Consider the following 72089-nt stretch of genomic DNA (forward strand, 5'->3'; position numbering starts at 1 on the left):
GATTGAGGAAGCAACTGAGTCAAGAAAGAAAATAAAGGGAAGGGATTCCAACTCAATCAGGTTTCCAAAATTTCGTTTCATCATTGTGCTGTCACTGTCATGAGATGTTCTCTTTGTAAAGAAATAGGGCAGAAACATCTATGCTCTTTTTATTTTTCACTGTTGTTATTGTTATATGCTATAATAACATACAATTCATTTTTCTTCACTTATTCTATTAAAAAGGTATGAATTTCCTCCTACTTTATTATTGTCTCTATTGTGATATAATATAATATTCTGAAGTCATTTCATCCACAGGTTGTTATTTAACGGTAGTAATTCTATGGCCACCGATAATATGTCATCAAATTCTACTTCTAAATGTATATTTCTCCTTGTAAGCTATTATGAAACTCAAAGTTCAAAAAAATTAATAGTTGTCTCGCATTTTCTATTTGATGTCGTCAACTGTATTTATATTATAAAAACTTGCAGAAAGTGCCTCTTAAGACGAAAAACGGTCTGAGGATGCATCTAAGCCAAGAAATAAAAGAAAAGAAAGAGGCTCCAACTCAATCAGGTTTTCCAAAATATTGTCATAAATTGTTATATTCTAAATAAATATAATAATCACTTATATTTATTTTCTTATTACCATTTTATATTATATCCCCTCAAAAATATTCCAGGGAAAAAAATTAGTTACACATGTTCTAACATTTCTATACAATTCTATTTTGGTTGTGCACGTTTGTACTGTGCCGGAAAACATCTATTACCTCTTCATTTTTCCCAGTTAATGTTATATACTACAATATATGCCTAACATGCAGTTCATTTTCTTTTATTTTTGTTTTATCAAAAAGGTATTATTCCATGATGATAGCTTTGTGCATGTTGATTACATGAGAAAAAAACTGCCACAAGGTATTTTAAGAAAAGCCTCATATATCGAAAAATTATAAATTACAACGTGTTTCAAATTTTATTTTGCTAACTACCATAATTAATACAGACATATTTGCAAAACTTTTATAAAGGACAAAACAATGTCGAAACATTCAAATTCTCTTATTCAAAGACGTCCTCAACTGATTAAGAATGCATACTTCTTCCATCAGATTTTTCCTTACTAGATCGAATCTATTCTTCAATCGAACCAGAGAGGTATGCTTTTCGATTCTTCCCATATTTACTTCTTCCATCAGCTAGAAAATCATGCCGACAAGTTAATCTGTTTTTTGCTTATCTGATAGAACATTATGATTTTTTTTCCAAATAATAAATTACAATTTTACATTTTTACTTCAAAATTTTACTTCAAAATTTATTTACTAAAATCTTGATTCATTGTAGCTGATAATTATCATTTCTCGTAATTAAAAAAAATAAATAATGTTATAAAATATGATATTTTTAATAAATTTTCGAGTTCTTCTATGCAGTCACAAAGCAGTCTCAAAGCAGCCACAAGGCGTGCCCACACCTTGCTTTAGGAATTCTTTTGTTTCTGTATTTCTTTCAAAATTCCATCTTGGCATTTCAAATGTGATAAAATCACCTTTTTAGCACAAACTTTATCCAAGATCATAAAATTTTTTCCAACTACAAAATAATATAAAAACAAATCAATTAATCATATTAAAAAGATAAGAAACCGAGGAATATGATAATAAAAACATAAATATTACGAGTGTATCAATGTTATTTAATATTGATTAGTCATATTTTTGGCATGAATAGTATTATTAGAATAATTCTTTCCGAATAAAACTGGTTTGTATGAATGATTGTATCCAAATATATTTTGACATTAGTGGTATTATATGAATGATTCTTTCCAAAATACTTGTTTATTTTCGTAGTATTTCCTTTATTTATTATTCACGTGTTGTGCATGTGTCTTCTTCCTGGTATCTATAAATATATATATACACACACACACACACACACTATGGTTGCGTTTAGGGGTGCCAAAAATTTCCGAAATCCCGACCATTCCCGAATCCCATCTCATTCTCGTCCCGAAAAAATCCCAACCCGAAATTTTCCCGAGCCGAACTTTCGGAATTTTTTCCATCCCGATTAATATCGGGAGCGGGATCAGGAATAAAACCTTATCCCGACGGGATTCCCGACCCGTCCCAAAATAATATAATAATATATTTTATTAATAATTTTATTAATATAATAAGTTAAATATTATTAGGTTTCAACTCATATAACACTTAATTGTGGACTTAATTTGCATAATTTTTATTGTTGGGACGATCAAATTGTAAAATCACGAAATGTCATTGTATTTTTGTGTATTTTTTTAAAAATTAAATTAATGATTTAATTAATTCATATTTATAATTATCTAATTAGAACAAATATGTAGAACAAGTTTCAAGAGATTAATTTGACAATTTATTTAACAAAATTTATTTAGCAATTGTATCCAAACATTTTATTAATAATTATCCGATACATTTTTTCTCTTAACAAAACTTTGAAACATTATCCGAAATATTTTAATATTATATGTTTTAAGTTGAATATTTATTTTTATTTATAAATATAAGTTTCTAAATAGTATATTTAATAAAATTATCATTTGAACGAAATCTTGAATATGAATTTTTTTTTGGGATTTTCTCTCCCTACCCGACGGGATCCCGAACATTCGGGATCCCGAATAGTCGAGTCCCGAAATGTTTTGGGTACAGGATTGGAAGAAAAAAAAGTTTCCCGATTCTTTTCGGGACGAGAGTTGGGTAGGAGGTTTACAGGACGGGTCCCGACCCTATTCCACCCCTAGTTGCATTTACTTGGGGTGATTACATGTGATAATACTACTAATCTTAATTCATCCCATGTTTACATAAAAATTACAAAAATTCTTAAACTCAAATACCCGTTAATAATTAAATTTGAGAATGATAAATAGTCCCTATTTCATGAAGGATAAATAATATATGGCTTGTATAAATGGAAAGAAAATTAGAAAACTCCTAATATATGATGTAGCGCAAAAATTTTTATTTCTTGAAATTAAAAAATAGAAAATGGATACAAAGTGAATTTGAGAAATTAAATAAAGATTAGTGGATGCAATCTCTAAATAATTCCTTGATTTTCCTCTTCAATGACAATTTCTTGATGGATTTGAATTTTTTGAGTATTTGATCTTCTTGGAAGACGATTTGATGTCTTGAGATTTGATTTGATGTCTTGATAAAGTTAATTCGATGTGTTAACACCTTGATATCGAATTAAACTTCAAAATTTGGAAGAACGTGATGAACTCCTTGAATCACGCCTTGAAATTTGTTATCTTGAATTTGATGAAGAACACGATCTTCTTGAATTTGATTTATTTGACGAAGAACACGAACTTCTTGATTTTGATGAAGAACACGATCTTCTTGAATTTGATTTATTTGATGAAGATGAAGAACAAGAATTTTTTGAATTTAATGAAGAACACGATCTTCTTGAATTTGATGAATTTAAATATATTTGAAGAAGAACACAATTAATCTCTTGAATCACGCCTTGTTCTTCTCGAATTTGATGATTTTGAAGAAGAACGCCTTGAATTGAGCCTTGAATTTATTGAATGTGACTTGAAAGAAAAAATCTTGAATACTTCTACTCATTTGCTTCAGTCTTACGTGCTATGTTTTTTTCTTGGTCATCTGTCCCCTATTTATAGTTGAAGGATGCAGATTCCTACCATTTTTATTTGATGAGGTGTCGCAATTTGATTGGCTCCTCCTGATTTATTTGATGATTATCTACCATTAATCACAATATTTGATTTTAATTAAATACTAAAAATATTAGTATTTCTTTCCATTTGGTTTAAGATTTGATTTTAAATACTAAAAATGTTAGTATTTTTTTCCATTTGATACAAGATCCAATCTTGGTTTGATCACAAAATATATTAAAATATCAATTAATTAACTATTTATTTTTTTTAGGAATTTAATCTCCCAAAAAATAGCTAATTGTTTTATTGATATTTAATTATTTTTTACTTGCCATATTTGAAGGTCGACAAATTTAATTGTCTACATATGCTTCGTTCCAATCATTTTTATCATATTTAAATGGCAAAATTGTGAATTTTTGTTTAACCATATTCTTAATCAATCACATTAAATAAATTATTATTTATCCATAGCATTATATATCATATCTAATTAGTTTAATTATCTCCTTATGTATCATATCTTCATAATCATATCCACATAAGTAAACACAGGAGTACTAAGATATAAAAGTCTTCACGATTGAAAGATAAAAAAATCAAGACCTTGAAGATTGTGGTCTATATATTTTTAATTGAAAATTGAAAACAAAGTACAATACAATTTTGAATAATACAATACGAACTTCAAAATACAACACAATTTTGAGAACAAGGATAAAAATGTACACAAGAAAAAAGGAAAGAAAACTAGGCCGAAAATTTTAGATATTTTTTTAATCGATCTTACCTCTTTGAAGTAGATTGTCGACGATATTTTGAAAAGAAGAATGTTGCCATTTCTTTTCTTGAATTATTAATATTGTTTTTTGCTTTTTCTTTTCTTGAATTATTAAGATTGTTTTTCACATGGTTGATTGAACATCTTTGTATACTTCACAAGACAATTTGCTTGTTCTTGAATTTGAATTATTTTCATCATGTTTTTCTTTTGACGCTAGAATTCATTCAATCGTGTAGACGACATTTGTCGTGCTTAAGACCCTTCCCCCCTTCCAACATGAAAGAATTCACTTTCTGCTCAAACGTTATCATCCTTTCTATAACCAGTGTTCTAAAAAACGCCCCTTAGAACTGCGTGAGCGCCCACCACCCCACTTTTCCCATAAGCATAGCCTCTAGACGTGAGGAGACTAATCGAGCGCCTAGACGGATTTTGGGTCATTACAAAATCCGGCTGCCTAGGCCTTTTATTATTATTTTTAATTTCTTGGCCCAACAAATAATCGGTTCCTCCGGCCCCAATGACCCTTTCTTATTTCTGCCTAAATAAACTTGTACAGTTGTACTGACCCAGCGAGAGACTCTCGCCTCCAGACACCGTCGCTGCCGCCAGCCACCCTCTCCCACGCTCTCTCGTTGGCCGCCGTCGCTCCTGCCGTTAGGTAATTGGTATTTTAATTTCATATTTGATTTTGAATGATTTCTTCACATACAGAAAAATAATGGTGCACTATGAGCTAACATTTATGATTAAAAATATGAAAGATAGATATCTTTTTTATTTACATTATTATTTGAGCGCGTGATATGAGGATTTCGTGGGTTTAAGGTTTTCTGCATATTGGCTCTTGATTGTGTTATTAATTTAGATATGGAAAAACAAATTTGTTAGTACTTAGTTTTAATTCAGATGTATAATTGAGATGTAAGTGCAAAAGAGAGGAACACTTTCATACTAAAACTCACGAATGTCCAAGGTATTTACTATTTAAGCTATAAAAAAAAAAAAACGCCTAGGCCCGGCGTCTAGGGGCTTGGCGGTGGGTAGCCGACCGCCTACCACCTAGCGCGTTTTTTAGAACACTGTCTATACCTACGAAAGGTTTTCGCATTTACATTTACATTTACATTTTGATGCATCTGGCAAGATTTTTGAATCTGTGATTGGAAAGGGGATCTGGGTTTTGGTTCATCCCGATAATGATTGGTATTTTTAATCTTTTTCCCGTAGGAAAAACGAAAGTTTGAAGCTAATGGTCCGAGATTGTGCCTTGGATCTGGGATGCTCCATTTTTGTGGTCTTTTTTACGGGACCAAGTTATTATGTTGTGTTCATGAGTTAGAGTCGAAAGAGAGATTATGGCTATGGCCATTTTTTATGGCTTCCCTGTTCCGCAGTTTAATTTGAATTCGAACATTCAGATAGGAGATTTTTGTGTTTGGATTAATTATCAGATATTGGGATGCAGCCGATTTTTTGCACTCAAAGGTTAAATTTTGACTAATAATGATAGTAAGAGAATGCAAGACAGCATAAAATTATGCTGTTTGGCCTTGAGACTTGTAGTATTTTTAACTCTAATCTTTTGATTGTATCCATTACGTTTGCATTTCCCAGCATGCTATGAAAGAAGAAGTTGCCTTAAAAATTTGAAAACTCTAACTGTATCTTGAATCTTGATGTTGATTACTAGGAATAATAGACACTGACAATCAGTGGGATTGGGTGGTGTTTTATTAGAACAGATTGAAAATTAGTCAGGGTAGTGCTACTGCATTTGTTTCGTAGATTAATATAATGTTCCTGTGACCATTTCTGATTCAATGGATGCCAAAAGTTTTTATTTTTCAATTCTAGCTTATAAACAATTACTTTATGTTTATAGAATTTGTTTTAGTTTCTTGCTTAACGATGTATTGTTTTGCTAAGGGTCTAAATTACCTTTTCGCTGAAAGTTTTCAGTAAATTTTTATTTTGCTCTTTTATGTTCCATAGCATTCCAAGAATGGCAAACATTGTACCAATTCCAGCTGACTCCTACAAGCTTGGTTTTATCGGAGCTGGAAAACTGGCTGAGAGCATTGCCAGAGGTGTAGTGAAATCAGGATTGTTGCCTGGTTCCCAAATTCGAACTGCCCATCATGCCTTGTCTCGTCGAACTGCATTTGAATCTTTTGGCGTCAAAATGCTCGACCATAACAAGCAGGTATGCCCTGTAAATGGACCAACTCGTCTTTCTCTCCCTCTGTGTGTGTGTGTCTGTGTTCTCCTCTGGGGATGAGCCAATGGATGTCATTTTACCTTATGCAGCTAACTCTTGGGACAGTTGGACTCAGTTTCTGCCTTTCTGATATATGACTCAATATTGGTTTATTTTCTTGAAATTTTAGTCATTGTAGACATCTTCTATGGCCGCCTATACCCTGTCAATTTAAAAAAAAAAATTGGAAGTGTTGAATACAAAATTGAAATTTCATATCTCACAGTTGCGTAAAATGTGTTCTCGTGTCATGCTACCTAGAATTGTTTTCATTGGTTATTAACGTTTGAAAGTATATAGGCCGATGCCATGAAATGATGAAATTCACTTTATACTTTTGCATTTTAATGGTTTGGCTGGTATTTTTCTTGTATAGGCATCTGTAAATACATGGCATTGCCAACTGATTATGTAAATTAACCTTTGCAAAGGAAAAGCATTACGCTGATGCAGCATTTTGCTAATTAATTATTCGCCACAACTAACTGGTTAGCTTTTTCATTTGAATTGCTTGTCTCGAAGGTAGGTGGTTGAAGACAGCGATGTGATCATATTCTCCGTTAAACCTCAAGTTGGTATGCTCCTTCCCTGGTGTTTCTCCAATTTTCCATATTTAATTGTTGCTTTACTACTCTTCTGATGGCTTGCTAGAGCAATGATGGTGGTGAAAATGCTTATTTATTCTACTCTTCCAATGAACGATTTATTTGATAAAGAAGAGATGATAAGGTTTATCATACATTTACAAGGAACATTATGTGTCTTCGTATTTAGCATTATAAAATGGTAAAATTTATCAAGATTTGAAGACAAGAAACAGGAAATTCATTATTCCATAACTTCTTTTCTTCTTTTTTCTTTTTCTCATTTGGGAAGGGATGGAACAAAACTATCGGTTTGTCTTTGAAGTTTGTTTATTACTTAGGTAAAAGGTTTGAACGTTATTGCAAATTGATTTTTAACTTGTGAAAACTGAAAGGTTTAACTCGTGGTACACTTTGGTTTACTCCATTATAGTATATATATTGTGGCAATGCAAGTAAAGCTATGTTATTCTATTGATGCTGCAGTTAAAGATGTGGTGCTGCAGTTAAGGCCACTTCTTTCAGAGAAGCAGCTCTTGGTATCCGTTGTTGCCGGAATCAAACTAAAAGATCTTCAGGTTGTACAGTCCTGTGCAATCTCTATTCACATACGTAATCCATACGATTGAGTCTTAATGCTTCAATACATATGGATATACATCAATAAATGTGCTCTAATTAATCTAGATTGTGACAGTACTAGTGTTCAATTTTGCTCGCTTTTTTTTATAAAATGCTTACTGGTACATATGAATATCCAGGATTGGGCGGGTCACAGTCGGTTTATCAGAGTAATGCCAAACACTCCAGCATCTGTTGGTTTGGCGGCATCAGGTATTATCAACCACATATGACTTTTTCCCTTTTCCTTGTTATCTCTATCATCATCCTGAGAATGCTAATAGTGCTGAACATATTCATATTTGAACGCCATGTTATTTTTGTGAATAACTTGTAATTATATTGGTAAGTGTGTTTTTATACACGAACATTGTTAGCTTAGGGCTCGTTTTCCTATGTTGGGTCATAATACACTTAGTTGTGCAGTTGTAACCCTTGGACCAGCGGCAAGTAAGGATGACGGAGAAATAATTGGCAAGCTATTTGGAGCAATTGGCAAAGTGTGGACAGCAGATGAGAAACTATTTGATGCAATCACTGGCCTGAGGTATTTGGGACAACCTTCGTATTTGTATTTGTATTTTTCTTTTTCTTTTTTCTTTTTCTTTTTTTCCGTTTGAGAGAAAGAGTCTCTAATTCTTGCCTTTTTCCCTATGATATTCTGTTTCTGATCAGTGGTAGTGGACCGGCATACATATATTTAGCAATAGAAGCTTTAGCTGATGGTGGTGTAGCTGCTGGCCTGCCTCGAGAACTGGCTCTTGGTCTAGCTTCACAAACTGTAAGCCATTGGATGCATAAAGTTTTTCCTAAACAGTTCCACTCACTTACCATTTCTGTTGATTATTGTTTTTGGTACAATTAGAGATGCTTAGTCTTACACCTCTACTTAAGAATGAATTTAGCTTTACGTGATTTAATTTTATTTAATTACTTTGAACTTTTGGTACCCTTTTTCTGAAATAGCAGTAAATATGTAGGATATGCCAATGAAACTATGTGCCTGTTGCAGGTTTTAGGAGCAGCGTCAATGGTAGTCAACGCGGGGAAGCATCCTGGTCAGCTGAAAGATGATGTTGCATCACCTGGTGGCACAACCATAGCTGGTATTCACGAGTTGGAGAAGGCTGGTTTTCGTGGGATTCTGATGAATGCTGTTGTTGCTGCCTCAAAGCGAAGCCGAGAACTTTCTCAGAGCTAGGCTTCTCGTTGAACTCTTCGCAGATCAAAAAAGCTTTAGTTTGCATCATCTATCTCTCTCGCTTGGCAGTTTTGATTTCTAATCTATTAAAAAAACACTGGTTTGTTAGGCACTTGAGTAGGGTGAGACCTATATATTATTGTCGGCTTAACTCAGTTGAGCTGGGTAGTTGTAGGATTGATTCAGCATATTTTCCATTATCTGATTAACATAGCTAGGGAAGCGTCAGAGGCTTTACTCTGGTGTTTTCACCTCCTTGGATATCAGTAGTTGATATTTACGTCTCATATTTGTTTGCATTTCTTTGTTTTGCCATCTTATTTTCAATCCTCATTTTTGAAAAAAAAGACAATACAAAAATTTTTCATATCGAATTCGAAGTGACATGCTATTATTACTTAATAATCATATGGCGAAGGCATAATTTTCTTTTTTCTCTCAAATAAAAAAAAAACCTCATTGGCTCCAAGCGTGAGGGAATGCTGGACGTTTGGTAAGTTCTCCCGCAGCTAGGAGAAAGGATCCCATTGACGCAGCTAAGCCCATATGAGGATTAAAAATCCTACCAATTCTATTAAGAAACATGAGTAGTGTTGTCGTCTTGGTTTACTTTCGAATGACTTTTAAAAAGATGAGCGATAATAATACAATTTTTTGGTACAAACCAAAATATGACTACAAGAGAAAACTATTGTCTGGTTGAATAGGACATTCATCACATGTTATTTTGTTGGATCCTCAAGGACATTTAGTAATTGTAGTAGATGATTTATCGGAAATCTAAGTCAACCATGCTAGATGGTGTTTCTAAGTTTGGATGAAAGCTAAGAAAAGGATAAAAGTGGCAACGAGCAAAGCAATGACAGTCCATGGATTCCGAAAGTAAGTGTGAATCAGCTCCGCCATCGATGTTTTAGCCTTGTTGCAGTGTTTCTCAATTTTCATCTTAACATCATCGAAAAGATTGTCACTGTCGACCCCAAATGTGTCAATGTTTTCATGAAATTAATGTAGGATGTAATGGTGAAATTGGCTCTGGTTCCGGGGACGTTTCGAATGCTATCATGTTCGGGAAGAACACTTTTGTCATCAAGGCTGACAAACAAAATGTGTAGCTTAAGCTGTCCATATAAAGCATGAGGTTCAAAGCGGACATCCTCAAAACAGTTTGAACTTGGTTTGAAGGTAATTTCCTTTGCTTTAAGATTGGTCACACAACAAAATCCACTACTGTCTACTGATATTTCTGAAATTATAAGAATCTTCGATTTTTTTTTGCTTTTCTTACTTGATGAGTCTCCTGAGACTCTCTTTTGGAAGACTTCGTGTTTCTTCTTGCGTGATTTCCTATCATCTTTGGATCTTCTTCTTCGATCAACTTGCTTTTTGCCCTTCTTGACTGCTCGTCTGTCATCTTTCTTTGGCTTCATGCAGTCGGCTATTAAATGAACAATTTTGCCACAATTGTAGCAAGCTCTTGATTCCTCAACTGACTCCTTGTGATATGGATTTTTGGATAGTGGTTGGTGGAGAAATTACCATGATTCTTCCTTAGGAACTTTCCAACTTTCTTCACAAACAGTGTCATTGCATAATTGTTCAACTGTTTGGAAGTCTTCTCAACTGAGATTGATGGTTCCAGTCTCACTGCTGCAAGTGCTTGGGTTACTGAGGTGGTCGAATGATTATCTTCTCTGCTTTGGAGTTCAAGCTCATAGGCTTTTAAGTCTGCAAAAAGATCATGTAACTCCAGCTTGTTCAAATCTTTTAATTCCCTCAAGGCCATTGTTTTGGCATCTCATTCTTTGGGCAATCTTCGATTAACTTTCAGAATAACTTCTCGGTTGGGATAGATCTTTCCAAGTGCAGCTAGCTCAATGACAATGTTGCTGACTCGATCATGGATTCTTTAGTCTTCATCTTGATGTTATCAAACTTTTGGATTGCAACATATAACTTATTTTCTTTTGTCAGCTTGTTGCCTTCACAAAGTTGGATTAACTTTTTCAAAATATCTTTAGAAATCTCACACATAGGCTTTTAAGTCTGCAAAAAGATCATGTAACTTCAGCTTCTTCAAATCTTTTATTCTCTCATGACCATTGTTTTGACATCCCATTCTTTGGGCAATCTTCGCATAAATTTTTAGAATCACTTCTCGGTTGGGATAGATCTTTCCAAGTGCAGCTAGCTCAATGACAATGTTGCTGGCTCGATCATGGATTCTCTAGTCTTCATCTTGATGTTATCAAACTTTTGGGTTGCAACAGATAGCTTATTTTATTTTATCTGCTTGTTGCCTTCACAAAGTTGGATTAACTTTTCCAAAATCTCTTTAGAAGTCTAACACATCTTGATCTTGTTAAAAGTTTTTTTTATCGAGAGTTTTGTTTAAAATATATGTGGCCACATTGTACAAGTTTTCTCCCTTCTTTTCATCAGTCTTCCATTCACTTCTTGGCTTCTCTATCGTCTGTGGAGCACCACTGCTAATAGAAACTGTAGTGTTGGCTTTTGTTATGGTAATGAGACCATCTATGATGACATACCACATGTTATCATCCTGTGCAGCTAAATGAGCCTGCATTCTAAATTTTCAGTCATCAAAATCCTCTTTGGAGAATATTGGAATTTTGTTGTAGGACGACACATTTGATGTGTGTTTTCAAAGAAAGAAATAACCATCTCTGATACCATTTTTTAGGATTACAAAATACGTGTAGATGGGGAGTGAATACATCAATTGACTTTTTTGCGATTTTAAGACTTGGTTCAGCCGTGGTCACAACTGAACTACTTGTTCTTCCTTGACTATCGATGTCGATTGATCAACAATGATATGTGCAGAAAAGATCAACGGGACTGATTGAACACTAAATAAGAACTAGACTGAAAAGATAATAACACAGCAGATATTTATGGATGTTCGGAGATGAAAACTCCTACATTACCTCTTCTTCCTCCTTCCTCTTGGAAGGATTCACTAGAATATTTGAGTGATTTGGACAACCCGATTTATTAAGGAATTAACAATGTCTTAACTGAAACTCATATTACTCAATACAAATATCAGTCCTCGACTTTTATTACAAGTGTAAATAAAACTAGAAAAACTTAGCACAAGATGATCCTCAATCAAATATTAACTTTACCGAGTGTGATTTTTGAGTTGTGTAAACTAGATATTTTGAAAGCTCGACTGAAATTTTGATCACATGGATAGATTTAGAATGCATAAGTGTTGGATAGCCTTCTTCAACTGATCTTCAAGTCTATTTATAGGCATCAATCTGCAACGGTCATAAATACTTACACAAATATCGTTCTTCTCAATAAATATATGTTGTCTTGTGTTGTAAATATTCATGGAACAATCTCTGAAAAATAATACACTCTACACATTATCCCTGTTTCAATGTTATAGTGTTTTGTTGGAATAGGTTTTGGTGTATGACAAAACTTAAAGATATATTCAAGAAGACAAGACGAAAAATGTCAAGATCAAGCAGTCCAGTCAAATAATTCAAGACCAGTTGAGCGAGATCAGTTGAACATAACCGGGTTATATAACCAGTCCAAGTATCAAGAATTTTCGAGAAATTAATTACAAAGATATACTGGCATATAAAATCAACTACTCAACAAGGAAATTTTGACCGACTTCTCAAACAATTTAAAAAAAGAGAAAAGCTCAAATTCAAATATAAGAGACGTTGAAAGGTTCAGACACTTCTTTTGAAAGATGTGCAACTTCGTTAAAGCTCTCATAAAGACTTATTAAAGATATAGAGAAAATGGAAAAATGTATTAATATAAAAGTAGAACGTTGCAAGAAGATATACACTTATACATATACGAAGTATGCAGACAAGGAAAGAGAGACAAGAGAGAATAATACATTCGAGAATATCCAAGAGCATACAAGAGCAGACAAAAATATATAGAGATTCAAGAACTACAAGTTCTCTGAACAATTTGTTTTGCTCTAGTACTTCAGCCACTCATATTGATGTATCAGATCCCCGAAGATCATTAAGGGCCAAGAATCAACTCTCAACTGCCTAATTGTTTACGAGGAGTTGATCTATTGTTTGAATCTAAGGATTCATTCATTGTTGAATTTCGACTATTAGGACGAGGTGTCTTAACTTGGGTGTATGCTAGGAGTTTTGATCTAGGCAAGGGTAAGTCCTACGATTGTAAGGTTGTATACACGACATTATATAAGCCAAAGTCTTTTAGTGAATCATTCCCTCGTGAAAGAAGGGGTAAATTAGGAGCAGCTGAAGTCTTCAAACGTTCATAAACATATCATTTACACACCAGTTCAGTCACTTTCATATACTTGTTATATCTGTTAGTTGGCCTGTTTTCGCACATATATTTGTTGGCCAATTAACATCGACATACGAAAAAGATAAGAGTTTGATTGCTAACAACAATCGTGCTCACATTCAAAGCGTTTCATCTTGAACTGCTCTACATAGTTATAAAGAGCAGTCCAAAATCGATCCTAACAAGTGGTATCAGAGCGGGTTTCTTTCTCGTTTCTGAAAATATGTATATGGCTGCTTTCAGTGAGATTGCTAAGAATTTCTGGCACACTACCATGGACAATTGCTCAATCAAAACCATGGAGAAATGTTCATCTGCAAAAAATCTTTGGCAACAGTTGACCGATCAAGTTCACGATAAAAAGATGTTATATAAGCCAAAGTCTTTTAGTGAATCATTCTCTCGTGTAAGAAGGGGTGACGTAGGAGCAGTTGAAGGCTCCGAATGTCCATAAACATATATTTGTTATTTACATACCAGTTCAGTCACTTTCATATACTTGTTAAATCTGTTAGTTGGCCTGTTTTCGCACGTATATTTGTTGGCCAATTAATATCGACACACGAGAAAGATAAAAGTTTGATTGCTAACAACAATCGTGCTCACATTTGAAGTATTTCATCTTGAACTGCTCTACATAGTTATAAAGAGCAGTCCAAAATCGATCCTAATAAGTGGTATCAGAGCGGGTTTCTTTCTCGTTTCTGAAAATCTGTATATGGCTGCTTTCAGTGAGATTGCTAAGAATTTCTGGCACACTACCATGGACAATTGCTCAATCAAAACCATGGAGACATGTTCATCTGCGAAAAATATTTGGCAGCAGTTGACCGATCAAGTTCACGATAAAAAGACTAAGCAGGCCAACAATATTCCTATAAAAGATATTTAAGAATCTTGTTGTTCAACAAGCTCAAATGAAGAAGAAGATAGTTGTTTTATGGCTCATGATGACCAGTCTTCTACAAGCGAACAGGTATTGAGTTTTAAATCTACTGATTTTACACAAGTAGAGTTAGCTAATGTACTGCAAGAAATGACTAATGAATATAAAAAATTATGCTTAGCATTTGAAGAAATCAAAGCAAAACAAAATGAACTGTCAAATAAAGCTGATTTAGAGGCAGAGATTGTTAAGCTTAGAACTGAAAATAATGATCTACAGATTGAGAAACAACATTTAAGATTGGAAATTTTGAAATTAACTGAGCTGATTCAAACCTGGAGTAAATTTTCAGTGACTTTAAATTCAATTCATGGACTGCAGAGACCAGAAAATGATAAGAATGGTCTAAGTTTTAAAGAAGATACAAGCTTTCTGAAATTGATACCAGAACAAAGTTAAATATGTGTAAAGAAAAATATATACATTTTGTTAAACCTATGAATAAACTTTCATCAAAAAATGATGAAACAGTTGAGAAGTGGAACAATATTCGAACGTATGGAATTGGTTATATTCCACAAAACTCATGTGAAAAGCAAGATTGGATATCAAGTCAGGTTAAAATGATTGAAAAACATATTCATATGAAACCAGTTCAAAGTAGATACAGGCAGAATTATAATGCAAAAATGGAGAAATCTCATACTGCAACACAAGCTCAATCTTATTGAAGATTTAATGCACATTATAAGCATCACAAGCACACAAAACACAAAGCAAGAATTTTATGGGATACAGTAAATAATCTACTTGTCAAGGTGATTCAAGTCTGGATTCCCAAAGGAATAATCCATCAAGGACTCACATAAATTTGGGTACCATAGACCAGTTTGTGACAATATTTGCAGGTAACAAAAAAAAGAAAGAAGATATCAATCTTAGGGGGAACTGCAGTAAGGAGGAACTTCTGACTGTCACAAGAAAACTGTTGGATGAATCAAATAGGATCACGCCAAAAATGAGACTAAGCTTTCTTACTCTTAAAATTACCTCATGTCAATGTTTATATATGAAAAGTTTGATATCTTGCTAAATAGTTTGAAATTATGCAAAATATATAAAAATTTATTTCAATAATAATTCAAAGAGTACAATAGTAGAATTCCCATTGAACATATATTTTCCAAAAAGACATCCAGGTGACCAGTTCACCTGATGTTTTATTATGAAAATCTGGAGAATAGATGATTTTATCTAGCGTCTGAAGCTCCTTAATAAGCTTCAAATGAGATATACTATCTTTCGAAAAAATTTCTTCAAAATCGGATATATCAAGACGTTGTTGAAATTTTGTTTCAATTCTAGAAAGTATCTCAACTATGGCTGGTGGATATAAGTAACTTTATGAGTCTTCATCATTATCATTTTGGTCATAAGAGACATCGCTTCACTTTCTGATCACCGAGCGTTTCATATTCCTTGATAATAGCTTACATGATAACTTTAAATATTTTATGAATTTTTTAATGATTTCAAAATCATGCAAATTGTATCTATTTATAGATCAAATTAAGAATATAAAGAGTTATAGGTGTTAACTATTTTCAATAAAATTTCAGGAGATCGAAGAGGTGTATTGAAAAACGAGAATTGTAATTATTGAAAAGAAAATTCCAAGAGAAACAGTTGAAGATATTATATGTCCTTGAAAAGGGAAGCCGTGGATAAATATATCAAAAAGGAAATTAAACGAATTTATTCAAGTACAAAAAAGGGAGAAATTGTTGGAATTAGGTTTTAGTGTTTGACAAAACATAAAGATATATTCAAGAAGACAATACAAAGAAGGTCGAGATCAAGCAGTCCAGTCAGATAATACAAGACCAGTTGAGCGAGATCATTTGAAGATAACCAGTTCATATAACCAGTCCAAGTATCAAGAATTTTTGAGAAATTAATTAAAAAGATATATTGGCATATAAAATCAACTGCTCAACAAGGAAATATTGATCGAATGTTCAAACAATTTACAAAAAGGGAAAAGCTCAAATTCAAATATAAGAGACGTTAAAAGGTTTAGACACTTCTATAAAAATATGTGCAACTTCATTAAATCTCTCATAAAGCCTTATTAAAGATCTAGAGAAAATGGAGACATGCATTAATATCAAATTCAAACATTGTAAGAAGATATACAGTTATATATATACGAAGTATGCAAACATAGAAATAGATATACGAGATAAGAATACATTCGAGAATATCCGAGAGCATACAAAAGCAGACAGAAATATATAGAGATTCAAGCTCTACAAGTTCTCTAAACAATTTGTCTTGCTCAAGTACTTCGGCCACTCATATTGATATATTTGATCTCCGAAGATCACTAAGGGACAAGAATCAACTCTCAACTGCCTAATTGTTTACGAGGAGTTAATCTATTGTCTGAATCTAAGGATTCATTCATTGTTGTATTTCGAATGTTAGGACCAGGTGTCTTAACTTAGGTGTATGCTAGGAGTTTCATCTAGGCAAGGGTAAGTCCTATGATTAGAGTGGGTTGTATACAAGACGTTGTATAAGTCAAAGTCTTCTAGTGAATACTTCTCTCGTGGAAGACGGGGTGACGTATGAGCAGCTGAAATTTCTGAACATCTATAAATATATCTGTGTTATTTACATACAAGTTCAGTCACTTTCATATACTTGTTCAATCTGTTATTTGGTCTGTTTTTGCACATATATTTGTTGACCAATTAACATCGACACATAAAAAAGATAGGAGTTCGATTGCTAACAACAATCGTGCTCATATTTGAAGTATTTCATCTTGAACTGCTCTACATAGTTCTAAAGAGCAGTACAAAATCGATCCTAACATTTTTTGTCATTTTTCATAAATTGTAACGATTCAAATTTGAAGGACTCTGGTATTTTAGGGAATGTTTAGTGACTGAAACTGACTTTCTTGAATATACTTGATAAGTTTCAGTCACCTTAAACTTCATTTGAGAAACCTTGACTAATACACATAATCTACCAGTTATGATTTATTCAAGGTGTTGAGTTCAGTCGTTGTTTTCAGTCTTCAATTCTATTGCTAAGTTCAGTCTTGAATCTTCCAATAACTTCAGTTGTCCTAGTTCAGTCCTATAGAGTAACTCAGTTCAGTTGTCCAACTTCATCCAATTGAGTTACTTAAGTTGGTTTCTTAATTTTGCCTTTAGTATTTGTTTAACACCAAAAATTTATAATTGATTTCCTAACAATTACCAAATAATGTGACCGATCGTGTTGGTGTTTAACCAAACAAGACCAAATTTCTCAATACCTGAAACAGCCGAACCACATATAGTGTGGAAGATGGTTTGATGATTTTTAGTGAATCTCTAGATGATATCAACAAGATAAAGTAATGCATAAATAAAAATAACACAATGTTTATGGAACTTTGAAAGAAAAATTCATTCTACGTCTTCCTTTGTTCCCTTGTAACAACTCATTCCAATTTTAAGATTTATCTATTGTCTAAATAAGAACTCCTAGATAACCACAAAAATAAGACAACAAGCCTTATCAAACTCTCACCACAAAAGAATAACATATGTTTGAATCCTTATATTCAAACTATCAAACACTAATCGAAGGATTTCTGTTTAAAGTGGTCGAGTAGTTTGCTGAACCCTCCTGGTTGATCCTTGGAGATCTGATAAATTTCTTGAACGCGAGGGTTGGATTGAGCAGTAGAGAATATGGATTTCTTGAGTGCTAAAAGAATGACTGACAATGCAAGATTGTACGCGAGAGAACAAGATAAAATAGTTTATGTGTTGCGTTATTTTTTTCTCTATGTAGCATTGTCTATTTATAGTGTCTCTTGCATCATACCGTTCAACATTCGACCTTATTTTCATAAATTCAAAAGCATTGTTGTTGTCGTCTTTTATTGATAAGAAGCACAATTCAATTAATAGGCAGTTTGACATTATCCAAATGCGAAAAGAAGCGGTCGTAGATAACAACTGCCGACAGACTCTGAACTATATATTTTCGGGAAAAAATTATGATCTTCAGATCTCTTGTTATTTGTGCACGATTTTTCAACCAACTTTTCTGATAAAGACATAAAGTATGTGAGATATTTGCGATATGTGTAGCTTAAATTAGAAGATATCTTTACCCAATCGTTTTCCAAGTATGCTTCGAAGAAGTTAATGGTTGAGTAGCTTTGTGTTGTATGCTTGGGGCGGTCGCGTAGATCTTGACTTAAGGTCATGAGCGGTTGAGTTGCTTAGTCCTCTGAAACCGGTTGGAAGACTTTTGCTAGATTCTTTAAACAATCGATCGAGTACCTGTAATACACGTAAAGACAGCTTGATCTACAACAACGAAATATTATTTTTTATCACCAAAACTAAATGATCCAACAATTTCTTTTTTTTTTGAAATGACAAAACCTAAGCTTCAGATATATTACTTAAAGAGAGAGATGAACTTCATTGAGAGAATGACTTAATTTATACAATGGTTGAGATAAAATATTATTACACCTACATTGCATGAAAGTAAGTACAAAATAATCTATCTCCTAAACCAGGAACTAGAACCGTCTCCGGATCCACCACCTCTCTTCGACTATTTTTTTTCTCTTTTCTTCTTCCGATCTTCTCCGTGCTTTTTCTTTTCTTTTTAACTCATGAATATATGTATATGCACAACATTTAATTAAGTTGTTGACTAACATTATATAAATTATTCCATATACTGGCGCATCGTATCACAAGCAAAGCATATATCTCGTTAAAAAAAGAATAAGAATAATAATAATAATAATAATATAGAGTTTTTTTAAAAATAAAATTAAATAAAATGTAAAATATTTTTGAAATTTAAAAGAAGTGTATATATATTATAATAATTAAGTATGAAAATTAATTTTTATATACTTGTGAACCAAGCATGGGCAGTGCTGATTTTCTTCAAAGATAAGTTCTCGAAACTTGTGTTTAGAATTTCTAGTTAGGAGCTTCAGATTTTATTAGAAAGGTATAAAGAGAACCAACATTTTGAGTTTATTAATTATTTGATCGTGTGATTAAATTTTTGGAATGATAAATACAATTGTGTAATATACAACAGAGAATAGTGCACCTTGAACTTGTACAACTTGGAAAGAGTCGGAGATTTGAGGCTGAAATTTGCATCTAAAATTTGATTTGTGATAAATTCGGAGATTTCTTAATATATTATGACTTGAGGAGTTAGTAATGATATTGTAAATTCATAAAGATCGAAAACTTTGATTTATGAAACTAGTGGATTTTTTAAAAATTGGGCTGAGTTGCAGGTTGAAATTCAAATCATGGTAAGGTTTTAAATCAAGTTATAGTCAATTGTATCAAGAAATTATGATCGAATTTAACTCAAACTCGAGTTCCGTTGTATACCCGACGAGCTCGAAAATGAGCTTGCTAACAAGCCTGCTTAATGAGCTCGCTAAATTAGCCTGAAATTGAGCTTCTTAATGAGCCGAATTCGAGACAGGCTCGTTTAAGATAAACGAATTATTAACGAACCGAGCTCAAGCCTTTATGTATATATATTAAACTAGTCGAGCTCGAGCTTTATGATAAAAACTTGAACCGACCCCGAGAACTTGAGCCATTATAGATATCAAATGAGCCGAGTCTGAGCCTGATATTATTCGAATTGGATTGGTTCATTTACATCTCTATTACTATATACATCAAAGACCTTAGGTTGTTTTCATCAAAAGCTACCAATTTTTTTTTTAAAATAGTAATCTGCATCACAATCACAATCACAATCACAATCATAATCATAATAATTATTATTTTTATTTTAAAAAAACTAGCCCAAAATTCACATCCCAAGAATACTCAATTTTTAAGGATAAAAAATAACTATAAGAAACCTCCTTCGAAAGATACAAGGAAACTACCGGAAATTTTCAAATTGCCAACACAAATTTTGGGGAGAACTTGAGAAATTGTGATTGTGATTAAAATTATGGGTGTTCAAAAACCAAACTAAACCGGACAAATTGTATGTTTCAGATAAATTTTCAGTCAATAATGGTTTGGATTAATTTTAAAATCCACCACACCGAACAAATTAATTTTGTTCAAGTTCTAGTAAAATTAAATGAAAGAAATCCGAACCAAATCGAATCGATTACATTAATATAAAAATAATTACATAATAAATCTTATAATATGAGTTTTTGGATATATGTATGAGTAATTTTCAGCTGCCCAACCATTCCTGCCCTTCTCGTCCCCGATCACTAAAATCCGGTACCGAGTTTTAGTTGTTTTTTTTTAATTTTTCGTATCACTAAAACACGGTACCGGGTTGTTAGGATCGGTTGAAAGTTTAGAGGAGGAGTGAATATACTTTCAAGCATTTTAGTAAGAATGTTTGAACTCGATCGGTTTAGTGACTGAGTTCGAGGCTTATCTTAGTGTCAGATATAATTTGACAAACAAAATATGTGCGAAAATATGTCAAATTACAGATTTGAAATACTGAGTGAGTATCAGTTTAGGTTGGGTGGTGATGGTGAGTAAACTGAAATAACACAATTAAGCAATTGTTTATGGATGTTCGGAGATTTCAAACACTCCTACGTCACCCCTTCTTCCACCTCGGAAGGATATCACTAGAAGACTTTGAATTTTACAAGCAATTTGCAAAATCCCGATCCAGTTTAGGACTTAGACACTGCCTAAACAAGAACTCCTAGTACAACACCTTAGTTTCAGTCCTAAATTGATTATAGAACAAAGTGAATACAACTCGAAATTTTTAGCACAAAAATTGATCCTACAACGATCAGAATAACACTTACAGCGTTTGTGCTTCGAGTTCCTTGATCAAATCTTGAGCGTGTAAAGCTTTGAGTATTCTCGTAAAATAGCAGAGCGTTTTTCGCGTCAGTTGCATACTTTGATCGATCAAGATCTCTATTTATACCCTTTGAATTGGCAGCAGTCATAAATTCAAATTGTTCTTCAGATAGGGTTTAAATTATTCCCGTTGGGTTTGTCACTATCACCAACAAATTCTGGAGCCGACATTGCCCTTGGTATCACGACACTTCCTTCCGCAGAGTGTGTCAGAGTACGGATGATCTTATTCAGAAATGACAAGGTAGTAAACTGATGCGGGTAAACTTATTCAGTCAGTTTGGCGAGTGTAAACTGATGGAGTCAGTTTAGCATCTCTTAACCAGTTGAGCCGCGGTCGTTGATCGTGACGTAGTTTAGTTTCAAATATCAGTTTAGCGCTTCTTAGTTGCTCAATTAGTTGGGCAGCATAATAAAACTATATATATATATATATATATATATATATAATATTTTATTTGATTTTTAATGTATGTTCATTACTATCGAACTTTGTGAACGGTCCAGTTACACAGATTTATTTGTTAAAATTTACACATAAAAGTTTAGTTTTTAGTTTTTTTTTTAAGTTTACTTTGTGAGAATTTACTTACAAGAATTATAATGTATAATCAAATAAAATGTTTAATTCACATTCTATCAAATGTCAATTTCCACTTTTTTTTTTCCTTTTCAAATAAGAACCACATGTACTCATTAGTGGAGCTGGGATACCGAGCTAAAATACCGACTTTTTGGCATATCGTACCGATTTTTTTTTGAAATATAGACATTTTTTTGGTATGTTGAATTTTTTTTTGGTATCTATATGGTACCAATATAGATTTTTTCTATACCAACATTTCAGAATTTTGATATCGGTACCGGTATGAATTTTTTTCATGCCAATATTTTTTATACGGTATACCGAAAACCCACCCCTACTCATTAGCTATGAAAATCAAAACTTAAATCATCGATCAAACCATATCAAAGCGAAATTCTTAGTTTGTTGTTAATATTTCATGGTTTAGTTTGAGTTGAAATTTTGTAAGACATATAATATATGGTTCGGTTTGAATTTGTGTGTGAACCAGACTTAAACAATTGTCGAATGCTCTTCATTTTAATTTTAAATTTAAATTTATTAAAAATTCGGAAAAATTAAATAATGGAAAATTATTTTTTTAAAAACAAATAGATATATATGGGCTGAAAGTCAAATGTATTCTCTCCTATTCATTACATAGTCATGACTCATATAAACAGATGTTTTATTATGTTTGTTTTTTTTTTAAAAAAAAAACCTTCCATTGCATTTTCACGCACCGTATCATTTTTAAAATTGAATTTGAAATCATATTTCCAAAAACTACGAAGTAACAAAACCCAAAAGCCACCGTACCTTTCTTCTTTTTTAAAAGAAAAATATTGACTTGTCTGATATGATCATCATTTCAGTTAAACAATCTTTCACGAAATATACATCTAATCATTAATAAAAGAAGTTAGGGATAATAACAGTTTTATTCTTGTTATTAGTTTTTTTTTTTACTCTTAGTCCTATTAATAGTGAATTTGTATTTTTAGTATTGTTATTTGAATTTTTTTCACTTTCATTTTTAGTCATACAACTTGTGTATGTTTTCATTTATGATCATTTAACTTGTATTTTTTTCATTATAAGTCCTTTTATGACGGATTAAAAATATCAAAACTGAAAATAACTACAAGTTAAATGACAAAGATGAAAACAAATATACGAGTTATCGGACTAAAAATGAAAATTCACCATATTAAGATAATTTTTTTTAAAAATACAAGTTACAAAACTGAAAATAAAAATTCAACGTTAACATGACAAAAATGAATAAAGTACGTACAAATAATATGACCAACAATATTATTGTAGTTCTCTCGGTTGACTGATGCTGAACTAAATAAGTTTCATATCTCCCACTTCGTTGAAGTAACTTATAAGCTGCGTGTCTGCATAATTTCAATGGCTACCTCCGAACGATCGAATCCCAATTCATCGATAGAAAACGGGATCCAAAATATAGATGAAAATCAAGATCAGATACTGGAAACTCATGAATCTTTGGGAACATCTACTAATATCGCCCCGGAGAAAATTGGTGTTGGAGGTATGCTTGTTTTAGCTCCATTCGTTTCATATGCTAATAAGAAGTTATTTGCTTGTAAATTCATCTTCTTGCTTTCCTACATCATTAGAATTACTAGATATTTAATTTTATCGAAGTGAAAAATTATTTTTTATATTTGTATGTACAAGTTATTATATATACTAGCGTTTTGTTGCACGCATTGCGTGCTAAATAATCCGTTTTTTTTAATATTAAAATTATTGTACTATATATTAACTACAAAAATTGGAAGGAAAAATGGGAGAAATAGTTAAATAAAAAAAAAAGAAAAAAAATTGAGATAGTAGAGGGAAGCGGTTTATGGTGTGTTTTTTTTATATTTATTCTATATTTTTGTGGGCATACCAAGAGACCAGCTAAAGGTTTCTTACATAATATTAGTTAATATATATATATATATATATATATATATGTGTGTGTGTGTGTGTGTGTGATCTTGTGACCAGAATAAAATCTATATATATTAAAATCCATACAAACAAAAATGTTTTTCCTCCCATTTTAAAATATTAGATGGCTTTTTGCTTTATTTTCCTCCATTATTTTTGCTTAGATGAATTTTATTATATGTACACCATAGGCCTTGTTCTCACCACATGAGCCATGCCTGTTGGAGTATTGGTGTCAAATATAACAATATTATGTAAATTTTGTGGCTTCATATGAAAAATGACTAAAACTGAAAATCTTCAAATTATTGCATGAAAACCAAAATTTGATGAGTCATAGAACTAAAATCCAAAACATGCATATAAATTTACATTACTAAAATCACAATCTTTCCTTATATATTTATTTTTTGTTAAAGCAGATCTCACATATTTAATATTTTTCATCAGGTAGATCATACATATCATCCCGTGGAAAAACAATTATATATTTATAATGTGTGAGATCTACGTCTCTGAAGTTGCCATGGATGATCACTAGGAAGCCAGAAAATTTTCCGATCGAGTTGGATGAAATTAAAGTAAAACTATAATATATATATATAAAGTAAATTTATGTTCTTACATTGTTTAACAAAATACATATTTATAAGAAATTTTGAAATTAAAAGCTTAATTTTCTAGCTCATCTAGCATGATCGTTAAATTGTGAAAAATTGATGACAGCAAATACCATTAATAAATTAACAATGAAAAGCATACTTGTATTGGGCGAATTCCCGGTTCAATCCCATGTGTTTGACCATTTTCCCGGTCCAATCCTAAACATTTTGATGTTTCCGATTTAGACTTAAATGTTTCAAAAATTAGCCCGAGTTGATCATTTCGTCAATTTAATGGTTAAAATTAATGGAAAAAATAACCGATTCAGTCCCAGATGATTGACTCATTTCTCGATTTGGTCCCACGTGTTTCAGAGTTCCCGATTTAGTCATAAATGTTTATAAATTTTGGACTGAGTTGGTCCTTCCATCAATTTTGACCGAGTTGGCCTCAAAATGACTCAATTAAAAATGGATACATTTTTCAACATCAATGATTACAAATCTTTATTTAATTTATTACTCTTTTTTTCCATAAAATCGAAATTATAAAAAAAATCCATAATTGAAAAAAATTAAAACCTTAATTCTAAAAAATCAATGGCAAGAAAAAAAATAATCGAAGAACAAGAATACTAAATTCAACCAAATAACGACATATATCCAGAAAAAATGATTTTTTATTTTAATTTTTTGAAAATAAAATTCCTAAATTTAAAGTTTTATACAAATGTCCGAATCCGAGAACAAGAAAATGTTGTTAGCGTGCGAAATAAAAAAACCGGAGTTACCTGATAGAGATAAATTTTGTGCAGCAGCGTCAATTTCATTCTCAAGGTTGAGCTAAATTTATGAGTGTGATAGCAACGAGAAAGAAAAAAAAATTATCTGCTCGAATTGGATTAGAAATTGGCACATCTGATTTGATTTTTAGGAATTTTAGTGGTATGATTATAATGGGTTATGTTTACGATTAGTTTTAACCGTTAAATTGACAAAATGATTAACTCGAACAAAATTTACAAACGTTTAGGACTAAATCGGCAATGCCAAAACGTTTGTGACCAAATTGGGAAATTAAGAAGGCAAACATCTGGGGTTGAATTGTGTTTTTTTTCCTCACATATCATGTCTACCATTAGGTTTAACAGTTAATTTGATGGAATGACCAATTCGGTCAAAAATCTGTAAACTTTTAGGACTAAATCAGGAACGTCGAAACATTTAAGACCAAACTGGGAAAGAGACTAAACATTTGGGATTGAACCGGGTTTTTCTTCATATTTTATAATCGAACTTTCAAATAAATTAAATTATAATTATTAAATTTATAATTTGGTTAGATAAAAATAATGTGTCTGATTAAAAATACGAAAGGTAAGGTAGGATTTGTGCTGGTTTGATTATTTTGAGGAAATTTTTTTTTTTATTCAATAAGTTGTCCATTTTTTGGTTTTGGTCTATTATTTTTTCAAAGTTTGGTTTTGATATACTAACTTTTAATTTTCAGTGATTTTGGTCAATTGCTGACATTGCAGCTAGACACATCAGCATTTTTTGGTGTCACGTCAGCATTTTTCGGTGCTACATCAGCAGTTGGACCAAAATAACCGATAACTAAAAGTTAGTGTACAAAAACCAAAATTTGAAAAATTAATGGACCAAAACCACAACATAGATAAGTTAATAGACCAAAAAAAATATTATTCCTTATTTTAATTCTTATACTTAATAGTATTTTTTATATTAAGAAAAAAATGCAAAAGGAAATAAAAAAAATATAAGAAATACTATATATTTTGAATTAATAAATAACTAATGGATTTAGTGGGTCCGTTGAAAAACTAGACTTGAGCAAAATTAATTTTTAGAAAAACATACAGATGTATTGAAAAAATATATAAAGAACATGAGTCATGCTGGACATTCTAGGTTACACTTAGGATGAAATTTTTCTTAATTTTCAAAGGTAATAAAGAATTACCGTCAAAAAATAGGTAATAAAGGATTTAAAAATATATTATATAATTGGATGCAATGATACTTTTGTAAATTTATCATGCAAAATGCCATATATCCACGATGTAACCTAAAGTATACACTCAGAATTGTTCGAATAACATATAGAAAATATATCTAAAATTTATTTGTTAGGATCAGTTTCACTGTTAAAGTGTTCCTCTCTAAGTTACATTAACAATCGATAAAGCGATATTTGATCTCTTGATATAAACTAATTAATTAGTCAAATGACTTTTTTTAATTAAAATGCGAGAAGTCGAGAACTACTCGAACTCATGATGCGGTGAATATTTAGTCAAACTGATGAATGGGCGAAGCTTGTAAACCCATAAAAGAAAAAAAAATTTGTGCAAAACTGATTATGTAAAGTAGATGAATGAACGCTAGATTTGTTTATGAAAGATTGAAGTCAAAATCATTCGAATTTCATTAGAAGACTTTGATTTATACAATTTATTGTACAAACCTCATCTAAGTAACATCACATTATTAGTTCAAACTCCTAAGACAACTGAATAACAGTCGAGATGATAAGTCTAACAGTGAAGATGACAAGTCCTAACTTATATATATGCAACCTGATCAAACAAATGCAAACCTACTTATTCTAGTCAATTTCTACAACAAATCATCTTCCACGTACTGATGAATTGATCATTTGTAAGAAAGTTGAAATGTCTTGAGCGTTGATGATCCTTATAATGATCTAATGTAGAATGGTGTGTGGTGCTCTGATACTTGAAAGTGCTCATTTGGATTAGTAAAATATGCAGTTATGCACGAGCATGCGAAGAGAACTTTAGGATCTTCCACCTCTCTTCTCACTTTCATTGTAATAAAGAAAGGGGCATGTTATCATTTTGCCCACCCTAAAAAGATCTACAGACAGGTGTTAACCAGAAGAGGTAGGGCCAGGAGGGAATGATTTCTGGACCTAGTTGACATCGGAGTTATTTAACGTTATTACATTAAAAAACGAGTCTCGGATTTCAGAAATTTTAGAAATAAGTCTTTTAATTTCATTCATAAACTGAAATTACATTATCTTTTCATAAACTGAATTTAAACTGTCTTTACAATATAATGCTTAACTGAAGACAAATTAAATAGAAACAAAGTTTAGTGCACGACTAAAATAATAAAACTGAACTGAACTGAACATCGGAATCTTTGGTCCTCCTTCACCAACAGAACTGGTTTTGTTCCTCTCCCTCAATTTCTTCTTCATTCTTATCCGAGATGATTTTGGGTGGGTGAGTGATATGAGTATCACTCAGTAAATGAGAAAATATCACAGCTTTTAAATCGTTTTTCAGAAACTTATATACACATACAGAAACAGAACAAAACAAAACAGAACAGAAGTCATATATATTCATCAGAAACACAGATTTGATTTATGCACCAATTAACTTATGAATTTCGCGGCTAACTGATATAGGTCCATTATAGGTTTATCCTCTAAAAGGTAAAGAATCAGAACAGAATAAAGCAGAGACATAGCAGAGTGTTCAGAATATATATTAATCCTACAACTAGGTTACAGACATCAGTGCATCAGAAAATACAAAGTTCAGAAATTCAAACTTTGAAAATAGACATATGCACTAGAACAAAACTTAAAACACAATAATAGCTTTAAAAAGAAAACCTACTTACTGATAATGCTAAAACAAATTTCGGTTGGTCTTGAGTTATCTCAACTGGTGGTTCCTCAACTGGATTGATAGCTCAACTAAATGCTAGAACTCACTTTTGATGTGTATTTACTCAGAATATTGTATAACCCTGAATAAAAAATTTGAATGCTATTTATAGGGAGAAATCTGACTGTTAGACTTCTCATTTAATGTATTTATTTGCCATGAATTTGAGTTAATACGTCGGTTATAAATATGGAGCAGCAGCAGTTGCTTGACTGACTTTTTGTCTGTTGAACATAGCTCAACTGAATTTGAGCTCAACTAAACTTCGGCAACTGAATTGGATCCTCAACTGAATTTCAGTCCTCAACTTAAATTCGAACCTCAACTTAATTTTAGTCCTCAATTGAAATTTATTCTTTGACTGAAATTTGGGTTTTCACAGATATAATAGTCGAATAATTCATAGGGCATTTAGGATTAAATTACTTAGCGATAAATGCTTGGCATCAACTATTCCGGATTAAAGCGGAAATAGTTCTTCTTGTAATTCCATACGAACGATTAATTGGATATGTTTTCAATCATTCAGGTCACGATGGATTTACTTGTTCCTTCTCTTGATCGCACTAGAAACCAAATTAAAGAATATTTTTCGTTGAGATTGAAAAATGGAATGGCATGAAAATTCCAACCCTTGGAATATGTAGTGGCCTAAATTCTTGGTTAAAGTGAAGTAGTTTTCGAGTTACATGATCCCACATATTTATAGGAGTATTCAAGACTTGTAGTGTTCAACTAGGACTCGAGTCTTTCAAGACTTGGAGTCTACAAGATTATCCTAATCATACCAGGACTCTTTAAAGGTTAGACCATCTTCAACTCATTACGCTATTTTGGTGTAACACTAACTTTAATATAGTGTAATTTTTACGCCAAATACAAAACTCATCTCCAAGACTCCAACCAATCAACTCTATACTCTACATTAAAAGGAATATTCTCATAATATTCCTTATTATTTTATTTAACAACTAATTTATTTCACAAAATATTTATAAACACAATAATTTATATATTTATTATTATTTTATTAATTAAATATAGTATTACAAAAGAATAATTAAGTAATGTAATTATCTATAAACAATTTTTTAAAAAAATTACTGTTATAAATTTAGTAGAGAAAGATGAGAGAATAAAAGACAAGAAAGAATATAATAGAAAAGATGAGTGTGTAATATATGAACTAAACACCTCTATTTATAGAGTAGAGGGATTAGCGTAGAAAAGAAAAATTACAATCAAATCAATCAACTATATTACATCTATATATAACACTCCCCCTTAGATGATTGATGGAGAGCTCAATGTTGCCTCGTTAAAACCTTGTCAGTAAAACTCAGTGGAAAAAACCTGAACGAAGGAAAAAGAGTACAACAATTGATACTCCCCCTGATTTCAATCACCGAATATCTTTTAATTGATGCATCCCTATCTTTCGCACCAATTTCTTGAATGTTGATGTCGGTAATGCCTTTGTGAATAAATCAGCTACATTGTCACTTGAACGGATTTGTTGGACATCAATATCACCTTTCTGTTGAAGTTCGTGCGTGTAGAAAAGCTTTGGTGCAATGTGTTTCGTTCGATCGTCTTTGATATATCCTCCTTTTAGTTGTGCAATGCAAGCAGCATTATCTTCAAAAATAGTCGTCGGGCTATCTTTCGCTGTTGGTAGTCCGCATGATTCTTGAATATGTTGGGTTATAGATCTCAACTATATACATTCTCGACTTGCTTCATGCATTGCAATGATCTCAGAGTGATTTGATGATGTCGCTGTCAAAGTTTGCTTTGTTGACTTCCATGAAATAGCAGTGTCCCCTCGTGTAAACACATAACCCGTTTGGGATTTGGCTTTATGCGGATCTGAAAGATAGCCTGCATCTGCATATCCTATTAAAGAGAAATTTGATTTTTTGAATAAAATAATCTCATGTCAGTTGTACCACGAAGGAAACGAAATATATGTTTTACACCATTCCAATGTCTTCGGGTTGGAGAATAACTATATCTTGCTAGAAGGTTGACAGAAAATGATATATCTGGTCGAGTACAATTTACAAGGTATGAAAATGCACCAATTGCACTAAGATATGGTACTTCAGGACCAATGATATTTTCTCCATCTTCAAGTGGACGAAAAGGATCTTTAATAGTGTCAAGTGATCGTACGGCCATTGGTGATGCTAATGGATGTGATTTGTCCATGTAAAAGCGTTTTAATATCTTCTCTGTGTATGAAGATTGATGAACAAATATTCCTTCTGATTTATGTTCGATTTGCAACCCGAGACAAAATTTTGTTTTTCCAAATCTTTCATCTCAAATTCACTTTTTAAATAATTGGCAATTTTAGTGAGCTCTTCGGGAGTTCCTATAAGATTTAGATCATCGACATACACTGCCACGATTGCAAAACCCTCATCCGTCTTTTTTTTTTGTAAAAACGCATGGGCAAATAGCATTATTTGTGTAACCTTCTTGTAGTAAATATTTGCTAAGGCGATTGTACCACATTTGCCCAGATTGTTTTAATCCATATAAAGATTTTTGCAATTTAATTGAGAACATGGTCTTGGGATTTGTATCACTTGATTCTGATGGTTTAAATCCTTCAAATATTTTCATGTATATGTCGCAATCAAGTGAACCATATAAATATGTAGTGACCACATCCATAAGTCGCATATCCAGATTTTCTGATACAACCAAACTAATCAAGAATCGAAAAGTGGTGGTATCCATCACAGGTGAATATGTTTCCTCGTAATCTATTCCAGGTCTTTGAGAAAAACCTTCGGCTACAAGTCCGACTTTGTATCTTACAAACACCCATTTGTATCCTACGGGGATTACATTTTTGGGTGTTTGAACTACGGGTCCAAACACTTTAAGTTTTTCTAGAGAATCTAATTCAGCTTGTATAGCTTCCTTCCATTTTGACCAGTCATTTCTTTGTTGACAATCTTTAACAGATTGTGGTTCGAGATCATCAATACCTTGCATGATATCAAGAGCCATGTTAAGTGCGAACACATTATCGATGTTCGTATTTCTGCGATCCCATATTTTACGAGATATCAAATAATTTTTTGAGGTCTCAATATTTTCATGTGGTTGTGATTCTTCATGGATCACGTTATCCACATCTGTTTCATTTTGATGTAAGGTTTCTTCTTTTGGAGTTTTCAAACCTTGTTTTTCTTGTACCTTTCTTTTTCTAGGTACTGTATCCTTTGAACCAATTGGTCGGCCACGCTTTTGGCGTATTTTAGATTCATTTGCGGGTAAAGTATTATATAGTCCTGCATGGACATCGATCTTCACTAGGGTATTTTTTACTTGTATGTGTGACTTTGTTACATTTTTTGTATTAACAAAAGCATCAGGTAATTGATTTGCAATTCTTTGCAAGTGAATGATTCTTTCAACTTCTTGCTCACATTGATTGTTTTTGGGATCGTAATGAGATAATGTTTTGTCATTCCAAAAGATTTTTCGTTGTTCTTCAAGATACAATTTTGCTCCACCCAATGTTGGAAAATTTGTTTCATCAAAATGGCAATCTGCAAATCTTGTAGTAAACAAGTCGCCTGTTAAGGGTTTCAAATATCTAATGATAGAAGGTGACTCATATCCCACATAAATTCCAAGTCTACGTTGGGGACCCATTTTGGTTCGTTGTGTAGGTGGGATAGGTACTTGTACCCAGTGACGGAGCCAGGATTTATGGTCTACCCGGGTTAAAACTTTAAGCTCCCAAATCCTTTAATATTTTCAATTGAGCCACCCGGACTAATACCAAATTAATCCAAAATTTTTCAAAATTTATATATACAAAAATTTGAAACAATTTTGGGCTACCCGGGCTCCACAAGCGTGGCTCCGCACTTGCTTGTACCACACAACCAAATACTCTAATGTGAGAAACTTCATGTTCTTGACCATATGCAAGTTGCAATGGTGAATATTGGTGGTAATTAGTTGGTCTTACACGAATCAACGATGCAGCGTGTATGATAGCATGACCCCAGGCTGAAGATGACAGTTTTGTTTCCATGAGTAGCGGTCTTGCAATTAATTGCAGTCGCTTAATAAAGGATTCTGCAAGACCATTTTGTGTATGGACATGGGCTACTAAATGCTTGACCGAAGTCCCTATTGACATAAAAAAATTCATCAAATGCTTGTGATTTAAATTCAGTAGAATTATCAAGGCGAATTGCCTTAATTGAGTGGTCAGGGAATTGAGCTCGTAGTTTAATCATTTGCCCAAGTAGCTTTGCAAAAGCTATATTTCGAGGTGCAAGAAAACTAACATGTGACCACCTAGTTGATGCATCAATCAATACCATAAAGTATCGAAATAGACCACATGATGGGTGTATAAGCCCAAAAATATCCCCATGAATTCTTTCCAAAAATGTTGGAATTTCAACATCAATCTTCGTTGGAGAAGGTCTTATAATTAGTTTGCCTTGTGAACAAGCCACACATGAAAAGTCACCATTTAGGAGAACCTTTTGATTCTTTAAGGGATGTCCACGCGAATTATCTATTATTCTTCGCATCATTGAACTCTCAGGGTGACCAAGTCGGTCGTGCCATAATATGAAAGTTTTCTTGTCAACAAACTTCTTGTTTGTGACTGTATTTGCCTCAATTGCCTTTATTATTGTGCAATACATCCCAGAAGAGAGTGCACGTAATTTTTCTTTTATATGTTTTTTACCACATATCATAGATGTAATACAAAGATATTCAACCTTGTTTACATTCAATATTTCAATATGATATCCATTTCTGCGGATTTCTTTAAAGCTAAGCAAAATTTTAATGGATTTGCTAGCGTAGAGTGAATTTTCAATATATAGAATTGTCTCATTTGGCAGAATGATTTTTGTCTTTCCATGACCTTCAATAATTTTTGATGCACCCAATATTGTTATAACATTATTTTCAGCTAATGTTAATTCCAAAAAATACCTTTTACTTTGAAGGATGGTGTAAGTTGTACCACTATCGGCTAGACATATGTCTTGGTATTCTCCCATTAATCTAAAAAAAATGCATAATAGATTAAGTTACAGCTTAAATATTCATAAGGGGGAAATTATATTAAATAAAGTTCTCAAATTATTAACCACGATTACAATTGAAAATAAAATTGTACTGAAAAAACCAAAACCAAAAAGGCAAATCTGACTATTGTAGAAAAACAACATAGATAACCAAAAGTACTAATCTTAGGGACACGAAAGCATTAAAGGCAAAACTTGATCACTCTATTTTTTCTAGCACACCACCCCCAATAAAATGATCAATATTCCCGTCTGGTTGTGCAAAGAAATCAGAGACATCCAAGTGAGTTATATCAACAAGGTCATCATCATCAGCAAAATTTGTCTCTATTTTTCCCTTTCCTTTGATCGAATTTTGGTAGAGATCCACAAGATGCTTTGGAGTACGACAAGTACGAGACCAATGCCCTTTCGTTCTGCATTTGAAACACTTATCTTCATACTCTTTCATGTTTCTCCCTTTTTCTTCTTCATTATTCGGTTTCCACTGCTGGTGGTTTGTTTTCTGTCTCTTTCTATCATGTTGCTGGTAATTTTTGTTTTGACCATGGCCACGCCCACGCTCATGACCACGCCCACGTCCTATTCTAATATGGGTATTTTGAGTTGAGTTGGCTGCAAAGAACGAGGATTGGAATAATAATTCTGTGTACAAGGTACACATTTAAATAGAATACAAAGAGAGAATCTAATCTCCTAAAAACAGAAAGATAATATACTCTCACCAAGTTACAAATATTTGACAAATCCTACCACTCAATAGAAATATTCACACAATCTAATTTATATTTTATTTTATTCTACACTCCCCCTCAAGCTTGACGGTAGATGGATGAGACCAAGCTTGCCAACAAGAAATTCATGAGTTTGTTCGGACAATCCTTTTGTGAGTAGATCAGCAAGTTGATGAGTTGTGGGAACATATTCAAGCCTGACAATCCCTCCGTCAATTTTTTCTTTAATAAAGTGCCGATCTACTTCAACATGCTTAGTTCTGTCATGATGAACGGGGTTGTGAGCTATACTGATGGAAGATTTGTTGTCACAGTAGAGCTGCATAGGTTTTGTTCACTCCATTTTAAGTTATTTCATCACTCTTTGGATCCAGATGAGCTCGCATACTCCATGTGCCATTGACCTATACTCAGCTTCTGCACTACTTCTTGCAACCACCGACTGTTTCTTGCTTTGCCAAGTTACTAAATTACCCCACACTCGGGTACAATATCCTGATGTTGACTTTCGATCAGTAACAGAGCCTGTCCAGTCTGCATCTGTGAATGCACTTACTCTTCGATCATCACATTTTGCAAAGAATAGACCTCGACCAAGTGTTTGCTTCAAATATCTCAATATTCTGTAAACTGCATCAAGATGACCTTGACAAGGTGAGTGCATGTATTGACTTACCAGACTAACTGCAAATGCAATATCTGGGCGGGTATGTGAGAGGTAGATAAGTTTTCCCATGAGTCGCTGATAACTTTCTTTATCTACTGAATTTCCCTCCAACATTTGTTTTTTATTCCTCAATTCAATCGGTGTTTGGCTTGGCCTGCACCCTAACATTCCAGTTTCCTCCAATAGATCCAATGTATACTTTCGTTGAGAAATAGAAATCCCTTTCTTGCTTCTAGCAATTTCCATTCCCAAGAAGTATCTCAGTGTCCCAAGGTCTTTAACTTCGAACTCCTTAGCCATCATCAGCTTAATGTTATGCATTTCTTGATTGTCGTCTCCTGTGACAATTATATCATCAACATACACTATAAGAATGGTCATTTTCCCGTTCTTGGAGTGTTTAACGAATAGTGTATGGTCTGCTTGTCCCTGACTGTAGCCGAACTTTTTAATAACTTTGGAGAATCTGTCAAACCAAGCACGGGAGATTTTTTGAGCCCATAAAGAGATTTGTGGAGCTTGCACACAATCTGACTTTCAACATTTTCCTCAAAACCATGAGGTTGACTCATGTAAACTTCCTCTTCAAGGTCACCATTAAGGAAAGCATTTTTAATATCCAGCTGATGAAGTGGCCAATCAAGGTTGGCAGCCAAAGATAGAAGAATTCTAAAAGTGTTTAATTTTGCAACAAGTGCGAAAGTTTCAGTGTAATCTATACCATAAGTTTGTGTGAATCCCTTGGCAACCAAGCGTGCTTTATGTCTTTCGATTGAACCATCAGCCTTGTACTTTACTGTAAACACCCATCTACTCCCGGCTGTATTTTTTCCTTGTGGCAATTGTACCAAGCTCCATGTATTATTCTGTTGTAGGGCGCGAATTTCTTCCAGCACTGCAGCCTTCCATTCGGGAACATTTAGAGCTTCTTGAATTGACCTGGGAATGATTACACTAGACAATGTAGAAGTAAAGACACGAAATGAAGAGGATAGATTCGAATAAGAAACAAAGTTAAAAATGGGATGTTTATTACAAGATCTCACACCCTTTCTAAAAGCTATAGGTACATCAAGATCATGAGTCGTACCTGACAAAGAAGAGTCTACCATCGGTTCATTCTCTTGACTGTGGCTAAGATTCACTACATCTTTAGTTACCTGAGATTTGTTCCTTCGTGAATAGACATACAACTCTTTGTGTGGTGCAGATTCTGTTTTTGTTTTTGTTTCTGGCACAGGAACATGAGGTGTAGTGGTATCATGTACTCGAGTGTTGGTTGTAGACGAGTCAGGACACGAGAAAAATAGAGGATCAACTTGTACACCGAGAAGATGAGTAGTATCCCAACAAGCTTCATGAGAAATCTCCCCCTGAAGCAGAGATAAGGAGAAAAAAGGTGTGGTCTCGAGAAAGGTGACATCACAGGAGACATACATTTTTCTCGTTTTTAGGACAATAACATCGGTAACCTTTTTGAGAAGCAGAATAACCTACGAAGATAGTTTTAATGGCTCGAGGATCAAGTTTGCTGCGATGGTGATTATGGACATGCACAAATGTCGTACACCCAAATGTATTAAGCGGAAGGTGAGTGGAGATATGACTATGAGGAAATTCTTTTGTGAGGAGAGACATGGGAGTTTGGAAGTTAAGTAGTCGGCTAGGTAGATGATTAATGAGAAAGGCAGCAGTGAGTACTGCATTACCCCATAGGTATTTAGGAACATTCATGGTGAACAAAAGGGCACGAGCAACCTCAAGAAGATGGCGATTTTTTCGTTTGGATAACCCGTTTTGTTTGGGAGTATCAACACAGGAACTCTGATGGGTAATACCATGGGATTGGAGCTATTCACCGAGGGTGGTATTGAAATATTCTGTACCATTGTCGGTTCTTAGGGTGCGGATGCGGGTATAAAATTTAGTTTGAATCATGTGGTGAAAGTTGGTGAATGTGGCATATGTGTCAGATTTGTTCTTGAGAAGGTAAACCCAGGTGGCTCGTGTGTGATCATTGATAAATGTTAGAAACCACCGTTTACCGTGAAGTGTCGTAACCGGTGAGGGACCCCAAATATCACTATGAATTAATGAAAAGGGTGACGAGGGTGTATACGGCTTTGGAGATAAAGAAACTCTTGTATGCTTCGCAAGTTGACAAATATCACAGGAAACCAAATCAAGATTTTTATTACTCATAAACAAGGAGGAAAACAAACGTTTTAAATATGAAAAACTAGGATGGCCAAGTCTATGGTGCCATAACATTATTTTGGAAAGATTCAAAACAGGTGCATAACGGACACTGGACAAAAGAGACTGTCGAGGGACGGACGAAGCATTTTCGAAGTAGTAAAGACCATGGTGAATCCTAGCACTGCCAATCGTCTTCCCCGATGGTAGTTCCTGAAATAAACAAGAGAAAGGTAAGAATTTGACGACACAATTATTATCCTTAGTTAGTTTACTGACAGAGATCATATTACACTTCAAGGAAGGGACATAAAAAACGGATTTAAGGATAATATCTTTCGACAATTGGATATTGCCAAGGCCCATAACATGAGTCAAGGAACCATCAGTTATTCTAACTGTAGTACGGCTAGTGCAAGGAATATAACTGGAAAAAAGAGTAGAGTTGCCCGTCATATGATCGGAGGCTCCAGAATCAACAATCCAAGACTCAGCAACACAAGAATTTATGGCAGACTGAATGTTACCAGATTGGGTGATGGAGCAATAGTCAACAGTTGGATTTGGAGATGGATTGAGAGAGGACTGACGCAGGAGACGACAGTATTGTTCAATTTGCTCTATCTGTTCCTTTGTGAATGGTGCAGTGATGTCAGAAGATGCAGGCTGCTCTTGGGCTATTTGGGTTTGGAAGCCACGACCTTGAGGTTGTTTTCGTGGCTGCCAGTCCACTAGTTTGCCGTATATTTCCCAGCACTTGTCCTTGGTATGTCCAGGACGTTTGCAATGTTCGCACCAAGGGCGTTTGCCTTGACGCTGGCCCGGGCTATTGAATTTATTTGAGATCAAGGCAAAGACTTCCGGGGCAGAAGATGCAGCTGGCAAGGAGGTGGGTAGCATGACTTTGCGGCGCATCTCTTCACGCCGAACATCAGCAAATGCATCTTCAAGAGATGGGAATGGCTCTCGTGCAACAACACGGCCTCGAACATCATCAAGTTCCCTATTGAGTCCTGCCAGGAAATCAAAGACACATTCTTTTTCCAGATTCTGACGAACTTTGACGCTGCAATCAGCACAAGTTGGAGTGTTGTCCAGGAAAAGATCCAACTCTTGCCACAAGTCTTGAAGATCAGTGAAGTATTGGGTCACGGAATTAGAACCCTGCTAGAGTTCCTTGAGTTTTGAACGAAGTTCGAAGATTTGCGAGGCATTCCCAAGATCGGAATACATCCGACGAGCAGTGTCTCATACCTCTTTGGTAGTTTGGAACCACAAATAACGACGACTGATGTTGTTCTCCATGGAATTGATGAGCCATGCGAGAACAATGAAATTTTTAGCCACCCAAGTTTTGTATGAGGGATCCGACTTCTTAGGTGACTCGAGTTCGCCGGTGAGATATCCCATTTTTCCACGGTCACATATTACAATTTTGACAGATTGTGCCCACTGTAAGTAATTGTGGCCATTGAGTTTGTGGGCAGAGATTTGAAGAGATGAATTATCACTCCCGGAAAGAGGAGCAAGAGTTGCTGGCGATTTCTCAGAATTCTCATCGGTTTTTGATGAGTCCGATGACATTTTTTGGAGATTAAGACTGCGAGAGAGGAGGAAATCAGCTTTCTGGCTCTGATACCATGCAAAGAACGAGGATTGGAATAATAATTCTATGTATTCAATAGACTACAAGGTACACATTTAAATAGAATACAAAGAGAGAATCTAATCTCCTAAAAACAGAAAGATAATATACTTTTACCAAGTTACAAATATTTGACAAATCCTACCAACCATAGAAATATTCACACAATCTACTTTATATTTTATTTTATTCTACAATTCACTTCAGGGAATGATATTTCATTTGCTTCAGGAAATGGTATAGAGCCAGTACTTGGGCGTAATTGATGATTTTTCAATAGTAATTCATTGTTCTGTTCAGCAACTAGTAGACAGGAAATAAGCTCAGAGTACTTTTTAAATCTACGCTCACGATATTACTGCTTGAGGAGCACATTTGAAGCATGGAAGGTGGAGAAAATTTTTTCAAGTAGATCTTGATCAGAAATATTTTCTCCACAAAGTTTGAGCTTTGAACAAATCTTGAATAATGTCGAATTATAATCGCTTACAAATTTGAAATCTTGTAGGCGAAGATGGATCCACTCATAACGGGCTCTTAGGAAAACTACACTCCTCTGATGGTCACTACAAGAAAAACGTTGTACTTTTCAGTGTTGTTGAAAGTACACCCAACGACAACGGATAAAATCCGTTGTCTTTGCTCCCTACGACAACAGATTTTATCCGTTGTCTTTGCTCTCATTAACAACGGATTTTATCCGTTGTCGTATCTCTCAATGACAACAAATTTTATCTGTTGTCTTTTAACGGGCTTTTAACAACACCAAAAAATACAACAATTTTAACATGACAAAGACAATGGATAAAATCCGTTGTCGTTTCTCAAATAAAAAACAAAAAAAAAATAATACACAAATTTTTAATATTATAAATAAATCAAAATTTAAAATTTCCGAAATTAAATTTAATATACATTTTCAATATTACAAATCAATCAAAACTCTAATTCTAATTCAATCTACACTATAAAATAGAGCAATGAACTAATTTATATAAATTAACTTGGAACACTCGTTTCACCAACATCCACTTGTATCTCTTGCAACAATTCAGAACAAGATTACAACAGTAAATGCAAATGTTCGAGAAGTATATAGCCAGCCGCAAGTTTCAAATAACTAATGTAAATAAATCGGCAATCAGTTGCAACATACAAATTATTTCATCACTTTGATATAGTAAACAGAGGCACATCTAAATCCATCAAGAATCTGAAAACATTGTTCAGAAAAAAATCACCATTAAAAGTGATAAGTCATATTAATTATGGTCATACTATTCAAAATCTAAATTTCCTAACATCACACACTCATTGGACATGCCACAAACAACACTTAATTACCATGTGAAGAATATTTTCGTTAGAAAATATGCTTAGTAGACACGCACACACAAAAAAACCAAATAAATTCCTGTGATATGAAATAAATAGAGACACAAACACTTCTTGACAAGTTCAAATAATCTCTTAATCTCTCTCACAAGAACATTACTATCCATTCAATATTTCACTTCAACCCCTTTAACACTAATGAAAATCCTAGTCTGTTGCACTTGATTATATAAATATCAGGATGAAAATCAAGAAACAATTGAAGTTGTCCCTTTAATGATTTTTGTTTCTTTGCGACTTTGTTTATTAAAAAAAGAAACGAAACAAAACAAAACAAAACAAAACAAAACCACATTTTCACCATTCATCAATTATCAAGGAAGAAGTTAAATAGCATCTAAAAAAAGGAAGAAGTTCTTATCTGCATCACAAGAAAAATTCAGAAATAAAAAAAAACATACTTTCTCGAGAAAAAAAATGGAGAGTGAGAACTCCATACCTTGGTATTATTCATTTCAACCCCTTTCCTTCACATTTTGACTTATAGTATTCATTTTCACGAACACTCCCACAATTAAAATTGAAAAGTCTTCAATTCCTAAAGATAAGATGATAATCTAATCTAAGTTTTATAAATTGAATGAACAGAAATGCATTACCAACGTAAAATAATGGACAAATTCAAGCGTGTAGGCTCCAAGAGTAATCAGTCCATTGCTGGTATTTCATTGTCCTTCATCATAAAGCACTGATAATTCATAGGACCAATTTGAGTAAGTAATATTGGCTAAAGATTCTTGATTTTTCTTCATGCATACACTTTCAAAGTCCCTTTTTCAAGAAATGAATTCTTATAGTTTAGATTGAAGGATTAAATTGGAGTGAATTATGATATCTCATGATCTGAGTCTGACGACAGTTATATCCCATGCATAGGATCCTTGTAGCTTTTTACAGACTCGCATGTGTTGATCAAAGGAATGTGTCATCCGCTCCTCGTGGAAACAATCGTGCCTATAACATATATAATTAATGTAGCTAGCGTTAATAATCACCAAGCCCACATTCAAGATTCGCAAAAACATATATACTAGGAATTAATCCGCTCACACAATTTTCCTAGCAAAGTAGTAAATGCATGTACAAGCCATTATCCCTTTTTTAGTGTAAAGGTCCTAGTTTGGCTGCACTCCATAATCACGGTTAAGAAACCAATAATAATTAATAGAACGTGATGCAATTGCAAAACCAAAAAATATGATGTTAATTAATTAATAATGGAACACGAATCAATAAGCAACAGATGCATGCTACCCGCGACTTGATTATTAGCTAATCTTCCTAGGTCGCGTACAAAAACAACATAATAAAATAAAATTGCTGCCCAGAACTCACAGGAGTAAACCTTCTGCCAAAACGCAACCATATTAGTCTGTTTGCTGTCACAGTTGCATGCACAAAATCGACTAAATCAGTTCAAAGCTCTGAATTTTCAAAAGTTGTCGAATGTTGCAATTTATGCCAAGGAAAAAGCAGAAGCATCTGAGAGAAAGGATATCAGAGTACTCATCTAGCTAAAATTCACAACAATAAAGAATTAAGAAAAAGAAATGAAGATGAAAAAGCTGCTTTGCAAAAAGAGAAATGTGAAGTCATAATGCACGTTCCTTCCATAATTTAATTGGTTGATGAAATTATAATTATTGTGAACAAAAATGAATTGCTGAAGAATGAGAGCAAGAAATGTAAACTGACAGTCAAAACAATTCAGAAATTCTACCTGACAGGATATGTGTAAACAAAGCGGACAATTATTCATAAGTTTATCTGGCTGAAAAGTTCAATTGGAGGATTATGATGACGCCCCTTGTCTGTGGGAAAATTGAACTGCTGTGATGTAAGCAAGGCAAGTTATTGCAGCAGTTTTACACATCAGATATATCTATAACAGGTTTTTCATGGTAATTACCGAAGTCACAATCAATTCCTTCTTACTATTGTGAAAAACTCCAATATCCTCCTCGTTTCTCAATATCTAAAACCAAAAGAATGATGATAATATGAATCAAACCTTTAGTGCATGCTTGTAAAAATATTAAGTTTAACATTTTTTCCCAAGACATTACCTTCTTGTTAAGGATAAGAGCTTTAAAGCCATGGGATGACCCACAAGCCTCTGGCTTCGAAGCATTCATAAGGTTGGGTCCAAAAATAAAGCTCAAAATTTAATGTGCAAGAAGGGTTAAGGTGGCCATGAAAGATTTTAAACACTGATACAAACTTCAAAATCAGTCCAAAACAAAACTTAAAAATCCAGAACTAGGAAAATAAGCCACAACAAAACTTAAAAATCCCATTGTACTACCTAGAAATTTCTCGGTTTCCAAGTTCTAAGGTCACAATATATCTATGTGAGGCCTGCAACAAGAAGACATAAATGAAAATAGAATGATCTCAACTGAAATGGGTGTTTATGCACCATACCAGATTTAAGATAAGCCTACCCCAATCAATACAATGACCTCAAAGAACAAAACGAAAATCCTTAATATTGATAAATTGAGTGCTTGGTTCTCAAATATGAATTAACCATAGCTTTCACAGTGGATAGTTTACAATCCCATCTACCACAAATGGTAAATACAATTCAGAAAAGAGTTAATTACAGTTCCTCAAAAGTAAGCAGAGATGAAAATGAAGATAAATGTCATGGTTAACAAAATTCAGATAGTGGTACGTTATGTGAATTTAAAATTACCAAAGCAGCAAGTAACAAATAAACAACGGCCTCCGGTACCGCAAGTCCTGACATTGGCCTTGTAATCTAATTGAAACACATAAGCTTTGGAGCATCTGTGGCAGACCCAGGGCTTTTTGCTTCTATGTAGTACTGTATTTGTTGTGTCAATGAAATTGCTTGCTGCAAAAATATATATAATTTAATCAAGTCCACTACTACAAATATGATATGTGAAATTAAATAGTAATTTATCCAGATTTTTTAATAATGGTTAATACTAATTTTAATATAGTATATCGTTTGATAGACTGGCATCTGGGCTGGCGTGAACTAAAATATTTAATTTAATTTTGATTACGATAATTATGATAAATAATAAATGAATAAAAATTAATCCTCACACTTAAAAGAGGTGTGTGATCATCATATCCAGCTTCAGCGGAAGTAAAATTGGCTCCTATAAGAAGGCTCTTTCCTGTTGCCTGTGGACTGAGATATGCCGGCGGGTAGCTCGTAAATCCAAGATTTTCAACTGCGGAATCAAATGTAAAAAGATCCCATTTCGTTAGCAAATGCCTGAATTTCCAATGACTCAAAATCTTGAATGTTAATGTAATTTACTTTCAATTTACTCCTAATTAGGTGAAAATGCCACCTAATTAGCAAGTAGTTTCAATTTACTCCTGCAGTACTGCATATAACATCAACAAATTACATATAATATATTAATGTAATTTACCTTTCCCTATCTAGTATACCACATGCATGCATGAAGCATATCTCACTAGTGACACCAATATATATAAATTTACTACTTCCATCACAGCCACCGATCCTTTTTCCTTCAAACTCCGGCTATATCAAATAAACCGACAAAATAAAACATATATAGATATTTTTCTATTTTTTTGCCCCATAAAAAGGGAAATCTATCCAGCCAAATCATGAAGCAGCTGTGCTCCCATCATATTCCTGCAGTAGAGTAAATATAATTATGATTTTCACCCTCCAAGATTTGAGTACTGAACTCTTTGACAATCTTCCATATGATCATATCTAGGGTAAAAAAGTGACTTTTGTAAGCCATGCTGGTATAAGCCCAATGTCAAAGACACCCCGCCGCCGCCGTACGAGACGGTTGGGGTTATAGTTCCACCTCCTGCGGCTGCTGAGGGATAAGGGTATGATGAAAAGTCCAATTCTATGGCACCAAATGAGTCCCCAACTCCACCAAAACAATGATTCTTCACTTCATTTTCAAGGGTTTTGTTTCTTTTTCCACCATTTTTCTCAGGATTGTTGAGCATAGAAGATGGAGATTCGGAATGAATTCTAACCAACTGATCATGTGTTGGCTTCTGATCTTCATTCCTCGAAAGATTTTGATTCAAAAACTCGTCGTTTCGATCAGCGCCGACCCATACGCCGTCGTCGTGATGATCTTTGAATTCTTCCAAGTACATTTCCTCCACCATGGGTTTCCATAGCCTTACTCTAGCATTAATAAACCAATTGGAGACCTGAAAAAGATAGAAAAGAAAGTTTGTCGTGCATGACAAGAAAAAATAAGTAACATCTAATAAAATAATTTGTTGTAGGAGATTTGTTGAAGATACATATGCATAGGTTTTCTCGATTACATAAATACATTCTAAATCTTGAATAAAATAATATGGTTTAAAGAGACTCGCCTGGCTTCTTGAGAAACCTGTTTGGCGTGCTAAAGTATGTTTATCTATATCATTTGGATACCTGTAAAAATCAAGAAAATTGATCAGTACTCAAAAAATGGAGGTTAACTAACTAATTAGTTACTCTTCTGAGTATTTTTTAATAAATTTTGTGGAGGATAGTGGGCGAGAGATGTGTTCCTGAGGTTGCAACGAGTAAAATCCACACACAAATAACATACAATTACAGCAAGAAAATTCCACAAAGACAAATAAGAAATAAACTTAAGACCTATAATATTATCTATATACACGAACACAAATAATGATGGAATCTTAAAGAATTAATTTCAACAGAAACTAACAACAAAATCGGCTAGCGTCTGCAAAATATAATAATTGAAAACAGGCAAGAATCTGAGAGTACTATGCAATCTGTGACAATGTGGTACTAAAATTGAAGCAAGATTTAGCTAAGGAACATATAATTAAATAAATTAATTAAATATACCAGTAATATCCGTGGCTAATTTCCCATTACAGCCCGTAGCTTCGTGGTTCTTGAAATCCCTGCCATAAGGTAGATAATTTGCTTGAAAATGGTGCAGACATGTCTCCTTGGGGCACACGAAGACACGATTCTTGGCTTGCTCAGGCTTCTCTCTCTTGAGAACCTTGGTTGCAGATCTCGCACATGTAGTCGTTTGACTACAATAATGTTTCGGGTGAAAGGGAAACCACTTCTGCATCTGGATCTGCAGTCACAATGCTATATCCGCATCAAAATGAAGCTTAGGAAAATCTATAACCGAATTCTAGCTCCAAACACACATTCCGATGCCGGTGGTAAAGAATCAACGACAAGAAGTGGCGGCTAGGGTTGGGTTTTGGGAGAGTCGTGAGAGAAGGGCGCAGGCGTGGGACCAAGGAAGAATGGGTTGAGAAAATTAAAGAAGGAAGGCCCATATCTGGCATTATTATTATTATTATTAGTATTATTTATTTTAAAGAAAAAAAAAGTTAAGACAACAATTTAACATAATCTGTTGTGTTTGACTCTATAAAACAACACAAAAACACAACGGTTTTAAAAATCATTGTCGAAGATAAAGAAAAAATACGCACATAGACAACGGTTAATTAAAATCGTTGTCATAGGCCATAAAAAGCCCGCTCAAATACAACGGTTTTAAAAAACCGTTGTCTTTGACATATAAAAGACAACATTTTTTTACAAACCGTTGTCTTTTTTCATAAAAATATGGCCAACAACAACGGTTTTTAATAAAACCGTTGTTAAAAGCTAAAAGACAACGGTTTTTTGATCTTTTATTTGTTGCTGATACCCAAATTTGTTGTAGTGGATCAAACCTTTCTTTAAGATTTTTCCAAAGTTCTTGTGGGTTCTTCACAGTGAGATACTCAGCTTTCAATCCATCTTCGAGATGGTGGCGAAGGAAAATAAGAGATTTTGCAAGATCCTGCGGGGATTCATTATTTTCTTTTTTTATTGTGTTTCCAAGATCCTTAGAAACAAGATGAACCTCAGCATCCAAAATACATGACAAATAGTTTTTTTCACTGATGTCAAGAGCTTCAAATTCAAGTTTTGTAATGTTTGCCATTACGACTGTTAAAAAGAAAACAAACGAATTTAAGGATAATAATAAATTATATATATATATATATATATATATATATATATATATATATATATATATATATATAATTATGTTAACAAGCATCTAATCACACTTATGGAATCATATTTATTTTTTTATTTTTATTTTTTTTGAAAGGATGGAATCATATTTATTAACTTTCCTAAGGATGATAAATCTTCACATAATCAAATATAAATTAATGTCGAGTAAAAATAAATGCATAAAAAAAAATAATATCTCAATATAAGACAAAAGCATAAGAGTGTATATGTGAGACCTCGGTTCTAAAAAACTATTCTCGGATTAAACAATTAATAAAGCATACAATAATCCAAGGTACAAACAATAATAAAAAAAATTTCTTTCTTTCTTTTTTTTAAAAAAACCTCGCGCTCGCGCGAGATAGACATCTCGCGCGCGCGCTGGCCACGCTTCCAGAGCCTCAGCAGAAGACTCGTGCCCGCGCGAGATAAGATCTCGCGCGCGCAGGCCATCGCACCAAAACCCTGGAAAAGCACCCTGCACTCGCACGAGGTACCATCTCGCGTGCGCGCGGGTAGCCTGGGCAGAAATACTCAGCCTAAAAAAAGATCTTCCCGCACTCTCTTCGACATGCATTCCAATCCCAAATCAAATCCATTAATACAACATACAACATGCATAAATCCAATACAAGGTAGTTATAAAGTTATACAATCTCAAACTAGTAGAACATGCTTCAATCTAACTTATTCAAAACAATACAACAACACGAGTTCGAATACAATCTAAGTTCGATTACCAATTCGACTTATAAAACACCAAGTCTCACTTCTAATTGACTCAACCCTTAGCCATGCTGCCTCTGACTCGGTCTTGCCCCACCTGTTACTAAGCACACATACAAAGACAAGACAATAGCCGGATAAATCCGGTGAGAATACAATTCCCAGTAAAAGAGACTAACATGCAATCTCAGATAAGCATCTCAAATACAAAATACATCCATTTTCAGATATTCAAATGTCAACCATACAATTCCAAGATAAATCAGAATGAAATGCATGTCTTTAAAACTCTTGGATTATCAACTCCGGATAATCAAGAAATTGTTGCTCTGCTTTTGGGATCCCGAGGATGAGATCACGTAAACAACTCACCGACTCTCCCGATCGAGGTGGTGTTACGTATCTCCATCCTCTAGACTTTGGTGCGACTATAAGGATTATGCTGACACTAGGCGAACCTCTACGCCTAGGCCACTCGCTTAAAAGCCCCCAAAACGTCTACACAAAAGGGTCATTCTACCCGCTGAAATCAAGGATTTTGGATCAAGATGAATGTAATACAAATCATAACTCATTTAATAAGTTCAAGTAATTCAATTAACATGCAAGTATGTGATTTCTTCGGAACACTCGAATCAAGTCGAATTCGAGTTACTCGTTCCATTCCAGTCTAAGTCGTCTTATACCTCTTTCAAACGTCGATGCTACAACCTAGAAACAACAACAATAATATACTCATTCAAGATTCAATCAAACTTCCAATTCGATAATAAGAGAATCGATACTATACCGGCTACAATCTCTAAAACGATACAACTCCTGCAACCTCGCAACTCAACGGCCTTCAAACGAATCTGCAAAAGAAGTAATAAAGGCCCGAGATTACTATCGACATTCAAACACAACTAAAAAACGGCTCAAATCAATTCAAACCAAACTATAGCCCAAAAACTAAAACCGGCGGCATAACGGCTATATTCTGATCAAACCGGAAATGCAGACAGCATAATATCAATCAAATAAACTCAAATCAACCAACATTGAACCATAACAATCTGATTCCAACAAATCGCAATACTCAATTTTTTGAAAATCACTCCAAAAATCATAACGATTCCGAACGACGCTCTATCTCAAAACCGATTGAGAATAAACGATAAGAACTCTGTCAAGAACAACATAACCGAAATTCAATCGATTTTAACAACATCCAAAAAATAGAATGACTCTGATTGGATAAATACTTGCTGTGAGAACCCAGCCACCAAGCAAGCAATGATGAGCCATAACAGAAGGAGTGAAGGCATGAACCATAACCGAAGGAGTGAAGGCAGAGAACTTTTCAAATCTGAAACTGAAGAACTTTAACAGCTAGTGTAACAGTCATGTAATGGTGATTAAAAGATTATAATGGTTAAACTTGAAGCCTATAAATTATGGATTGAGCTGATGGGAAACACACCAATTTCGATCCCTCCAACACTCCATACTCGAACAGCAACAAAATTTTTTTCAAGCTTTGAGTTCCGTTCATTTATGTTCATTTCGAGCTCCAGTTCCAGCCATTTTAAGCATCGAATTGCATTCGAGTTAGCAAGGATTCAAGAAGAGGATTTCTGGTCCATTTTACGGATCAATAGCAGCGATTGAATCGAGCAATTCAAAGGATTAAGTTGCTGCCCAGAATTGTCACGCCCCGAAACCGGGCCTAGTTGACATCGGCGTTGTTTAACAATTTAACATTGAAACAACAAGCCTCATAGTACAAGTCTTGCCAAAAACCAGTCTATTTCATAAACCATAACTGTTTTTACAGAGAAAAAAAAACACAAGTGCAACAATGCGGAAGCGAAAATGATATTTAAAGTAAAAATATTTCTTCAACTTGAACTGATCCATCCTCACCAACCTCAGAACTTATTCAGTTCTTCGTCATCTAACTCATCTTCATTCTTATCTGGGGAGCAAAGTAAGGGGGTGAGTGTTTTGGGAAACACTCAGCAAGTGGGGGTCGATCGAGCACGATAAACACCAAAATATATTTACATGTACTCATGTATATTTTATAATCTCGAAACAAAATAAGCATGCTGAATTCGAACAAATACGAAGCAAATATTGCACTGTTAATTATCTCATTTTCCGTGGTTCTACTGATCAGTCCCCTATATGTTACTCCTCTAAGGGGCGAGGCCAAAGGAACGGTTATTATTACCCACCACATCAGGGCCATATCAAATCAAATCAAATCAAATCGTCGAAAATTCCTTAACCATTTCTAAATCGACTCTTAACAGTGCATCTCAAATATTTCCAAATAATTCTAACATGCTTCAAATAATATCACGAATAGCCAACAAATAATACATATCAAAGTGAAACGAATATTATCATGCCGATCAAATTTTCAAAAGTATAAGTATTTATTTTATAAAACTTAACTCACACACAAAAATAAATATAAGTGTAGAAACTTATATTACACAAAAGAAAGGTAGAAGCCCACTTACCCGGAAAATCTTGTTGAATCGATAACTGATATAAAATTCTTATAAAAGCTTCATCTACTCTTTGCCAAGCCCAACTCTTTGATGCCACAAGAACTTAACTCTTAGAAGAAATATGCATGTCTTCCATATAATTTATCTCTCTTTCTTTTTATGAATATTATGGTTTGAAATGAGAATGTGACTAGTGTAGTATATTTATACTAATATTTCAAGAAACTCAAAGAGTCACATTAAATGTAAGGAATTGAATTTGGTTTAGTGGGTAGTAAATTGAGAGGGGAAACATGGGTTAGTGGGTAGGAATTTGATAAGTCATGGTGGTTTATGACAAATAGTAAGTATGGTATAATGGTTGATTTAAAGACTAGTCAATAATTTTTAAAACATGACAAATAAATTATCTATATTGACAATTTGGACACAAAAATGGATTTTATGAACTTTATAATGGATAAAGATATATACTTGAACGTGTGTTTTCATGGTTGAGAATTTTAAAAGACAATCAATTGAGGAATTAAGCCTAATTAATAATAAAACAATAATTATATAAAATAATTAGATATAATGTCACTCTTAAAATTTTAAACATTAATAATTTCACCTCAACATGAAAATTAAGATAAATCATTATTTTGAAAATAATACTAGTCAATAAAAATAATAAGTTTTCTTTACATGTAAAATAATAAATATAATATGAGAACCGAGATTTAGCCAAAACAATTGAAATTAGAAATCTTAGTTTTTATTTCACTAGTAGGTACAAAAATATATTTAAATATATTTTCTTTATTATACCATGAATTTGGTCACGGTTATCACATTCTTCCCTCCTAAAAAAAAGTTTCGTCCTCGAAACTTGAAATTTATATTTTGATTTTTGTAAACAAACAACATTTGAAAAAAAAAATTTCAAGATTTGTTTTGTGTTGATGGTAGAAAATTATCTCAATATATGAAAACTTAATGAGCTAAGAAAATATTTATCGAGAAGGGAATTTAAAAATTAAAATTCCTGAGAAAAATTTTAACAAAATAAATTTTTTTTTTCTTTATCTAACATGAGAAAAAAAAATTAATGCATTATAACTAGGAACATGTACAATGTCGTTTTTTTTTAAAGCAATAAAAAAAAAAATTTGGAACAAAAGATTAGGAATCAAAATTAAACATGAAATAAAACTTCAATAACTTGATAGATTTAATTTTGAGGAAGTTAAGACATTTTTATTTTTATTTTTAAAAAAATGAGGATTGATGATCCAAATAGACTTAACTCATCAGAATATACGAAAGAGTTAAATTTTTTATTTTTATTTTTATAGCCCAATCAAGTTAATTTATAACTCAATATTCCCAAACTAATTTAAAATTTGACAATCATGACTTAGATTTTCTATATATAATATAGTGAACACTAGCTCCCAAATAAATCTCTATAAATCCGAACTCAAAACTTTAATATTTCTCTCGACAATGTACTTAAATAATATTCCTAAAATGAGTCCAACTTAAGTCTAACTAATCATTATCAAAATATTTACTGACCTTTAAAATAATATTAGTTCCCAAGTGGTTCTTTCCTATTCTCAATCTTACTTACTTGTTTCCAAGTGATTCCTCATCATTCCAAATCTTACTTACTAGACCCCAAGAGATTCATTCTCATTCTTCATCCTAATTTCCCATCAAGATCATGAACCTGGTTTGGCTCTGATACCACTTCTGTCACGCCCCAAAACCGGGCCTAGTTGACATCGTCATTGTTTAACAATTTAACATTGAAACAACAAGCCTCATAGTACAAGTCTTGCCAAAAACCAGTCTATTTCATAAACCATAACTGTTTTTACAGAGAAAAAAAAACACCAGTGCAACAATGCGGAAGCGAAAATGATATTTAAAGTAAAAATATTTCTTCAACTTGAACTGATCCATCCTCACCAACCTCAGAACTTATTCTGTTCTTCGTCATCTAACTCATCTTCATTCTTATCTGGGGAGCAAAGTAAGGGGGTGAGTGTTTTGGGAAACACTCAGCAAGTGGGGGTCGATCGAGCACGATAAATACCAAAATATATTTACATGTACTCATGTATATTTTATAATCTCGAAACAAAATAAGCATGTTGAATTCGAACAAATACGAAGCAAATATTGCACTGTTAATTATCTCATTTTCCGTGGTTCTACTAATCAGTCCCCTATATGTTACTCCTCTAAGGGGCGAGGCCAAAGGAACGGTTATTATTACCCACCGCATCAGGGCCATATCAAATCAAATCAAATCAAATCGTCGGAAATTCCTTAACCATTTCTTAATCGACTCTTAACAGTGCATCTCAAATATTTCCAAATAATTCTAACATGCTTCAAATAATATCAAGAATAGCCAACAAATAATATATATCAAATTGAAACGAATATTATCATGCCGATCGAATTTTCAAAAGTATAAGTATTTATTTTATAAAACTTAACTCACACACAAAAATAAATATAAGTGTAGAAACTTATATTACACAAAAGAAAGGTAGAAGCCCACTTACCCGGAAAATCTTGTTGAATCGATAACTGATATAAAATTCTTCTAAAAGCTTCATCTACTCTTTGCCAAGCCCAACTCTTTGATGCCACAAGAACTTAACTCTTAGAAGAAATATGCATGTCTTCCATATAATTTATCTCTCTTTCTTTTTATGAATATTATGGTTTGAAATGAGAATGTGACTAGTGTAGTATATTTATACTAATATTTCAAGAAACTCAAAGGGTCAAATTAAATGTAAGGAATTGAATTTGGTTTAGTGGGTAGTAAATTGAGAGGGGAAACATGGGTTAGTGGGTAGGAATTTGATAAGTCATGGTGGTTTATGACAAATAGTAAGTATGGTATAATGGTGATTTAAAGACTAGTCAATAATTTTTAACACATGACAAATAAATTATCTATATTGACAATTTGGACACAAAAATGGATTTTATGAACTTTATAATGGATAAAGATATATACTTGAACGTGTGTTTTCATGGTTGAGAATTTTAAAAGACAATCAATTGAGGCATTAAGCCTAATTAATAATCAAACAATAATTATATAAAATAATTAGATATAATGTCACTCTTAAAATTTTAAACATTAATAATTCCACCTCAACATGACAATTAAGATAAATCATTATTTTGAAAATAATACTTGTCAATAAAAATAATAAGTTTTCTTTACATGTAAATCAATAAGTATAATATGAGAACAGAGATTTAGCCAAAACAATTGAAATTAGAAATCTTAGTTTTTATTTCACTAGTAGGTACAAAAATATATTTAAATATATTTTCTTTATTATACCATGAATTTGGTCACGGTTATCACATTCTTCCCTCCTAAAAAAAAGTTTCGTCCTCGAAACTTGAAATTTATATTTTGATTTTTGTAAACAAACAAAATTTGAAAAAAAAAAATTTCAAGATTTGTTTTGTGTTGATGGTAGAAAATTATCTCAATATATGAAAACTTAATGAGCTAAGAAAATATTTATCGAGAAGGGAATTTAAAAATTAAAATTCCTGAGAAAAATTTTAACAAAATAATTTTTTTTTTCTTTATCTAACATGAGAAAAAAAAATTAATGCATTATAACTAGGAACATGTACAATGTCGTTTTTTTAAAAGCAGTAAAAAAAAAAAAATTTGGAACAAAAGATTAGGAATCAAAATTAAACATGGAAAAAAACTTCAATAACTTGATAGATTTAATTTTGAGGAAGTTAAGACATTTTTATTTTTTAAAAAAAAAATAAATGAGGATTGATGATCCAAATAGACTTAACTCATCAGAATATACGAAAGAGTTAAATTTTTTATTTTTATTTTTATAGCCCAATCAAGTTAATTTATAACTCAATATTCCCAAACTAATTTAAACTTTGACAATCATGACTTAGATTTTCTATATATAATATAGTGAACACTAGCTCCCAAATAAATCTCTATAAATCCGAACTCAAAACTTTAATATTTCTCTCGACAATGTACTTAAATAATATTCCTAAAATGAGTCCAACTTAAGTCTAACTAATCATTCTCAAAATATTTACTGACCTTAAAAATAATATTAGTTCCCAAGTGGTTCTTTCCTATTTTCAATCTTACTTAATTGTTTCCAAGTGATTCCTCATCATTCCAAATCTTACTTACTAGACCCCAAGAGATTCATTCTCATTCTTCATCCTAATTTCTCATCAAGATCATGAACCTGGTTTGGCTCTGATACCACTTCTGTCACGCCCCAAAACCGGGCCTAGTTGACATCGGCGTTGTTTAACAATTTAACATTGAAACAAAAAGCCTCATAGTACAAGTCTTGCCAAAAACCAATCTATTTCATAAACCATAACTGTTTTTACAAAGAAAAAAAAACACAAGTGCAACAATGCGGAAGCGAAAATGATATTTAAAGTAAAAATATTTCTTCAACTTGAACTGATCCATCCTCACCAACCTCAGAACTTATTCTGTTCTTCGTCATCTAACTCATCTTCATTCTTATCTGGGGAGCAAAGTAAGGAGGTGAGTGTTTTGGGAAACACTCAGCAAGTAGGGGTCGATCGAGCACGATAAACACCAAAATATATTTACATGTACCCATGTATATTTTATAATCTCGAAACAAAATAAGCATGCTGAATTCGAACAAATACGAAGAAAATATTGCACTGTTAATTATCTCATTTTCCGTGGTTCTACTGATCAGTCCCCTATATGTTACTCCTCTAAGGGGCGAGGCCAAAGGAACGGTTATTATTACCCACCGCATCAGGGCCATATCAAATCAAATCAAATCAAATCGTCGGAAATTCCTTAACCATTTCTAAATCGACTCTTAACAGTGCATCTCAAATATTTCCAAATAATTCTAACATGCTTCAAATAATATCACGAATAGCCAACAAATAATATATATCAAAGTGAAACGAATATTATCATGCCGATCGAATTTTCAAAAGTATAAGTATTTATTTTATAAAACTTAACTCACACACAAAAATAAATATAAGTGTAGAAACTTATATTACACAAAAGAAAGGTAAAAGCCCACTTACCCGAAAAATCTTGTTGAATCGATAACTGATATACAATTCTTCTAAAAGCTTCATCTACTCTTTGCCAAGCCCAACTCTTTGATGCCACAAGAACTTAACTCTTAGAAGAAATATGCATGTCTTCCATATAATTTATCTCTCTTTCTTTTTAGGAATATTATGGTTTGAAATGAGAATGTGACTAGTGTAGTATATTTATACTAATATTTCAAGAAACTCAAAGGGTCACATTAAATGTAAGGAATTGAATTTGGTTTAGTGGGTAATAAATTGAGAGGGGAAACATGGGTTAGTGGGTAGGAATTTGATAAGTCATGGTGGTTTATGACAAATAGTAAGTATGGTATAATGGTTGATTTAAAGACTAGTCAATAATTTTTAACACATGACAAATAAATTATCAATATTGACAATTTGGACACAAAAATGGATTTTATGAACTTTATAATGGATAAAGATATATACTTGAACGTGTGTTTTCATGGTTGAGAATTTTAAAAGACAATCAATTGAGGCATTAAGCCTAATTAATAATCAAACAATAATTATATAAAATAATTAGATATAATGTCACTCTTAAAATTTTAAACATTAATAATTCCACCTCAACATGACAATTAAGATAAATCATTATTTTGAAAATAATACTAGTCAGTAAAATAATTAGTTTTCTTTACATGTAAAATAATAAGTATAATATGAGAACCGAGATTTAGCCAAAACAATTGAAATTAGAAATCTTAGTTTTTATTTCACTAGTAGGTACAAAAATATATTTAAATATTTTTTCTTTATTATACCATGAATTTGGTCACGGTTATCACATTCTTCCCTCCTAAAAAAACGTTTCGTCCTCGAAACTTGAAATTTATATTTTGATTTTTGTAAACAAACAAAATTTGAAAAAAAAAATTTCAAGATTTGTTTTGTGTTGATGGTAGAAAATTATCTCAATATATGAAAACTTAATGAGCTAAGAAAATATTTATCGAGAAGGGAATTTAAAAATTAAAATTCCTGAGAAAAATTTTAACAAAATAAATTTTTTTTTCTTTATCTAACATGAGAAAAAAAAAATTAATGCATTATAACTAGGAACATGTACAATGTCATTTTTTTTTAAAGCAGTAAAAAAAAAAAATTTTGGAACAAAAGATTAGGAATCAAAATTAAACATGAAATAAAACTTCAATAACTTGATAGATTTAATTTTGAGGAAGTTAAGACATTTTTATTTATAAAAAAAAAATAAATGAGGATTGATGATCTAAATAGACTTAACTCATCAGAATATACGAAAGAGTTAAATTTTTTATTTTTATTTTTATAGCCCAATCAAGTTAATTTATAACTCAATATTCCCAAACTAATTTAAACTTTGACAATCATGACTTAGATTTTCTATATATAATATAGTGAACACTAGCTCCCAAATAAATCTCTATAAATCCGAACTCAAAACTTTAATATTTCTCTCGACAATGTACTTAAATAATATTCCTAAAATGAGTCCAACTTAAGTCTAACTGATCATTCTCAAAATATTTACTAACCTTAAAAATAATATTAGTTCCCAAGTGGTTCTTTCCTATTCTCAATCTTACTTACTTGTTTCCAAGTGATTCCTCATCATTCCAAATCTTACTTACTAGACCCCAAGAGATTCATTCTCATTCTTCATCCTAATTTCCCATCAAGATCATGAACCTGGTTTGGCTCTGATACCACTTCTGTCAAGCCCCGAAACCGGGCCTAGTTGACATCGTCGGCATTGTTTAACAATTTAACATTGAAACAAAAAGCCTCATAGTACAAGTCTTGCCAAAAACCAGTCTATTTCATAAACCATAACTGTTTTTACAGAGAAAAAAAAAACACAAGTGCAACAATGCGGAAGCGAAAATGATATTTAAAGTAAAAATATTTCTTCAACTTGAACTGATCCATCCTCACCAACCTCAGAACTTATTCTATTCTTCGTCATCTAACTCATCTTCATTCTTATCTGGGGAGCAAAGTAAGGGGGTGAGTGTTTTGGAAAACACTCAGCAAGTGGGGGTCGATCGAGCACGATAAACACCAAAATATATTTACATGTACTCATGTATATTTTATAATCTCGAAACAAAATAAGCATGTTGAATTCGAACAAATACGAAGCAAATATTGCACTGTTAATTATCTCATTTTCCGTGGTTCTACTGATCAGTCCCCTATATGTTACTCCTCTAAGGGGCGAGGCCAAAGGAACGGTTATTATTACCCACCGCATCAGGGCCATATCAAATCAAATCAAATCAAATCGTCGGAAATTCCTTAACCATTTCTAAATCGACTCTTAACAATGCATCTCAAATATTTCCAAATAATTCTAACATGCTTCAAATAATATCACGAATAGCCAACAAATAATATATATCAAAGTGAAACGAATATTATCATGCCGATCGAATTTTCAAAAGTATAAGTATTTATTTTATAAAACTTAACTCACACACAAAAATAAATATAAGTGTAGAAACTTATATTACACAAAAGAAAGGTAGAAGCCCACTTACCCGGAAAATCTTGTTGAATCGATAACTGATATAAAATTCTTCTAAAAGCTTCATCTACTCTTTGCCAAGCCCAACTCTTTGATGCCACAAGAACTTAACTCTTAGAAGAAATATGCATGTCTTCCATATAATTTATCTCTCTTTCTTTTTATGAATATTATGGTTTGAAATGAGAATGTGACTAGTGTAGTATATTTATACTAATATTTCAAGAAACTCAAAGGGTCACATTAAATGTAAGGAATTGAATTTGGTTTAGTGGGTAGTAAATTGAGAGGGGAAACATGGGTTAGTGGGTAGGAATTTGATAAGTCATGGTGGTTTATGACAAATAGTAAGTATGGTATAATGGTTGATTTAAAGACTAGTCAATAATTTTTAACACATGACAAATAAATTATCTATATTGACAATTTGGACACAAAATGGATTTTATGAACTTTATAATGGATAAAGATATATACTTGAACGTGTGTTTTCATGGTTGAGAATTTTAAAAGACAATCAATTGAGGCATTAAGCCTAATTAATAATCAAACAATAATTATATAAAATAATTAAATATAATGTCACTCTTAAAATTTTAAACATTAATAATTCCACCTCAACATGACAATTAAGATAAATCATTATTTTGAAAATAATACTAGTCAGTAAAAATAATTAGTTTTCTTTACATGTAAAATAATAAGTATAATATGAGAACCGAGATTTAGCCAAAACAATTGAAATTAGAAATCTTAGTTTTTATTTCACTAGTAGGTACAAAAATATATTTAAATATTTTTTCTTTATTAAACCATGAATTTGGTCACGGTTATCACATTCTTCCCTCCTAAAAAAAAGTTTCGTCCTCGAAACTTGAAATTTATATTTCGATTTTTGTAAACAAACAAAATTTGAAAAAAAAAAAATTTCAAGATTTGTTTTGTGTTGATGGTAGAAAATTATCTCAATATATGAAAACTTAATGAGCTAAGAAAAAATTTATCGAGAAGGGAATTTAAAAATTAAAATTCATGAGAAAAATTTTAACAAAATAATTTTTTTTTTCTTTATCTAACATGAGAAAAAAAAATTAATGCATTATAACTAGGAACATGTACAATGTCGTTTTTTTTTAAAGCAGTAAAAAAAAAAATTTTTTGGAACAAAAGATTAGGAATCAAAATTAAACATGAAATAAAACTTTAATAACTTGATAGATTTAATTTTGAGGAAGTTAAGACATTTTTATTTTTAAAAAAAAATAAATGAGGATTGATGATCCAAATAGACTTAACTCATCAGAATATACGAAAGAGTTAAATTTTTTATTTTTATTTTTATAGCCCAATCAAGTTAATTTATAACTCAATATTCCCAAACTAATTTAAAATTTGACAATCATGACTTAGATTTTCTATATATAATATAGTGAACACTAGCTCCCAAATAAATCTCTATAAATCTGAACTCAAAACTTTAATATTTCTCTCGACAATGTACTTAAATAATATTCCTAAAATGAGTCCAACTTAAGTTTAACTAATCATTCTCAAAATATTTACTAACCTTAAAAATAATATTAGTTCCCAAGTGGTTCTTTCCTATTCTCAATCTTACTTGTTTCCAAGTGATTCCTCATCATTCCAAATCTTACTTACTAGACCCCAAGAGATTCATTCTCATTCTTCATCCTAATTTCCCATCAAGATCATGAACCTGGTTTGGCTCTGATACCACTTCTGTCACGCCCCGAAACCGGGCCTAGTTGACATCGTCGGCGTTGTTTAACAATTTAACATTGAAACAAAAAGCCTCATAGTACAAGTCTTGCCAAAAACCAGTCTATTTCATAAACCATAACTGTTTTTACAGAGAAAAAAAAAACACAAGTGCAACAATGCGGAAGCGAAAATGATATTTAAAGTAAAAATATTTCTTCAACTTGAACTGATCCATCCTCACCAACCTCAGAACTTATTCTGTTCTTCGTCATCTAACTTCATTCTTATCTGGGGAGCAAAGTAAAGGGGTGAGTGTTTTGGGAAACACTCAGCAAGTGGGGGTCGATTGAGCTCGATAAACACCAAAATATATTTACATGTACTCATGTATATTTCATAATCTCGAAACAAAATAAGCATGTTGAATTCGAACAAATACGAAGCAAATATTGCACTGTTAATTATCTCATTTTCCGTGGTTCTACTGATCAGTCCCCTATATGTTACTCCTCTAAGGGGCGAGGCCAAAGGAACGGTTATTATTACCCACCGCATCAGGGCCATATCAAATCAAATCAAATCAAATCGTCGGAAATTCCTTAACCATTTCTAAATCGACTCTTAACAGTGCATCTCAAATATTTCCAAATAATTCTAACATGCTTCAAATAATATCACGAATAGCCAACAAATAATATATATCAAAGTGAAACGAATATTATCATGCCGATCGAATTTTCAAAAGTATAAGTATTTATTTATAAAATTTAACTCACACACAAAAATAAATATAAGTGTAGAAACTTATATTGCACAAAAGAAAGGTGGAAGCCCACTTACCCGGAAAATCTTGTTGAATCGATAACTGATATAAAATTCTTCTAAAAGCTTCATCTACTCTTTGCCAAGCCCAACTCTTTGATGCCACAAGAACTTAACTCTTAGAAGAAATATGCATGTCTTCCATATAATTTATCTCTCTTTCTTTTTATGAATATTATGGTTTGAAATGAGAATGTGACTAGTGTAGTATATTTATACTAATATTTCAAGAAACTCAAAGGGTCACATTAAATGTAAGGAATTGAATTTGGTTTAGTGGGTAGTAAATTGAGAGGGGAAACATGGGTTAGTGGGTAGGAATTTGATAAGTCATGGTGGTTTATGACAAATAGTAAGTATGGTATAATGGTTGATTTAAAGACTAGTCAATAATTTTTAACACATGACAAATAAATTATCTATATTGACAATTTGGACACAAAAATGGATTTTATGAACTTTATAATGGATAAAGATATATACTTGAACGTGTGTTTTCATGGTTGAGAATTTTAAAAGACAATCAATTGAGGCATTAAGCCTAATTAATAATCAAACAATAATTATATAAAATAATTAGATATAATGTCACTCTTAAAATTTTAAACATTAATAATTTCACCTCAACATGAAAATTAAGATAAATCATTATTTTGAAAATAATACTAGTCAATAAAAATAATAAGTTTTCTTTACATGTAAAATAATAAGTATAATATGAGAACCGAGATTTAGCCAAAACAATTGAAATTAGAAATCTTAGTTTTTATTTCACTAGTAGGTACAAAAATATATTTAAATATATTTTTTTATTATACCATGAATTTGGTCACGGTTATCACAAGAATCCTCAAAGAAGTCGACATCGTATCGGAAGGATTATTTTGGCTATCTTCGAAAACCAGTAAGCAAAAAAATCTGAGGTTTCTGTCCAAATTTTGAGCCTATCTCCTTCCTAAATTCGAAACTCAATAGCAGGAGTTTGAAGCTCGGAAATCTCTGCTCGGTGTTGATCTTCAAAGTTTCCAGAAAACTCGGAAAAAGTCGCATCGTTTCGAAGTAAACTTTCTATCCATTTTGAAGGAATTTCTGTCCATTTCGAGAGCAAGTTTTTGCTCATTTCTGAAGCTTTGTGGTCTGCCCAGGTTCGAGAAGTAACCTACAATAATCTAAGGAAGAAAGTGGTTGGGTTCAATTCAAGAGGCATCACCTAAGTCGAGCTAGGAGTTGCACTTTCTGTCTAAAGTTGAGAAGCTTATTTCCTTAAGATCGAGCAGATTGTTGCCGTGAATCTATTTGAATTTTTACTCCAGTCGAGGCTCTCCAATAATCTTTACTCCTACACGATTTTTTTAGAAATCGAATACGGTAAGTGGGCTTCTACCTTTCTTTTGTGTGATATAAGTTTCTACACTTATATTTATTTTGTGTGTGAGTTAAGCTTCATAAAATAAATAACGTATACTTTTGAAAATTCGATCGGCATGATAATATTCGTTTCACTTTGATATATATTATTTGTTGGCTATTCGTGATATTATTTGAAGCATGTTGGAATTATTTGGAAATATTTGAGATGCACTGTTAAGAGTCGATTTAGAAATGGTTAAGGAATTTCCGATAATTTGATTTGATTTGATATGGCCCTGATGCGGTGGGTTATAATAACCGTTCCTTTGGCCTCGCCCCTTAGAGGAGTAACATATAGGGGACTGATCAGTAGAACCACGGAAAATGAGATAATTAACAGTGCAATATTTGCTTCGTATTTGTTCAAATTCAGCATGCTTATTTTGCTTCGATATTATGAAATATACATGTGTACATGTAAATATATTTTTGGTGTCTATCGTGCTCGATTGGCCCCCACTTGCTGAGTGTTTCCCAAAACACTCACCCCCTTACTTTCCTCCCCAGATACCGAAGAAAATTTAGAAGAGGATGAACAATATGCATTCTGGGGTTGGTGATCAAGTTGAAGTTTTATTAGTAGTTTTTTTTTATTATTTTGTCGCTTCCGCTATTGTCGTATTTCCTATTTTGTAAAGACATATTTGGTTATGTAAAAGACTGGTTGAAGGCTGTTTTCTATACTACGTGGCTTGTTGTTTTTCAATTCAAAATGTTAAACAACGCCGATGTCAACTAGGCCCGGTTTCGGGGCGTGACATTTTTGTGGTATCAGAGCCGCCATGTTCATAATCCGGGTGGGAATTCCTTAGGAAAATTTTTGGACATTTTCTCATAGTAGGCCAAAGGGCCAATGTAGTTCCCTCCGAAACGATCTCACAGATCAAAGTCACCACAAAATTACATTTTGTCGTGATGTAACTCGTATTTTGGCCGAATTCCTTTGTTTAGGCCTCCGAAATCGCGTTTTTGTCGTGTTAGGAAAGATTTAGAATGCTTATAACTTTTTATAAAAAAAAAACTCGAATTCCAATTCCGTCGATTGTGTCACGATCCTCACAATTGATATTATCATCTCAATTAAAAATCTCAAAATTTTCTTTTTTTGGAAAATTTTTCCGAACAGTCCCGTTTCGTTTGTAATTATTGCAAACTGTTCATGTGTTGTGTATTTGCTGATTTCTGATATTTTGTTCTAAGTCTGGCCTTTCCATTGGTTTTCTTTCAGGAAATGGCGCCCAGTTTTCCTCGTACCCGTGCCCATTCCATCTTTTGCATGAAGCAACTGGTTATTGATAACCAGAAGCATAAGATTACTCGACTTTGCGCTAAGGTTGTCCTTGCTAGGCGTGAGCAACGAGAATGGGAGAAGAGGGCCAACAAGTACTTCTATGAGTTAGAGCAAGTGAGGGGGGATAACATATATCTCTGTGATGACATGGACCTTAATCACTTTCGTGAAGAAGCTTTGCGCAACCAAGTGATTAAGACTGAGGAAGAGCATAACAAAACGAAAGGAAAAATGGAGGCAGCTGAGATAGAGCATAAGCAGACCAAGGACAGATTGGGGACAGCACAGGACACCATAGCAGAGTTGTCTAGTGTTGTTAGCCACTTGACTAAACAAGTGGAGTATGAGAAGCAGTTGGGGCAGCAGTCTTGTGCAGAAGATGGGCAGCGTCGTCAACAGATGCGAGATCGCATCCAGCAGCTGGAAGCTCAAGTCCAGCAATTGCAGGGTACAGTGGCAAACTTGAATAATCATAATGTCATTCTACTCCAGGCCGTGAATCAACTGCAAGAAGAGGATTCCGAGGAGGAACCTGAGGAGGATCCGGAAGAGATTGAGGTTGAGGAGGTGGCCGCCGATGTTCTGGGGGATGGAGAAGTTATAGACTTAGATTAGTATGGATGCATTAGTTTTTATTCAGCTATGTTTTCTTGTCACTTATTTCCAATTCAGTTGTTGCTTTCAATTCCAAAACTATCAGTTGTTAGTTCAATTCGGTTGTTATTCTGAAATTTAATGAATGGTCTTTTGTTTACCTATGTGTTCAACTTGTTAAGATATTTTTCTAATCCATAAATCTATCATAATCTTAGAAACTTTTACGTATGTAGGACATGGACGAGAGACCAGTACGCAACAATCGTAACCCACGCTATAGAAACCGCAACAAAAACAATGAAGGGAACCCTCCGCCGCCGCCGCCACTGCAAGGGTTAGGCCTAAATCATGCTGACTTGGCGGCTATAGCAGCCATTGTGGCTAACACCCTACAAGGGTTGGGAAACCCGCCTGTAAATGGCAATCCACCACCACAGGCAGTACCACTGGTGCATGGGGTGAAGTACCATTACGAGTCATTGAGAAAGAATCGAGCCCAAACCTTTAAAGGAGATCCAGATCCTGAGGTTGGCCAATATTGGCTCAAGAATATCGAGACTCAACTCCGCCTACTCGAAATCCCTGATGAGTTTAAGGTGGATGTAGTAACACCCTTCTTGGAAGAAAAAGCAGCCAAGTGGTGGGAGGCAGTTTCACCACCTATGATAGCAGCTGGTCCAATCACGTGGCAACAATTTAAGGATAAGTTCTTGAAACAGTACTATCTAGCCGAAGTTAAACTGCAGAAATTGAGTGAATTTGAAAATTTCACCCAAGCTCCGGATATGTCAGTGGTTGAATACACATCAAAATTCAACTCACTTGAGACATATGCTCCTATGATTATGGCGGATGATATTTTGAAGATGCACCGTTACAAACGAGGGTTAAGCAGCCGTATTCAGACAGCGTTAGCAGTATACCAAGCCACAAGCTTTGCTGATCTAATGGGAGCAGCAATTCGAGTTGAGACCGACATCAATCGAAGAAAAGATGAAAAAAAGAATAAGAGGCCTCTCTCAGGCCAATATTCTCAAGGAAAGCAGCCATACAAGAAACTCAATCAGGCTAGTGGAGTAACCAAGAACACTTTTACTGGCTCAAACTATCAAGAAGCCAAAATGTGCCCTACCTGCAATACCCGTCATCCTGGAGAATGTCGGAAGAATTCTGGAGCATGCTTTAATTATGGGAAGCTTGGACACAGAATTGCTGATTGTCCTGAACCATTGAAGAGAGGGACAAGATCAAATGTAGATGCTACATCTAACAAACCAAAGGATCACAAGGAGAATAAGCCTAATGCACGTGTGTTTGCCCTAACTCAAGAGGAGGCAGAAAAATCTAACGATGTTGTGGCAGGTACCATTTTAATCAATCAATCTCCTACTTATGTGTTGTTTGATTGTGGTGCTACGCATTCGTTTATATCTAAGAGATTTGCTAAGAAGTTAGGACTTATTCCTGAAATACTTGTGGAACCTTTTAGGGTAGCAACTCCCACTAGTAAAGCAATTGAAACTCATAGGGTACACCGAAATTGCATAATTGGTATCAGTGAACACGTATTTCAAGCTGAACTGATTCAACTAAACATGATAGAATTTGAGGCCATTCTGGGGATGGATTGGCTAGCAAATAATCATGCATTAGTTGATTGTCGCATGAAGAATGTCAAACTGCGAACTTCAAACCTCGACGAAGTCATTTATCATGGTAAAACCAAGGAGCAGAAGTCTCTTTTATCTGCTTCTCAAGCTTGGAAAGCTATGAAAAGTGTAGAAGAAGTATATCTAGCCGTAGTAGGTGAGGTAAAGGAAGAAGTTACTCTTGCATTAGAAAAGATTCCGGTTGTACAAGAGTTTCCGGATGTGTTCCCTGAAGAACTCCCTGGAGTAATTCCTGACCGCGAGGTGGAATTTGAGATTAATCTAGTACCCGGTGATGCACCTATCTCAAAAGCACCATATCAAATGGCTCCAGCAGAATTGAAAGAATTAAAAGAGCAACTGCAAGAATTGTTGGATAAAAAGCAAATACGACCAAGAGCATCTCCTTGGGGAGCCCCGGTTCTATTTGTGAAGAAGAAATATGGGAGTATGAGGTTGTGTATCGATTATCGAGAACTCAACAAGATCACAATCAAGAACAAGTACCCCCTTCCAAGAATTGATGATTTGTTTGACCAACTCAAAGGAGCTACAGTCTTTTCCAAGCTCGATCTAAGGTCAGGCTATCAGCAGTTGAAAGTCAAAGCAGAAGACGTTCCAAAAACAGCCTTTCGGACAAGGTATGGTCATTATGAGTTCATGGTAATGCCTTTTGGGCTAACCAATGCACCAGCAGCATTCATGGATCTCATGAATAGAGTATTCAAGCCGTTCCTCGACAAGTTTGTGGTGGTGTTTATTGACGACATTCTCGTATATTCATCAAGTGAAGAAGATCACAAAGAACATCTCCGGCTTACTCTCCAGACTCTAAGAGAAAAAGAACTCTATGCCAAATTCAAAAAGTGTGAATTTTGGCTAAAGAGAGTTGCATTCTTGGGCCATATAATATCCAAAGACGGAGTATCGGTGGATCCCAAGAAAGTGGAGGCAGTTATGGATTGGCCTAGACCAAAAACGGTAACTGAAATTCGAAGCTTTCTAGGTTTGGCTGGTTACTATCGAAAATTTGTGGAAGTTTTTTTCTCGATAGCTATACCTCTCACCAAACTCACACAAAAGAACTCTAAGCTCAATTGGGATGAAACGTGTGAAAATAGCTTTGAAATTTTGAAGAAAAAGTTGGCATCTACACCAGTATTGACACTACCGGCTGAAGGCAAGGATTTCACCATCTATAGCGATGCGTCAAAGGGAGGATTGGGATGTGTACTCATGCAAGATGGAAGGTTAATTGCTTATGCTTCAAGACAACTAAAGCCGTATGAGCAAAACTACCTCACGCATGACCTTGAACTAGCCGTTGTGGTCTTTGCACTAAAGATTTGGAGACATTATCTTTACGGTGCAAAGTGTGAAATATTTACTGATCATCAAAGTCTCAAGTACTTGTTTACTCAAAAAGAGTTGAATATGAGACAGAGACGGTGGATTGAACTATTGAAGGATTATGACTTGACAATAAGCTACCACCCTGGAAAATCAAACAAGGTAGCCGATGCTCTAAGTCGGAAGAACATGGGTAAGGTGATCTTAGCCTCACTCTCAGCACAACCATGTCTTTGAGAAACAGTCAAGTTGAAACAAAACCAAGATCCTTCTTTAGCAAAACTCAGGGATCAAGCAGGAGAAGGAAAGACACCAAATCTTGAAATAGATCAAAATGGATTTATGTGGATGAAAGGACAATTGTGTGTACCTAACATTGATAGTCTTCGTCAGGAAGTAATGTCTGAAGCACACAAATCAAAATTTTCAGTTCATCCCGGCAGTACCAAAATGTATAAGGATTTGAAAGGAAATTTTTGGTGGAATGGAATGAAAAAGGATGTTGCATAGTTTGTTTCCAGATGCCAGGTCTGTCAGCAAGTCAAAGCCGAATATCAACGACCTGGAGGATTACTGCAGCCCCTGGAAATTCCAGAATGGAAATGGGAGTACATTTCTATGGATTTTGTTGTCGGTTTACCCAAGTCAAGACAGAGCCATGACGGGATATGGGTAATTGTGGATAGACTAACAAAGACAGCGCTCTTCCTACCGGTTCACATGAATTATAACCTGGATAAGCTAGCTACCCTATATTTGGACAATATCGTTAGATTACATGGGGTACCTTCTAGTATTTTTTCAGATAGGGATCCGAGATTTGTGTCCCGATTCTGGAAAAGTTTTCAAGAAGCAATGGGGACCAAGGTTACTCTCAGTACAGCCTACCATCCGCAAACTGATGTCCAAACAGAGAGATCAATTCAAACCTTGGAAGATATGTTGAGGGCTTGTGCCCTAGACTTTAGTGGTAACTGGAGTGAACACTTGCCTTTAATCGAGTTCGCTTACAATAATAGTTACCACAGCAGTATTGGAATGGCACCGTATGAAGCTTTGTATGGGAGAAAGTGTCGTTCACCATTGTATTGGGATGAAGTTGGAGAGAAAGCTATCACTGGGCCTGAACTTGTCCAAACAACAGTAGAAAAAGTGTCTATCATCAAGGAAAGACTCAAAGTTGCTCATAATCGACAAAAGAGCTGGGCTGATATGAAGAGACGACCGTTGGAATTTGAAATAGGTGAAAAGGCTTATGTTAAAGTCTCACCTATGAAAGGGGTGATCCGGTTCGGGAAAAACGGGAAGTTAAACCCGAGATATGTCGGACCATTTGAGATTTTGGACAAGGTGGGAACATTGGCATATAGATTGGCATTACCACCGGATATGTCAAGAATTCACAATGTATTCCACGTGTCTCAGCTAAAAAAGTATATCCCAGACCCAAGTCATGTCCTTGAAAGTGCACCCCTTATAATTGAAGGGAATCTAAATGAGGAACTAAAGTATGAAGAGGTTCCTATTCGAATTGTGGATACAAAGGACCAAGTGCTAAGGAGACGGATTATACCATACGTTAAAGTGCAGTGGTCTAATCATTCTGAAAGAGAAGCCACATGGGAACTCGAAGAAAAGATGCGGAAACAATATCCATATCTTTTTGAAGAGCAGAACGACTCAAGTTTCGAGGATGAAACTCTCAATAAGAAGGGTGGGATGTGAGAACCCAGCCACCAAGCAAGCAATGATGAGCCATAACAGAAGGAGTGAAGGCATGAACCATAACCGAAGGAGTGAAGGCAGAGAACTTTTCAAATCTAAAACTGAAGAATTTTAACAGCTAGTGTAACAGTCATGTAATGGTGATTAAATGATTATTATGGAGGTTAAATGACTGATCATGGGAGGCTTTTCAGTAGCTACTTGAAGCCTATAAATTATGGATTGAGCTGATGGGAAACACACCAATTTCAATCCCTCCAACACTCCATACTCGAACAGCAACAACATTTTTTTCAAGCTTTGAGTTTCGTTCATTTCTGTTCATTTCGAGCTCCAGTTCCAGCCATTTTAAGCATCGAATTGTAGTCGAGTTAGCAAGGATTCAAGAAGCGGATTTCTGGTCCATTTTACGGATCAATAGCAGCGATTGAATCGAGCAATTCAAAGGATTAAGTTGCTGCCCAGAATCCTCAAAGAAGTCGGCATCGTATCGAAAGGATTATTTTGGCTATCTTCGAAAACCAGTAAGCAAACAAATCTGAGATCATGTTTGTGTCCAAATTTTGAGCCTATCTCCTTCCTAAATTCGAAACTCAATAGCAGGAGTTTGAAGCTCGGAAATCTCTGCTCGGTGTTGATCTTCAAAGTTTCCAGAAAACTCGGAAAAAGTCGGCATCGTTTCGAAGTAAACTTTCTATCCATTTTTGAAGGAATTTCTGTCCATTTCGAGAGCAAGTTTTTGCTCATTTCTGAAGCTTTGTGGTCTGCCCAGGTTCGAGAAGTAACCTACAATAATCTAAGGAAGAAAGTGGTTGGGTTCAATTCAAGAGGCATCACCTAAGTCGAGCTAGGAGTTGCACTTTCTGTCTAAAGTTGAGAAGCTTATTTCCTTAAGATCGAGCAGATTGTTCCCGTGAATCTATTTGAATTTTTACTCCAGTCGAGGCTCTCCAATAATCTTTACTCCTACACGATTTTTTTAGAAATCGAATACGGTAAGTGGGCTTCTACCTTTCTTTTGTGTGATATAAGTTTCTACACTTATATTTATTTTGTGTGTGAGTTAAGCTTCATAAAATAAATAGCGTATACTTTTGAAAATTCGATCGGCATGATAATATTCGTTTCACTTTGATATATATTATTTGTTGGCTATTCGTGATATTATTTGAAGCATGTTGGAATTATTTGGAAATATTTGAGATGCACTGTTAAGAGTCGATTTAGAAATGGTTAAGGAATTTCCGATAATTTGATTTGATTTGATATGGTCCTGATGCGGTATAATAACCGTTCCTTTGGCCTCGCCCATTAGAGAAGTAACATATAGGGGACTGATCAGTAGAACCACGGAAAATGAGATAATTAACAGTGCAATATTTGCTTCGTATTTTTTCAAATTCAGCATGCTTATTTTGCTTCGAGATTATGAAATATACATGTGTACATGTAAATATATTTTTGGTGTCTATCGTGCTCGATCGGCCCCCACTTGCTGAGTGTTTCCCAAAACACTCACCCCCTTACTTTCCTCCCCAGATACCGAAGAAAATTTAGAAGAGGATGAAAAATATGCATTCTGGGGTTGGTGATCAAGTTGAAGTTTTATTAGTAGTTATTTTTTTTTATTTTGTCGCTTCCGCTATTGTCGTATTTCCTAATTTGTAAAGACATATTTGGTTATGTAAAAGACTGGTTGAAGGCTGTTATCTATACTACGTGGCTTGTTGTTTTTCAATTCGAAATGTTAAACAACGCCGATGTCAACTAGGCCCGGTTTCGGGGCGTGACACTTACGATAGAACGAAGCTCTCGCAGCCGTGATCGCTAATCTGCCTTCAGAATTAAATTTCAACGGACGGATCGAGCTCGTACTGAATTCTGAAAGCTTGAGAAAGCTATGGGGCATTTCAATGGAGGAGAGGCGATGGAAGGGATGAAGATGGAGTGTTCAATAAGTCAAAATCCCTTATAAATATCTAAAAAAACCGATATTTGCATTTTAGTCCTTGAAATTTTGAAATTTGCAAAGTAGTCCCTGATCAAATAAGTGATGATCCTCGAATTCTATAATCTCTGATTATCTTAAATAAGCTCAATTTAGATAAATTTGGGGTGTTACAGTATAAAAGTCAATATTCTTCGGGAATATTGATAAACTTAAGATTTTGGATAATATTCTTCAGGAATATTGAAAATCTTATATATTTATATTGTATTCATAGATCTATCGAGATTGCCAATAAAAATATTTTATGTTACTTCAAGAACATCAACATAAAATTAAAATTAATGCTTCTTCAGGAGCATAATATGAATATAAAATATGAGATACTTTGAGAACATCAATATTAACTTTTAATATTGTGCTACTACCGGATCATTGAAGCTATTGGCAACAATAATAATAATAATAATAATAATAATAATAATAATAATAATAATAATAATAATAATATTTTTGCTATTTCGAGAGCATCAATATGAAAGTTACATATTGTGCTTTATCGAGAGCATCCACACAAAGATTACGAATGAAAATTATTTATGAGTTCTACCTTGAATCTAGAGCACTCGTACTGATAACGTGTTATAAATTTAGTAGAGAAAGATGAGAGAATAAAAGACAAGAGAGAATATAATAAAAAAGATGAGTGTGTAATATATGAACTAAACACCTCTATTTATAGGGTAGAGAGATTAGTGTAGAAAAGGAAAATTACAATCAAATCAATCAACTATATTACATCTATATATAAAAATTACAAATTTATTAAAAATGTAATCATATTATTGAAACACTATAACTATCTTCCAACATAGCGCTGAAAATAGCGCTTGATTGGAGGAGAAAACCAGACTCTATCTTGGTGTCCTACGTCCAGATAGTGTCTGATTGGGGATGGCCTTAATGGGTTTCCTACATAAATATCAATATTTATTATAGTCCAGTCATAATAAATAAATATGTACTAATGAGCTTTGACTCTCTAACTCATACAATTTTAACCCATAAATAAATATCATCGTAATCCCGATCGATGATCTACGCACTATTATCTCTTCAGATCACATATGATATCCATACTGTAGGCGAGCGATGCATCCCCGACTACAATATAATGGCTCCTACACGTGTCGCAACTACACTCAATCTCACCACCTAATTACCTTCATGCATAGAGTCGATAAACGAGTCAAAGTCCACCCCTAGATCTAGTATAGAGCCTCAGTGTTGTCTCAGGTCATAAGGACTAATGGTGTACTACCATAATCATGGATCGACTTCTCTATTCGATGAATAATAATCACAGATTGTAAATTATATTAAAATATTTCTTGTTCTTTAATTCTTTATAGCCCCATTGAATGTTTTTTGCCTTGTGTTGAAGGCCGGTAGATTGCGACGCCATTGCATCGGTTCATACGTTCAGAACTAGCTAATCAGTACTTGATTCACCAATTAACGTCTCCAAAAACCTACCAAATTAGATAATTGCCTTACTTGGATTTGGGGCAATCCCAACCTCGCCAAATAATGTTTCTTAAGTCGATCGCATTATGATGCCCTATACATGCATGTGAGTTGTGACCAGTTCACAAGGCACTTTTTCTTACTTAAAAGTAAAATTTACAATTTTAGCATGCACATTTTGAATTTTAGTCAATGACTTAAGGGATCAATGTTTGGTTTTCATCAAATAACTTTTTCCTTAGTCATATTTTTTTCCAAAAACCACTAAACTCATCAAGTATATATTAATGTTTATTTGTGAGTATCCACACTAGTGTGGGGTAAATTATTTTGATAGCAATATATAGTCGAAGCAAGAGTTCCGAATCGAGTGTTATCTGAATGTACGTTATTCTACAATACTATATATATACAGGTAAGGATTTTAGCTGGTACCAGCCTTTGTATAAAGCAGCATTGATGAACGATTGGATGGCAGCACAGAAGTTCTTGGACGAAAACAAGGACTTGAACATATGCAGTGGTAAAATCATATCTAGCTTGGATACAGCTTTGCACGTAGCGGTGGAGACGGGAAGATCAAATGATTTTGTGAGAAATTTGTTAGAATCAAATGCAAGTGATCCACTGGACTGGAAGAATATCCGTGGGGACACTGCCTTGCACCTGGCTGCAATGGTCGGAAACAAGGACGCGGCGATCATGTTGGTTGATAGAAACCCCGAGTTGCTATATATTCTTAATGGAAATAATCGCTCGCCGGTACTTTTAGCCATAAGGATACCCTCACATATTTGATATCCAAGTCCAAGGAAGATGTGGATAATAGTCCAGTTGTGGGGGAGTTTGGGGTAAGGCTGCTGATGAGTGTGATAGTTTCTGGATTTATAGGTAAGTTATGCAAGAGTACTTATGCTATATTTACATGCATGATAATAGATAACAGATGGTTACATGTTACCTTTGAAATTAAAAAAATTATATTGAATGCAGTGATTGGAAAGATCTTTCAGTGGAATAGTTTTGTAATTTCAAACGTACTTGTGATTGTGTGTGCCTGCTACATGAGAATACTAAAGACGAAACTACTAAATTTCACAAGATCGCCGAGTTTTCCACAAACCTTTGAGTTTACGAGAAAATGTTTAAACTAAAGTTATTGTTTGTAAAACGGCAGATGTTTCTTTGGGTTTGTCGAAAAATACCCGGTTTTGGCGACAATAAGACGGGCGGACGG

The 72089-nt window shown here is 33.6% G+C and overlaps 3 protein-coding genes and 3 long non-coding RNA genes across 8 annotated transcripts in view; 3 read left to right on the forward strand and 3 right to left on the reverse strand.

Annotated features, from left to right (window-relative positions):
- LOC140886511 (uncharacterized) overlaps window positions 1–91 on the forward strand; it is a 505-nt gene extending 414 nt beyond the window's left edge. Inside the window, exon 3 of the long non-coding RNA XR_012151575.1 lies at window positions 1–91. This exon is cut by the window's left edge and continues 25 nt beyond it. This is a non-coding gene — a long non-coding RNA (uncharacterized lncRNA).
- A 4800-nt stretch (window positions 92–4891) lies between these two features.
- On the forward strand, window positions 4892–9429 carry LOC140891329 (pyrroline-5-carboxylate reductase). 2 transcript variants are annotated; one of them, XM_073299774.1, is made up of 8 exons: window positions 4892–5134; window positions 6462–6672; window positions 7253–7301; window positions 7797–7888; window positions 8072–8144; window positions 8358–8478; window positions 8607–8712; window positions 8944–9429. In XM_073299774.1, the coding sequence occupies exons 2-8, from the start codon at window positions 6472–6474 to the stop codon at window positions 9130–9132; spliced, it is 831 nt and encodes a 276-aa protein (XP_073155875.1). In that variant the 5' UTR covers window positions 4892–5134; window positions 6462–6471; the 3' UTR covers window positions 9133–9429. The 2 variants fall into 2 exon arrangements, with proteins under 2 accessions (XP_073155875.1, XP_073155874.1); XM_073299773.1 differs by having other exon boundaries at window positions 4896–5127.
- A 25581-nt stretch (window positions 9430–35010) lies between these two features.
- On the reverse strand, window positions 35011–38413 carry LOC140888245 (uncharacterized). Its single transcript, XM_073295934.1, has 4 exons — window positions 38084–38413; window positions 37109–37993; window positions 36926–37042; window positions 35011–36126 (listed from the first exon to the last, which is right to left on the reverse strand). The coding sequence occupies exons 1-4, from the start codon at window positions 38411–38413 to the stop codon at window positions 35011–35013; spliced, it is 2448 nt and encodes an 815-aa protein (XP_073152035.1).
- A 1116-nt stretch (window positions 38414–39529) lies between these two features.
- On the reverse strand, window positions 39530–42562 carry LOC140891617 (uncharacterized). 2 transcript variants are annotated; one of them, XR_012152580.1, is made up of 4 exons: window positions 41936–42562; window positions 41779–41844; window positions 41205–41696; window positions 39530–40407 (listed from the first exon to the last, which is right to left on the reverse strand). It is a non-coding gene; the product is annotated as an uncharacterized lncRNA (long non-coding RNA). The 2 variants fall into 2 exon arrangements; XR_012152581.1 differs by having other exon boundaries at window positions 41205–41699.
- A 41-nt stretch (window positions 42563–42603) lies between these two features.
- On the reverse strand, window positions 42604–45135 carry LOC140891618 (uncharacterized). The gene is made up of 6 exons (XR_012152582.1): window positions 44731–45135; window positions 44241–44301; window positions 43624–44069; window positions 43289–43521; window positions 42951–43081; window positions 42604–42729 (listed from the first exon to the last, which is right to left on the reverse strand). It is a non-coding gene; the product is annotated as an uncharacterized lncRNA (long non-coding RNA).
- A 17754-nt stretch (window positions 45136–62889) lies between these two features.
- On the forward strand, window positions 62890–66598 carry LOC140888246 (uncharacterized). Its single transcript, XM_073295935.1, has 4 exons — window positions 62890–64750; window positions 64850–65708; window positions 66174–66324; window positions 66458–66598. The coding sequence occupies exons 1-4, from the start codon at window positions 62890–62892 to the stop codon at window positions 66596–66598; spliced, it is 3012 nt and encodes a 1003-aa protein (XP_073152036.1).
- Window positions 66599–72089: the final 5491 nt, after the last annotated feature.

The sequence above is a fragment of the Henckelia pumila genome, chromosome 3, assembly GCF_033568475.1.
Source record: "Henckelia pumila isolate YLH828 chromosome 3, ASM3356847v2, whole genome shotgun sequence".
NCBI classification, from domain to species: Eukaryota; Viridiplantae; Streptophyta; class Magnoliopsida; order Lamiales; family Gesneriaceae; genus Henckelia; species Henckelia pumila.

Excerpts from the sequence above, each read along its gene's own strand:
- LOC140891329 (XM_073299774.1), top strand. The coding sequence starts at position 6,472 with ATGGCAAACATTGTACCAATTCCAGCTGACTCCTACAAGCTTGGTTTT. Across the intron at positions 7,889-8,071 it reads TCAAACTAAAAGATCTTCAG|GATTGGGCGGGTCACAGTCG; the intron begins GTTGTACAGTCC and ends ATGAATATCCAG. Across the intron at positions 8,713-8,943 it reads TTGGTCTAGCTTCACAAACT|GTTTTAGGAGCAGCGTCAAT; the intron begins GTAAGCCATTGG and ends TGCCTGTTGCAG.
- LOC140888245 (XM_073295934.1), bottom strand. The coding sequence starts at position 38,413 with ATGTCATCGGACTCATCAAAAACCGATGAGAATTCTGAGAAATCGCCA. Across the intron at positions 37,994-38,083 it reads GGTTCCAAACTACCAAAGAG|GGTTCTAATTCCGTGACCCA; the intron begins GTATGAGACACT and ends GAACTCTAGCAG. Across the intron at positions 36,127-36,925 it reads CCAGTGTCCGTTATGCACCT|GTTATTCTGCTTCTCAAAAA; the intron begins GTTTTGAATCTT and ends CTATCTTCGTAG.
- LOC140888246 (XM_073295935.1), top strand. The coding sequence starts at position 62,890 with ATGGACGAGAGACCAGTACGCAACAATCGTAACCCACGCTATAGAAAC. Across the intron at positions 64,751-64,849 it reads TGTGAAGAAGAAATATGGGA|GAGCTACAGTCTTTTCCAAG; the intron begins GTATGAGGTTGT and ends ACCAACTCAAAG. Across the intron at positions 65,709-66,173 it reads ACTGATCATCAAAGTCTCAA|ATGCCAGGTCTGTCAGCAAG; the intron begins GTACTTGTTTAC and ends GTTTGTTTCCAG.